Source organism: Chenopodium quinoa, unplaced genomic scaffold, assembly GCF_001683475.1.
Source record: "Chenopodium quinoa cultivar QQ74 unplaced genomic scaffold, ASM168347v1, whole genome shotgun sequence".
NCBI classification, from domain to species: Eukaryota; Viridiplantae; Streptophyta; class Magnoliopsida; order Caryophyllales; family Amaranthaceae; genus Chenopodium; species Chenopodium quinoa.
Window position 1 is genome coordinate 1,448,378 of NW_018744702.1, and position 72,089 is coordinate 1,520,466.

The 72,089-nt window shown below is 36.7% G+C and overlaps 4 protein-coding genes and 1 pseudogene across 5 annotated transcripts; 2 read left to right on the forward strand and 3 right to left on the reverse strand.

The window, feature by feature from the left end:
• Positions 1 to 10,984: 10,984 nt before the first annotated feature.
• On the forward strand, positions 10,985 to 17,264 carry LOC110702770 (probable prolyl 4-hydroxylase 4). Its single transcript, XM_021880516.1, has 7 exons — positions 10,985 to 11,295; positions 11,398 to 11,455; positions 11,566 to 11,670; positions 12,248 to 12,305; positions 16,128 to 16,303; positions 16,581 to 16,653; positions 16,736 to 17,264. Exons 1-7 carry the CDS (start codon positions 11,156 to 11,158, stop codon positions 17,023 to 17,025), a joined length of 900 nt encoding a protein of 299 aa, XP_021736208.1. The 5' UTR covers positions 10,985 to 11,155; the 3' UTR covers positions 17,026 to 17,264.
• Positions 17,265 to 18,578: 1,314 nt separating this feature from the next.
• LOC110702771 (protein VTE6, chloroplastic-like) lies at positions 18,579 to 25,740 on the reverse strand. Of its 2 annotated transcripts, none has more exons than XM_021880518.1 (7): positions 25,093 to 25,740; positions 22,580 to 22,833; positions 20,993 to 21,116; positions 19,522 to 19,626; positions 19,253 to 19,344; positions 19,018 to 19,117; positions 18,579 to 18,901 (listed from the first exon to the last, which is right to left on the reverse strand). In XM_021880518.1, coding segments are annotated over exons 1-6 (1,008 nt in total). In that variant the 5' UTR covers positions 25,525 to 25,740; the 3' UTR covers positions 18,579 to 18,901; positions 19,018 to 19,116. The 2 variants fall into 2 exon arrangements, with proteins under 2 accessions (XP_021736210.1, XP_021736209.1); XM_021880517.1 differs by having other exon boundaries at positions 18,579 to 18,906; positions 25,093 to 25,739.
• A 5,035-nt stretch (positions 25,741 to 30,775) lies between these two features.
• LOC110702773 (50S ribosomal protein L13, chloroplastic-like) lies at positions 30,776 to 36,213 on the forward strand. Its single transcript, XM_021880520.1, has 5 exons — positions 30,776 to 31,395; positions 32,679 to 32,740; positions 32,906 to 33,029; positions 34,347 to 34,517; positions 35,928 to 36,213. Exons 1-5 carry the CDS (start codon positions 30,898 to 30,900, stop codon positions 36,015 to 36,017), a joined length of 945 nt encoding a protein of 314 aa, XP_021736212.1. The 5' UTR covers positions 30,776 to 30,897; the 3' UTR covers positions 36,018 to 36,213.
• A 134-nt stretch (positions 36,214 to 36,347) lies between these two features.
• On the reverse strand, positions 36,348 to 40,726 carry LOC110702772 (protein trichome birefringence-like 42). The gene is made up of 5 exons (XM_021880519.1): positions 40,353 to 40,726; positions 37,703 to 37,874; positions 37,176 to 37,336; positions 36,843 to 37,001; positions 36,348 to 36,723 (listed from the first exon to the last, which is right to left on the reverse strand). The coding sequence occupies exons 1-5, from the start codon at positions 40,673 to 40,675 to the stop codon at positions 36,423 to 36,425; spliced, it is 1,116 nt and encodes a 371-aa protein (XP_021736211.1). The 5' UTR covers positions 40,676 to 40,726; the 3' UTR covers positions 36,348 to 36,422.
• Positions 40,727 to 41,963: 1,237 nt separating this feature from the next.
• On the reverse strand, positions 41,964 to 55,107 carry LOC110702812 (annotated as a pseudogene).
• Positions 55,108 to 72,089: the final 16,982 nt, after the last annotated feature.

Consider the following 72,089-nt stretch of genomic DNA (forward strand, 5'->3'; position numbering starts at 1 on the left):
CAAATATGATTTCTATGATGCCTTTTATTCTCTTCCTAATATTTATGATTGTTAGTATCATGTTAGGGTTAAAGATTTGATTTTTATCGCTTAGTGACATGCTAGGGTTTGTTATTAATCTTGTTAGTATCATGCCTAGGATCTTGCTATGCTTTAACATGATTATGATTATTATGATTATGATTGATTATTATTAATGATGTTGATTATTTATTATGTTGCTTGATATGTATCATATTTTTTATTCTTTATTGTTTGATCACCTTTATGCATGTTTAAAGGAAATTTGGTACTTGCAATCACGCTTAATAAGATAATTAATAATCTTGTCAGGTTAACTTTTATTGTAATTCAAGTGATCGCCAATAATAGTTTATTTGTGCATTAATATTCAACCAACATAGATTAAACATGTTTAGGGTTAATCCTATTGATTGTATGTTAGTCAGAAAGCGCACATGAATACGATCAGAATAAAGTAGAGGCTTATTATTAGGGCAGGTTCAATCTCTTTTAGGTTGGATTTGTACCATCATCCCCGAACCCTTATTTGGTTCATGACCTTATAGAGTTGACGATCTCTTAGATCGTTAAGGGGTGTAACCTTCATCCTATGAACGGTTTACAAGTTCCTTAAAAACTTGTTGGCGACTCTTTTGCTCTATCTTCTTCCCTTTTGGACGCCACCGTACTTTAGTGTATGATCACAGTGGGGTTCAAGCTAGTGGGATTTTAAAGTCTTGAAACTATTCCCTACAGTTTTTGGCGACTCCACTGGGGAGGATTTCTATTTTAATTCCTGAATTTGTTTCGGGAATGATTTAGAATGAGTGGATGAGACTCGAAAAGTTCTAAGTATTTCATGTGCGTAATTTTGATTAACATTATTGTCATATGCATAAAAAGGTTCTCATTGGAAAGACCATCCGTAATGAGTCAAAAACATAGGATTTTTACACGTAGAAAATTTGAGAAATGTCTTTCACAACTAGGACTGAAATAACACCGCGCGAAACTGGATGATTTTATTGAGCACAGAAAGCTGCTGAGGCATGTGGGAAGTAGCGTCAGGGGCCAGAGCTTGGCGCCACACTTTTAGACGTAGCGCCAGACGCCAGTATTGGCGCCAGGCGCTACAGTTAAAAGTTGGCGCCAGTCTCTGTTTGCTGGCGCCAATTTCCCCCAATACCGAGCCAGAAATATGCGTTCTAATTTCGACCGGTTTTTCGTATTGTTTGCTCGATCCTGCTTCCTGATTGAATTTTTTTCTCACTTTTCTAAAACCCATATGTGTTCTACATATGGACATAACCCTCTGGGAATTCATGCTCTATCTACCCGATTGAACGCTCCTGGCAACAAAGGGTACATCTGAGAGGTTGAATTCACCAAACCATGGAAGTGAGTTTTTTCTAAAAACTCGCGGTGTTCTATCCACACGCGTTAACCCTTCACGGTTAGGCTTCTACGCGGTGCATCTGGACAATTAACCATGGACCCTATTTGACTAAACCATATCCCGAACTTTAGAGAACTAGAGCCATGGTTAGGTTGCGAACTCATTGCATCATATTGTGCCTACTTGACTAATTGTGCATTATTTGTTGTGCATATATATTCCATGCTCCTCTTAACCGTTTGTTGATTTGTGTTGAGATTATAATTAATGACTTAAAGAACTTTGCTTAATTAATTAATTAATTGATTTGAGTCAATAAAGTTTTTCTTCTTTTAATTGGAATTGGCCTAGTACGACTTTAGGCATACCCTAGTTGACTAATAATACCGAAAACAGTCCCAGACCAAGGCTCCAATATTGGTGCCAAAATCTGAGCTGTAGCGCCACTGTATGGTGTGTAGCGCCAGACATTTACTAAAAAGTCTGGCGCCAATCACCATATTGTGACGCCAGTCCTGTCGCTTGGCCGACAGTTCGGATTATTTGTCGAGTCATCACCTAGGGTCTAATTAACCAGTTTACTAATTAATTCGGTTAATTTCCGCTGTCAATAACACCGTGTTGAGTCATTAATCGAGTCTTGGTCACATAGTCTAGCCACATGGTCATGACACGAGTCTTAACATGTCACCTACACTCACTAGTCTTAGCACACACTTTGAGTACACGTCACCATGGCCATGTCTTAGGTTCATGCATGAGTCGGTCTTTTCCGTCATTTGAGTTGGGGTACATTCTACTCCTAATCCTTCATATCCCTCCATCTAAATCCTCTTCACATTCTATTCCAATTTTTCTTCACTTCCTTCATCCATTGCATGTTGAATAAAGTTTGAGTCAAATAATTAACAATAAGTATCCCCAAATTCCTTTTCCACAGTACTTGGTCGAGGAGAGAAGGGCGATTAATCAAGGACAACCTCTTTATTCAAGTCTCGCTTTTTGATAAACCGATTCGTTAAAAGAGGAAGGCTAAGAAGATAATGGCAACTCAAGAAGAAGTCAATGAGCTTAGGAACCAATTGGTTACCATGACTGAAACACTGAAACTACTCACCCTCAAGGTTGATGATCCTGTGAAGCAACAACAGATGGACCTCATGCAGGAGAGCCTAAGCAAGTTGTCTAGCGATTACAAGTTTCAAGAGCTTACATCACAAGGGGTCTCGGTGGACAAAGATCTTCTTCCGCAGAAGTTCAATGCCAACGACATCCCAAAATTCAAGGCAACAGATAACCCTTACTTCCATCTAAGAGCTTTTGAAACTATAATGACCATTAAGGGTATCGATAAGAAGGTTTTCCCCTCTCTGTTCCCACTATCTCTTGAAACCGTTTGCCAACAATGGTTCTTCTCCCTTAACAAGGAGAAAACCTCTACCTGGGAATCGATAGTAAACGCTTTCGTTGATAGGTACAAGTGCAATATCCAAGTTGAAACCGACCATAGACAACTTGAGATGCTAAGACAAAAGAAAATGAAGGCTTTACTTCTTTCTTTAATAAGTGGAGGGAAACATCCGCTAAGATGATTGAAGTCCCCACCGAAAAGGAATCTATGAGGATGTTTATCAAGAATCTCCAAGAAAAGTATTCAAAGCACCTAAAATATCAACACAATTTGAATACTTTCAAGGCCGTTTATGACATCGGAATTGAAATCGAAGATGACCTTGCAAAGCAAAAAGCTACTAACAATAGTAACCACGGTGGCTAGAAAGGAAAGAAGAACGACAATTCTTCTTCTTCCGAAAACGCCCACTCTAGTAACAATGTTAGTACCTTTGATCTCAGTGAAGTTTTAGCCATAGATAACCAAGGATCTAAGAAGCAACTAAGGAAAGACTTCACCCCCATTGGGGTGAGCTACGATACTGCCTTCGATCGACTCCATGCCAAAGGACTCATTACTCCCATTGGACCTATTCAAGATCCCGCACCTGAAAAAAGATTGCCTAGTTGGAATCCAGACAAACACTGCAAGTATCATCAAGGTAGGGGTCATACTACTGAGAGCTGTTGGAAGCTAAAGGAGGCTATCCAACATTTGATTGATAATAACAAGCTTCCCATGCCTCCAGTTAACAAGAAGAGCGAGTGATGATAAAGGAAACAACACAAGACAAGAGGCGAGCTGCAACGACAAGATTTCATGGCCTATTTTTCTATTTCTTTTTCATCTTTTCTTTCCCCAATAAGTCTAGCATAGGCACCTTTTCCTTTCCTTAGATTAATTTTGTAGATTCTTTTTTTTTTCTTTTAAAAAAATGAGCATTTATTTTCTTGCATATGATCATTGCATTAATATTGCATTTCAAAATAAATAAATAAATAAATAAATAAACAAAATCCATGTCGAATTAAGCACAAGGTATTAAGGCACCCCTTGTAGCCACATCATATCTCCTTTCGCCTTTCTAATTTACATCCTTTCTTCATAAACCACTTTGAGCCTCGTCTAACGATAGACCTTTCTTTTTTCAACCTACATCTATCTAACCTTGGGATGGGATGGTGTGCAACTTATGCAATTTTCAAAGAACAAAGCTTGAGTGATTTCAGAAAATCAAAATAGCAAAAATAAGCAAAAAATAATAATAAATAAAAGTGTACAAAAGGGCAAGTGTTCCAATGTCTTTGATATGAAAATATCTTTGATATGAGCACGTCTCAGATTGCGTCTTTTATCGAGTGCTCGGTACCGTGCCTGAGAAACATGAATGCCAAGTGAGTGATAGACCGCATGATCGAGATTGCTCACACTTATTAAAATAAAATAAATGCTAAAGCAAAAAGAGCTAAAAAAAAGAGTAGAAAACCTCAAGCATAAAAATACAAATATTCAAAAGCGAGGTTGCACACCTTGGGGGCTTATCTAGGGTCTTGAGCCTTTATCCCCTTCTTCTTCAAACCTTTAGCCTAACCACGTTACAACCCTTAAAAAGACCTTTTTTGAGGTATACACATTTGTGCGAGGTTCGGCTAGAGCTACGTTCGGCCTGATTCCTAACGGATACGTAGGCAACCTCACATCGAGGTGCGGCCGTAATAAACATGCATTCATATTCACATTCACACACTTGCACCATGATCATATCAAGGAATTCCCTATGCTCATCCCTTTTCACTTAGAGCTAAACTTGGGGGCTTGGTCCTTACATCATTAGCTTACCTAGCCTAAGAGTCACCATTATTTGGCTCTTCTAACAATATGTTTTTCCACACACTTAGCTCTTGTGGCCTAGCTTTAGTGTCACTACCACTCACTGCACAGATACATGACCAAATATACTTCCCTTTAGGAACCCTTTGTCATGAAATCTTAACACAACGCTGAAGCATGCTTCGTCAAAATCAATCATTATCGTCATTTCATCACGAAGCATGAAGTTCTTAGCCTTCGTGCCTAAGTTACCTAAATACCTTCATCATTGAGTCAACCATTGAGATAGCCTAGGATGAATTAATCCTTGAACCTTGAGAGATAGTATCAAACAAAATTTGACTAAGCTCATTCAACATGCATCTTCAAACTTTTGATTCCTTTTCACGTCTTTCTTTTTCGGGAGAAATTTGGTACCCTCCACAATTAAACGGAAAATTTTATTACAATGCACACACGGGTCATGAATCACACGTGTCTTTTCACTTTGAGTCGAGTCAACCTCGAGTCGGTCAATCACATCGAGTCAAGCTTATACCTTGAGTCGTGTCAAGTCAATGAGTCAAGCAACGTTAAGCCTTAGGTCAACCCTAAGATGATTAAAGAGATTGGCAAAGTTCTATAGTCAAAATAAATACAGGTGCAGCAGAACAAGGAAGACCCTATCACAGCGTTCAGCGACAGAGTCAATTCTTGGCGCCAGAGATATTTCAGCAGCGACGGAGTTCGAAGCCTCTCCAAAAGTAAATAAGTGATCGACCTGATGAAAGATCGTCTCACTTAGCTTAAAGCGCCTAGGCATTGGCTCAAAAGCAGAAAAGGCACCGACGTATAGGTTCAAAGCAACGAAAGCGCCGACGTACAGGCATAGCGGAAGCAAAGTTCGAGCGAGCTTTAAAGATCGACAAGTGTTGGTCTTCGGTAATTTTCTTTGGAATATTATCGCAACAATTGAGGATGACTTCAAGTAAAGTTATTTTCGACGGCATTCACTAAGATTGTGGAAGTTGTCACCAAAGATTCGAGAAGATAGCACGAGATGGGCGGTCTTCGACGGCATTCGCTAAAGATTGTGGAGGTTGTCACCAAAGATTTGAGAAGATAGCACGAGATGGGCGGTCTTCGACGGCATTCGCTAAGATTTTGGAGGTTGTCACCAAAGATTTGAGAAGATAGCACGAGATGGGCGGTCTTCGACGGCATTCGCTAAGATTATGGAGGTTGTCACCCAAGATTTGAGAAGATAACACGAGATGGGCGGTCTTCGACGGCATTCGCTAAGATTGTGGAGGTTTTCACCCAAGATTTGAGAAGATAGCACGAGATGGGCAGTCTTCGACGACTTTTGATATGATTGGAAAGGTTGTCATTATGATTCAAGAAAAGGCTCAAGATGTAGCAACATTGATCGACGGCGTTCCCTAGATTGCGGAAGATCGTCAAAACAAACAGCAAGATGGCGTTCCCTAGATTGTGGAGGGTTGACACAAAAAAAAAAACTAAGGATTGTTTCAAGGGAAGCAATTTTCGATGGTATTCCCTTGGATGTGGAATATTATCACAGCGGAGAAGGTAGTTTCAGGCGAAGCAATCTTCTAATTGGAAGCAGTTACAAGGCATAGCGGTTTTCAGGCGGGATGGCATTCTCTAGCTTCCAGAAGGTCATCAAAACAACAACAGCAACAATCGGTTACTTTCAGAAACGTGTGCTCGACGGTGCAAGATACGCGTTTCTTAACTCTTTTATCTGTTTAACTAACATTGTTTTGCAGGTATCGGCGTTATAAGATTGATTTAGGATCGCAGAACGTTCTGAATCATTCTCCGTCCCTATTGATACTTTGACTTTCGTTTTCGAAACTTGCGTTTCTCCAAACTCAGTCAAAGTGGGGACTTTTGTAAACACCCATTTGTGTCTCCCCCAAAACCAAACCCAGTGATGAGTGCCTTTCACGTCGAATCATAATCAAATGAAACAAAAGTGTGGAAAGGTCTAGTGTTGCGGAAAGTTTTTATTTTATTTCTTTTCTTTTCTCTCTGTTTTTGAAAACTTTATTTTAAGAAAACAGCCAATCCAGTTTGGTTGGTCCATGATATGGGTCCAATAGTGGTGTAGTTGGATGGGGCTTTCAAAGACCTTTCCAACGATATATTATAAGCCCAATTCCGATGAATATTAAGGAAGTTACGGCCAATTTACTAAACTGGGCCCGGTTTGAGCTTTAAGTACGGCCCAATGATCTAGGGGAGGGCCTAATATGATTTATCATTCCTAATGTAATTAGGAATGGTTTTGGTCTTCTAGAACATTCTAGAAGGTCTTATCATTCTTAATTCAATTAGGATTCTTCAGAGTTTTAATCAAGATCAAATAGCATTTTCGACTGAAATTATATTATTTTATCTTCCAGTACGGGAAATTTATCAGATTTTCGAAAACGCGTTGAAATCCAATTTGGCGTCCAACCCCAGGCCTTGGCGCCTGGAACCAAGATTGGCGCCAGACGCCAGCCATTGGCGCCTGGCGCTAGCCACTGGTCCTGGCGCCAATGAGCCAGGGCTGGCGCCAAGGTTGTTTTGCGATCTTCAGACTCTGTTTTGTTAAATTATCTTTTTTGGATGATTTTCTCTATAAATATTGTATCAAAAACTCCGTTTTCATCATCAATTACCATTCATTAATTCTCTTCATTCATCATCTACATCTATTATCCACCAATTCTCTTTATTCTTAAGTCTTCATCAACTATCTTCATCATTCACCAATTAGCATTCATCTACAGTCAAATAATCCTTTTCATTCATCTCTTTTCATCAACTTTCATCAACATTCTCTTCTTTCTTTTCTTTCTTTCTTTAATACAACATTCCGTATTCACAAGATCTAGAAACACCTAGCCATATTCGAAGTCGCCTTCGCCCTAGACGTGAAAGGTTTAATTTCTGAGGGTTTGGTCCCAAATCTCTCTTTCAATTATTTAATTTAATTGTTTTGATTATTATTTTCCTTGAAGTTACTAACGTGTGTATTTTGTTATTAGAAAGAGGTACGAGGCATCCAAGTAAGTACTTTAATGGTTTAATTGATTTATGATGTAGAAATCAAGTTTATATTGGTATTATGATATTCCTAGTATCATGTCTAGGGTATTTTTAATATCAAATATGATTGCTATGATGCCTTTTATTCTCTTCCTAATATTTATGATTGTTAGTATCATGTTAGGGTTAAAGATTTGATTTTTATCGCTTAGTGACATGCTAGGGTTTGTTATTAATCTTGTTAGTATCATGCCTAGGATCTTGCTATGCTTTAACATGATTATGATTATTATGATTATGATTGATTATTATTAATGATGTTGATTATTTATTTTGTTGCTTGATATGTATCATATTTTTTATTCTTTATTGTTTGATCACCTTTATGCATGTTTAAAGGAAATTTGGTACTTGCAATCACGCTTAATAAGATAATTAATAATCTTGTCAGGTTAACTTTTATTGTAATTCAAGTGATCTCCAATAATAGTTTATTTGTGCATTAATATTCAACCAACATAGATTAAACAGGTTTAGGGTTAATCCTATTGATTGTATGTTAGTCAGAAAGCGCACATGAATACGATCAGAATAAAGTAGAGGCCTATTATTAGGGCAGGTTCAATCTCTTTTAGGTTGGATTTGTACCATCATCCCCGAACCCTTATTTGGTTCATGACCTTATAGAGTTGACGATCTCTTGGATCGTTAAGGGGTGTAACCTTCATCCTATGAACGGTTTACAAGTTCCTTAAAAACTTGTTGGCGACTCTTTTGCTCTATCTTCTTCCCTTTTGGACGCCACCGTAGTTTAGTGTATGATCACAGTGGGGTTCAAGCTAGTGGGATTTTAAAGTCTTGAAACTATTCCCTACAGCTTCCAAGTCTCTCGAGGAGTTTCCTAAGTATATGCCATATGCACCAACGATGGCGTGTATTAGACATAATTTCTCCTAAAGGCATTGCAGCTGCTTAGTCTGTGAGAATAGCAGCGGGCGCTTTTTTCCCTATGCAAGCTAACCATTGTTGGAATATCCAACGAAAAGTGTCACAGTCTGTGTGTGAAACAAGAGCACAACCTAATAAAATGGACTGGCCATGGTGATTTACTCCCACGAAATTGGCAAATGGTAGCTCGTACTTATTTGTTAGATATGTGGAATCAAAACACACCATGTCTCCAAGTTCCTCATAAGCCACCCGACTTCTTGCATCAACCCACACACACATCCTTTAGACGACCCTTCTGATCCAACCTATGGACATGGTAAAAGTTTTGGTTATCAGTCTGCATATAATCAAAGTAATCCATCATTGCCTGTGCATCTCCCCCAGCGATCTTCAGGCGCCTATGCTTGTAAACCTCGTGCTGCATATCCTTCACATTCGGCAAATTATTATTCTCCGTGCCTAAACACCCACGAATTTGCGTCACAGGAACACCCTCCTTGTAACAATTAACTAACCTCTTTCGTACAGTTGAGGTCATATTCTTTATACGATACACTTTCACCAAATTAGCCATGCTTGGTGAAAGAATATGAGTATGTTCTAAGCGGGCGGTTTTCAGAACCCATAGGCCATCACTTGAAAGACTATCATATATCCTAGCTAAGAAAAAACATATTTGGATTTCCATTTACCACGTGCAAGCTCATCCTCACCAATGTCACCATTCACATTACCTACACAGCCACCAACATCCATTAACTTGGCCCTTTTCCTTGCCTCCCGCCTAGCCCTCATGTCTGGCGGACCCCAACATTCACACCTGCATGTGATCCTGCTTATCCTTTTGGAACTGTTATAAGCAGCTTGCACCCTACTAACCCCAAATCCACACTGTTTTGCATATGTTTTGTAATACAGCTCAATGTTAGCCAGGATTTAAAAACCATATTAATTTTTGGAGGGTCAATAGTGGTTATCACACTGAACTCATTCGTGGACACAATAGTCTCAATTGTTTGAATTGTCTCATTTGGGGAGCAATTCCGCACTGGACTATTAGCTTTACCATTTCTAGTGGGCAATGGTAAAGCGTTTTCAATGGTCTATGTAAGGGTGATGTTCTCCAAGGATTGTGTATTTACGTCTTCCTGTTCACTGGCATCAAGACTAGTTTCAATCAAGTTTCCCACTTCATCACACCCACCTCCAAGTGAACTTAAGTTCTGTGCACTCAAAACTTCACACCCCTCATGTTCACTACCATCTACACCAATTTCAATCAACTTACCAACCTCATCACGACCACCTCCCAATGAACTTACGTTCTCTGAATTCAAAACACAACCTTCATGTTGACTATATTCTACACCAATTTCCATCAAATTACCCACCTCATCACACCCACCTAACAAATTAACATCCATGTCCACCTACAAATATGATCTAATATCAAATACTAAACAGAAATTAACAGAATACATAGCCAAGTATAGCAAAATAACAACAGTAGAAGATTCATAGCAAAAGCACAAATACAAGTACACTAAATTGCGTAATTTAACGAAAATACAGCTTTTATTGACAAAGTAAAAGAAATCAGAACAATCAACTGCAAAGGTAATTCACATAACAAACTTTCACCAATGCCCTAATTCAACAACACCTCACACAAATTAACAAAAATTAAACATTAAACCACAAAAATTCATGATATAACTCCCTGAAAAGTGCCGAAAGAAACAACAACACGAAACAATGGGAAAACAAATTACCTTAATATGATCTTGCAACCTACGACCACCAACACCACCAGGCGAGACGGCCAAAGCAAAAACTACGATAATGCTCCCCAGAGCAACAATTGCAGGTGAACAATTGCAGCTGTACAATTGAAGGTGTGAAGATGAAGCTGGATTATGAAGAAGGGACTTCTTCAATTGAAACTCAGAACTAACGACGTGACTTAACGAAATCTAGGGCAACCTGTATGACGTGTAATTTTTTTTTACAGAAGTTGCCAACTGGACATGCCACGTGTTCGTGAGAAACAATCTAGTTTCACACCGGGAGAAACCTGGGCTAGCTCGATTTTTACTAAACTAAACTTATTTTTACTAAACTAAAATTTATTTTAATGAATTAAATTTATTTTTACTCAATAAATAAATAAAAAAAAACATATCTCAATGAACATCACATTTTTCGTAAATAAAACAATATTTATAAGACCTAATTTTTTTAATAATAAAGTTAGTTGATTTATTTCAAAATAATCCTAGTAAGTCTTTAAAAAAAATAAAAAATAAAAAAAAATCCTAGTAAGCATCACATTTTCGTATCTTATTTTCACACGACGTGTTGATATTTATTAAGCTACATTTTAAAATATTTACTTCATCTTCGGCTTCCTGCTTCCATTTTCGAGGAAGCGATTAGAAATTCACAAACTGCTATCTTGAATATTAAACAAGCTAAAAATCAATACTTAATTGATTTGAAAGTTGACTCAAAAATTATAATTTCTCCATCAAATTCTCACCATGAATCGAGGGTTTCTGTCACAAATCATATCCCTATTTTCAATCGTGTTGCTGATCAATGGATCTCTTTGCACGGCCGTGAATTCAGCTCTTTTTAAAATTGACCCTTCTAAAGTCAGGCAAATTTCTTGGAAACCCAGGTCAGTTTTTCTGTGATTTAATCTATTATATGAGAAAAAATTATAATTATTGTTGAATTTGATTGACTAAATTGTGGGTTTATCGTTTTTGTTTGAATTAAGGGCATTTGTATATGAGAAATTTCTGACTGATGAAGAATGTGATCATTTGATATCAATTGTAAGTTTCAATCTGATTTATTTTAGAAAAAAAAAAATCTATGAAGTTGTACTGCTGTTTTGATTTTTTCTTTAATTTTTTTTTTTTTTTGATTTTTTTATTTCGAATAGGCGAAAAAGGAACTGAAGAGGTCAGCTGTGGCAGATAATGAGTCTGGGGATAGCCAGTTTAGTGAGGTCAGGACAAGCTCCGGCGCCTTTATCAGCAAGGCCAAGGTCTGATTTTACTCTCATTTTTCGGCATTTTGGTGTGATGTATTTTGGTGATTGAATTCGTTGTAGTCGTAAACTTTTAACGATGATTTGTTTAGCTGATTCTGAACCTGATATGAAACTAAGATTGATTGTGCAGTAGATTATGTGATTAGCATTGAAATTTTGAATCTCGGGCAACATTTTGTTTGAAAAACAAGTGATGATGAACACTGTCGATTAGTGGAGCATTGGTTTATTGGGTGTATTAAATGAAGAATGAGTGTTACTATGTAAGAGGATAGGAAAAGTAGAAACTGAGGACAATAGTTGAAGACTAGGGAAAAGAACTGAAGACTGCGATGAAAGCTGTGGGCATAGCCAAAAATTAGTTTGTAGAACGATGAATTATTTGCATTAAAACCGAAAGGCATACATGCGTTGCAAATTGGTATATGGAAAAGAAATCTCTTCTTATATTTAACTGGAGATAGTTTTGAATCTTCAAAAGGGTGGTCTTGCATTGTGGTGGCAATTTAAATATATCCTTATCTTGGATTTTCCATTGCATTCATCTGCATTTTGCCCTATTTCATTTCAGGATGATATTGTTGAACGTATAGAGCAAAAAATTGCAGTCTGGACATTCTTACCTCAAGGTTTTCTTTCTCACTCTCTCGTTTGCTATGTGTTAAATTGCATCAGGCTTTGCAATTACTTTTATCTGTAAATGAGCTTAATACCTATGTTATAATCATAGTAGAGGTATGTTTTGCTACTGATCACTGATGTACTACTTATGTTGGTCACTATCTAACATCATGTTGTACCTGCTTTGTGGTGCTGTTAGAGGTGCTTCCATTGCTCTACCATTGCACGTATACCTTTGAAACTATTGATTGTGTAATAAGAATTATCTGGAAATATTTGGTTGCGACATTCATCGTTTGTTGATAAGTTGACATATGATGATACTTCCTCCGTCCCTTTTTGATGTGCCTATTTCTCAAAAAATACGATAATTAAGGAGAATAAAGGGAGTAGTTGTATATTCTATGGGAAAGATAAAAAGTAGAGAATATGTGTGGGAATAATAAAAGGTAGAGAATATTGTATGGTAAATATAAAACATAAGTAATGATTTTTTTAGGTATATGTGTATTTTGTATTGGAAAGATAAAAAGTAAATACTACCTCCGTTTTTTTTAGTTGACACGTATCCCTTTTTAGGAAGTTTATATTTAATTGACACTTCTCCTTTTTGGGTAAGATTTATACTTTGCATTTACTAGTTTATCTCACTTGCTTATCATTTTCTCTCCTCTCCTTAATTTGTCTGCCTAAATTGTATGCGTCAACTAAACTAAATATAAACAGAGGAAGTAATGATTGTGTGCTATTTTTAGAAACATGCACAATATTTTGGGATACCCAAAAAGGAATACAAGCACATTAAATGGGACAATGGGAGTATATTATCTTCGTCTTAGTCATTCATTACTTCATTGCATCAATTTCACTAAAAAGTTAATTTCAGAAATAAAAATAATGATATAAACGGGGATGTCTTAGACTATGCCAGTAAGCTCATTTATGATATTAAATGTTTAAATCACATTCATCTCTCCATTCCTATATATTTAACGCAGTGTCAATGCTATTTTATCATTATTATTAGCTGCATATTAGTTGAAATTTAGAATTCGAAATATATTTCATGCATTATATTTTTCTGAAGAAAAAGATGTGTCTTTAATCTATGAGAAATATTAGTATAATTAGTTGATTAAATTATGTTTAATGTTTGGAACTTGTTCCCTTGAACCTTTCACATGTTATTTTCTATGCCATAAAGCTTGAATAGGGTGCTGACATTGCACAATTCAACCTATCACCCCTGGCTAGAGATGGCCATGGATCGGATCGGATTCGGATGATGATACATCCAACCCATCACCCGACCCATCCATCCACCCGTTAAATTTATATATATATAAAAAAAAAAATATCTTTTTTAATAATTTAATGTCTATTGTAATGTTAGGAATTGACATTTGTTAAAAGGAACAAGTATTAGAAGGATGAATCAAAGTTTTAATAAATTAATCACTTTTTTTTTTTAAATCTAGATTTTAATCATGAAAGTGCAAAATTGTATTTATATATTTATTTCACTCGAATAATCACCCGATTCATCCATAGATGACGGATGGATTGGATGTGGATGTAGAAAAATCAGGTGATGGATGAGTCGGGTGATGGATGGATCGTTGGTGGATGGAGGTGGATGAAGCATCACCGACCCACCTCCGATCCATGGCCATCTCTAGCCAGGGGAGAGGGGCAGGGGGGGGGGGTAGGTTAATTAGAAGGGTTCATCAGTAATCCCCCTTGTATGGACTAAAGTTTCATGTGTTTAGATAAAAAACATGTTTGGGGAAAGTTTATTTTGTTTCCTTACAAGGGAAGTTATAGAGGAAGAGGAAAGTGGCAATAGAAGGGGAGACCGGGAGAAGATGGATGAGAGTGCAAACTTGCATGGTTGCTGCATTGTGTGTGTTGTTGGCGAGGTGGGAAGCAGGGAGTGCTGCATGGAAGATAAGGGTGTTGGCGAGTGGTAAGCTGTTGTATACATGTGTGGTGTGTGAATTGCTGTGTGAGTTGAGGGAGGCAGGTTCTGTGGGTTTTGGGTGTGAGATGTGTAATGTTGTGTGTTGGTGCTGCACTGCTTTGCTGTGTGGTTGGTATGACTGGATGGTAGCAAGGACTGGGGCGAGACGTGCTACGGCTTTTGTTGTGTATGTGGACAGCAAGGACAGAGTGCAGAGGGCCTGTGCATTTGAGGGAGAAGCATGAGTGTTGTTGGTGCAGCGTTTTGTGGGGTGCTGTGGCCTGACTGGCAGCAGGGGGGGGGGAGTTCAAGGGCTGTGAGTCGAGTGAGTTAAATTGGATTGGGGCAGTGGTGTAGGTTAGTGCAACAATGAGGTGGGGCAGCACTCAGTTTGCTTGCTAGCTGCTGTTTCTGTAATGTGTGGTGAGTGGCGACGAGAGAGATAGAGGCAGGGGCTGTTAGGACGTAGCCTAACAGAAAGGGTTGGGTGGCATGTTGCTGCAGAAGGTAGAATGTTGGTGAAGTCTAGAAGTTGCTTGTTTACAATTGGCAAAGTAAAGCGCATTTTAAGCTCTTTTGCAAGCATATGTTCTCCAATTTGATGAGCTTGAGTTTCTTGATCGATGATATCGTTGACTCAACCCTTCAAACACTCACCTACACAAGCAGATAGAACCAAGGGAGAACAGAATAAAACATTAATAAAATAAAATGAACAAAGTGAATAAAGATGAGAGACGATTCAAGCAATTTAAATGTGGAAAATTACTCCATAAAATTTACATAAATAAATAGAAAAAATTAGATGAAAGAAACGATAATCAACAATGCGCAACTAGTTAAACACCTAAACTTATTAAGGCTACAAATCGTAAAATTCATGAAAACCAAACAATATACTATCTCCGTTTCATATTATCTGCAACGATTGGACATTTTTTTCCTCTACTTTATGTCAAATCGGTGTAAATAATATGAAACGGAGGTAGTAATAAGATAAGACTAAAAAAAAAAAAAATTAAAAAAAAAAAAAAATCACTTCAGCAACTTAATTTAGAAATTAAAAATAAATGACCTAAGGGAAATAAAGGCCCGAAAATTTAGCGGATAATTAACTCTCACTATTTCCTAATCACTAGCTATGTGTGACATAAATGTCTCTTATTAGAGAGGAGAGGAAATGGCTGATAAGAGTAGAAAGGGAAAAAATGTGGTTTCACCTCTTTTTAAAAGAAAAAATATATGATTTTGAGAAAACTATTTTCCACCTTTGGAAAGATTAATTTCCACCTTTTATATATTGAACAAATGGATAATGGTAATTCATTTTCCCAGAAATTGTTTTCAAGTCAAAACAAATGGAGCCTAATATCAGAAGTCACACTGGAATTTTTTAAGTGGTTGTTGATATAATGTTCAAAGAACAAATTTTCATGTAGATCAGATTTGTACAAAGGATGGTGGAAGTCATCTTGTATCCTTTTAACGTCACTCCCATCCCCTTATAAGTCACTGCATACGCCTTCACTAGGATCACTCATAATACATAGAAGTCACCTCTTCAGTCTTCATATAAATTGTCACCCAAGTCTCAACATGTTTTGGTATTGTCTAGGCATGCTTATTGGAATTAAATCTTATGGCATCAGCTGTCTCATCATTTCTCAATGGTGCTTCGTATCTAGGTTTCATAAGTTGAATTTAGTTACTTACTGAGACTTGATGATACAAATAAAATGTGATTGCATGTTTGCTTGAGTTGAAAATCTTTTTCAAATTTGGGCTTCGTGTTTATCTGTCTGTGTCTTTGCATTAGATATAATAATTAAAAGCAACTAAGGTACCTATTTTCCCCCTTTCAAATTCTTAGAGAATGGCGAGGACATACAAGTTCTTAGATACGAGGAAGGACAGAAGTATGAGGCTCACTATGATTACTTTGTTGATAAAGTTAACATTGCTCGTGGTGGCCATCGTTATGCAACCGTTCTTATGTATCTATCAGATGTTATGAAAGGCGGTGAGACTGTGTTTCCACATGCAGAGGTTAGTTGATCTTTACTTTCTGTAATAAATGCACTACAAGCTTTCTTACAGGTTTTTAATGTTATGCAATGTTTCAAGCCCTCTATTTGTGCTTATTACTTACTGTAAAGTTTGTGCGCAGCATTTTCTTTTCTTGAGAAGTGTAAATTGTAGAATTGTAGTAAAATTGACAAGTTCTGTTTCAATGAGCCAGGGTCTGGTTTTAAGAGATTATTTTTGGGCTGTAAATTATTGACTTAATATGTATTTAATTTTGACTTGTTACTACTATGGACAGTTGTCAGAACGTCAAAAGGCAGCTATTGCAGCAAATGATGATTTGTCTGAGTGTGGAAAGAAAGGCATTGCAGGTATGCTCCTAACATCTTACTAAGAATGTTATTTCTGGGATTATTCTTGCCCTATCTTATGAATATTTTCAAATTTAATCAGTGAAACCAAAGAAAGGGGATGCTCTTTTGTTCTTCAGTCTGTCTCCAAATGCTGTACCTGACCAGATGAGTCTCCACGGAGGCTGTCCTGTGATTGAGGGTGAGAAATGGTCTGCCACCAAGTGGATTCATGTTGATAATTTTGACAAAATCCTCACGGATGGTTGTAGTGATCGCAATCAAAATTGTGAGAGATGGGCTGCGCTTGGTGAGTGCACTAGGAACCCGGAATATATGGTGGGAACTGCTCAGCTTCCAGGTTACTGTCGAAGAAGTTGCAATGTCTGTTAGTTTGGCTGGTCTATAATTTTGCAGTGTGAGGCTGTTGTAATGTTGCTGTTACATTCTTTATCCTCACGGAGTTATTACCTTGGTCCATATTTTCCTCGAAAGTTTTGGACATGCAATGACATCTTTGTGAGAAACAAGTTATAGGTTGTCCTGTAATTTCTTTCTAATATATACACTGTAATTTATTTATTTTTTTTAAAAAAATAGCTTTATATATCGATAGCAGTTTCTTGTTGCAATTTCTGTTATGAACCCGTTTATAACTTCCTCTGGTGAGCTCGTTACACTCCTTCGGAGCACAGTTTTAAGCACTTGTAAACTACTAATAGATCTCTAATAGAGGACAAATCAAAGGCAACAGCAAAGAAAAGGACATTGCTCCATTAAAGTTTCAAACAAGCCATGAGATCGTTGAGTTTCATATGGTCTTGATCAAATAATTTGTGATTTAGGGATGAGGATTATGTTACGAACTTAACCAAGTTACACATGTACTTGAAAATAAAATTGATTGACAGTTACATAGTTTGTTATCCATAATTAATTTAAATTAATCATGATGTACTCTAGTCCATATTCTTCTTTGTTCCGGTTTCAACATCTATTACCATTTGTCCATCTGTATATTCACTGCCCTGTTGCAAGGACTTTGATCACCTTAACTTGGAAGCTCTAGTATGCCCTAGGCTATCCAGTCCATCAAACTGAACTAGTTTCTTTCTATCTTCCTTGCTTGTAAATTAGTTGGAGCGTTTTGTGAAAGTAAAGATCGAGATTTTAGCTAATTCCTTTATGAATCTTATTCCTAAGCCATAGTACTACCATCCTTGTACATTTCAAGGTCCATTGAAGGTTCAAATCACGTACTCCCTCCATCCCCGATTGATAGTCACTTTTGCTAAAAAAATCACGGGAATTAATGAGAAATAAAGAAAGTACATTGAAAAAGTAAATTTACATTGGGTATGCAAAAAAAAAAAAAAAAAAAAAAAAAAAAAACAGAGAGAGAGTAATTAAAGTACATGAAAAAGTAAAAATTTACATGAAAAAGTTAAATTTACACAAATATTTTTGCAAATGTTAGAGAATTTTGGTAAAAAAAAATAATATTAATGGTACTTGAAAAAAGCAAATGTGACTAACATTTTGAGTCACCAAAAATAGCAAAAGTGACTATCAATCGGGGACTGAGAGAGTATTATACACCGATGAAAGATTTTAATTAACATTATTTTTTTAATTATGTATGGTTATATGTTTCATATGTTCTATATGATTATTTAATTGTCTTTCACCTGTCTAACCTACTCACATAACATATGATGATTAAGATAAGGAAAAGGGGATCCAGTTGAGGAAAACGACTACAAAAACCCCTCAAACAATTTAATTCCTAAACCATGGGGATATGGGGTGGAAAGCGATGCAATTACCCCACCTGGTCTAGGCTCTTTTCTAAGTACCTTAAAAGTTGTATTCCCTCAAGTTAACCATCCAATACTTGAGTTCAATATTTCAGATATGCTTCGCTCTTTATCCTCATACAGAGTATATAATCGTTATCAAAGAGGAATGATCCATCAATCAAGAGAATATTTGTGTCCGATGAACATCGTTGAGCATACAATAAACAAAATAAACTCATATACCGATGCCAATAAAAATTTAGTGATGTTTATACGTACAAGCTATATAACTAGACAGCTAAGTTGGCATTGGACTTGCTTTGCACTCAACATGACATTAGTTTATGAAGAAACACATACAAAGTGATTATCAGTCACTATATTTCCCCAATGCACACATTGTGAGAACTCTATGCTTCCCATTTGTATTGGATTGAGTATTCATGAGTCTGTTCCGTCATTTTGAACCTCTGCACTGAAAATGTTATCATAGTGAGGCAAAAACAAGGGAATTGGCGTTTTCAAGTATAGTTTGTACTTCATCTCTCTTGATTATCAATAGAAATGAGGATTTTCCAAACTGTACCTGGATCGGTTGGATTTCTTCCATCTTCAAGAAATGTTCGATCTACACATCTCCATCTCTAGACATTGATGTCACCTATTTTTCTCTCCTTAAAATCATTCTGTTCACCAGAGACATGTATTTCACTTTAGTTAATTTTCTGAATGACTGAAGCATAAAATCATCATCAAATGTATCTAATATTACTGTAAGATAACACTGCAGTCAAGCTAGATTGAGGGTTAAGTATATTAACCAGAGCCAGCTACGATTCAGAACTTGTTGAAACAGGATTGCCAAGATGCTACCCATGGATATATTAATGATGTTGACAGCATCATTGTTAAGCTGCAAAAACGGAAGTTCTAACAGGTATGAGATATTTCGGGTTAATTTAATCAACAGCTGGCTTCATCCCCTTCTAGCACAGGACCAAATTGAATTTGTAACCCGTTGTAAAATCTGGAAACATAAGAACTCAAGGAATAGCATAAAACTAACACAGAGCCTAAATTGGAAGCTTACCCATTGAAATCCTTCCTTCTCTTGAAACAAAGCACCAATTATACTTTCACTGAAATTAGCAATCTGAGAGGCTAATATGCAGACAACTGCTCCAGTTAAATTTATCTGCTTCCAAGAAAACAAGAGCATCAATTAACCAATTGAAAAGCTCAATCAAAATTCAAGTTATACTGATCTTATATATTTGCTCCATCGCATAAAATTCTTCACTTTTAGGAATAGAGATATTTAATAGTGTTATATTCGATATAAAAAAATTGGTAGTTAACAAAGAGGGAAAAAGGGAAAAGAATAGTGTGTTGGAATGGAGAGAAAATGATTTTTATGGGATGGGGAAAGAAACAGGTAGAATGATACTTTAAAGTTTTGCCTTGGAACTTAAGCAGAAGTTTACTTTGAGACACTGTATAATAGTACGAGCAAATTCATAGATGGGATGGAGGAAATCTTAAGTTAATTTGTAACCAACAATTAGTTAGATAAGTAATGAAGACATCAGAAACAATGAAATATCAGAAGTCTGCTTTTGCAGGCAATTTTAAACACAATTAGTTCTCAATAGCTCCTTTCATTTTCTAGACTACATCCACAACCACAAAAATGATTGGTAAACACATGAATTCTCAAAGATATTGTGAACTGAAACAAGAAACTTAATAATTATACAATGTCAAATTAATCCCCCCCCCCCCCCCCCTTTCTCTCCCACTTCAGTTTATTTCATGCCTGTCAACACAACTTTGACAATAAGCATCAATAATAAACTATAAATAATAATTATTAAAAAAAGTTTACTTTGATGATATGTATCGAGACGAGTCTATTTTTTATTACGTATAAATCACATAGTCAAAAGAGTGTGTGAATAGTGTCAAAATGAAACTGAGTAAAGCAGAGGCAGTAAATAAGAACAAAATCGATAATGATGATCACTAATATATAATCAAAGCACTTCTTAACAAAAAAACAAGGAAACACTCTCCCTACTTATCTGCCATCACCTCAAATTTGTGTAGTTGTAGTTCATAAGCAAGGGTTTCATTTTAAAGCATACACTTCTCACTCATTAAGTTACACCCAATACAGGTGCTCAAATTTGAAGCTCCCCACACAGCCCCTCTTAATCGATAATGACAGTGTCCAATTACACAGCCAAATTCTTAGCAGCCATGAAGGGTAAAAAGAACTCATCATAGTCTCCCTCCCCACTGGAATTCGTTGAGCATGGCTCGGACATGAATTTGATTTACTTTAGTCAAAGTCATATCTATTGGAGAGAAATTAAGGATAAAATTTTCTGAATCTTATATGGTGCACACATAATAGATTAAACGTTAATGGGAAAATCTTGCCCTTGTGGAAAGTTGCTATCCTTATGTAGGCAAGCCTTGTAAAAGCAAATTATCGTGTAATACTTTAAACACAGTTATCTATAGTAAGCGTCTAGCTTAATTAAAGTAGAAAGGAGAACCTGGCCATTAAGACAACCAACAATGGCAAGCAAAATTGAAGCTAGAAGCCCAGCAATGGTTCCCTCAACACTTACAGCACCTTCTGTCCCTCTAGAAACAACTTTGAATGTAGTGACCAGATACCTGCTCATATACACTGGGTTAGTATTTAGAAAACTTAAAACTCACACATTATGATTACATCAAATTGTAAAGGTAAATTTGTAAACAATTATATCCAAATGACAATAATATTATTCGGTGATTGGTATTACAAATCTCTTTCATTAGAACTCCACGTACAAATAAACAGCTTACTGATTTCTAATGAAATTGTTTTGCTATATTTAATACTTATTTTTGTTTGAACACTAATTTGCTAACATAAACTTATTTTAACTGAAGTATATTAATTTTGCAAGAGCTTAATCATCTACGAAGTATGGAGCAAGTTGAAAAGAAAAAGCCTGTAAAACACCTAATATCCTAAGAATCAATAGTGAATATAAAAAAGATTAAGAACCCAAACAGATTTTCTGGCTAAAAAAAAAAGAGAGAGAATAACATATATATTTGGTTTGTAATTGAATCTAAAAATAGCTCACCACTTAACTATAGATCATCTATAATTAAGTCTCTTTCCATTTCTCTTTATTCCCATCTATGACTTATGGGTCAGGAGAGAACTAAAACCTTTGTAAATTCAGATAAAATTATACGGTTATATAGCTCTTGATACTAAATATTTTCTTAAAATATTGGTTTGAACGAAATGTACCTATAATCTGAAATTATGAACTCCGCTTGATGACTTTAGACATTCTCATTTAATAATAAAAAATAATATAGGTCAATTAAACGACATGTAGGAGTAACTGTGATCTACATTCTCTTCCATGTCTGTAATTTAAATGGTCATGTTATAAACCATAATGTTAGTCTATAGCAATCGGTGTCAAATTAGTTTAGTGACCCAATGTGATACTGTGAACAGCTGAGCACATTACGCCATTAAAGTATTTGACATTATTCTAACTTCAGTTCAATAATATGTTGTCACTAGATGTCCTATATTCTGAAGAAAGGTATGTTTCTAAGTAGTGGTGCTCAACATAATTTTGTTTAACGATCTAGGAATGCTTCATATCTTTTAGGACGTTTAGGATATCTACTCTTTTATGCCTGAATCCTACTTGAAAGTTCAGTGTGTATTCATTTATTTTTTTACAGAGAAAGGAAATTGTGCATGCCTGACTTGGAATAGTGACTATTTGTCAATTACCATAGCTTCTTTTAAAAAGAATTCAATGTGTTTATTATCTTCCTACAATTGTGAGTATAAGTATTTCTTTATTGACAAAGCCATGGTATTATATTCTGGAAAAATCAGGGGCATTAATAGGCGTTGAATGTGAATCTCAAGCCATCAGAAAACATCTTATAAAAAGCACCAGCTTTCCCAAGCCATCAGAAAACATCTTATACAATAACACCAGCATTCCAGCAGACTGAAGCAAACCAAGTTTACACATAAACTGTTGTATATTAATTGAGTCCAAAAAATAAAAATAAAAAGATAATTGATGTATACAGAATAAAATACTTACGTTGTTTTGCCATATGCCTTCCCTATCTCACTAGAGACGGTATCACTCAGCTTAGTGCAGAAGCTGGCAACAAAGCCAAGTTTCCAAAGCTGAGAAAGTTCCTTCCCTCCTATTCCATATATCGAAAGAATAGCACAAACACAACCAGCTGCACTAGAACCAATTACACTACCTGGCCCTCTTCTTCCTTTCTTCTTTTCTGCAACCCCTTCAGCTTCCTTCTGTGCCATCTTGACCTTGGTTGCTAAAGTTCCCTAATGTAGGTTACATTATAAATCTCAAAATATGTGGGAAGGAAAGAATATAAGAAAAAAAATCCTTTCAATCAGAAATTAAGATAGCGAACATGACACAGCAAAGCTCTTAAATTTAATGAATTTATGTCTTTTTCATCCTCCCTAATCCACACCCCCAGACAAAACTGCCCATTTCTTCCAAAGAACATTAGTCCATGCCTATAGTAGGTCCTACTATTTTCCAAAAACCTTAAACAATGTAAAGGAAATTCCCGAAGTGGAAAAATACGAATGAGAAAGAAATGTAAATTGTGAAATGTCCCTCTCCACTCTCCAGAGGACCTTCATCTGTTTTCTTATAAACTATCAAGTTTGGATATCCAAAGTCAAAGTTGGTGGAATTATTGACTAAATTGAATGCCACTTTAAAAATCCATCACACAGCTAAACGATTCTTTATATTATACATGAGTCATGGCCCCAGAAACAATGAATAATTGATGCTAAAGTGAGAGGGAGGAGGAACGTTGGGGAAATTATGTTAAGAAAGTCCACCAGTTTGTGTAATCCTAGAATTTCCAATGAAATCTACTAAAAGAAATTGTAGTAGGAAACAAACACCGTCGATTTCATTCTATCCCACAACAAAGCTAATGAAGATAATTATATAACGAACTACTTGTGCACAGTACCAATGACCTACTAGCAGGATATGAAATTTGAGATGCTAATATACCCCTAATAACTTTGCATCAAAGGGCAAACAACAAGAATTTGTAAGAAATTGTATCGAAACTCTTTGTTAAATCGCCAAGTATGGTATCACTGGTACAGCCTACATATTTAAGCACAATAGATTTCACCCATAAATATTGATAAGTCCATCACATTCTTGCATTGAAGGGTAAAAACAAAAATATGAAAGATCTTTTAGACCATGTTTTCAATAAGTATAGACGTATAGTATAGTTTGCACAACCTTCCATCTATTAAAGACAAAAGTTAGGCTTAACCCGAGCGACAAAGAATGGCCTTGAGCCCTTGATTAAGAATACCTGCCAAAGTACCTCTGAACACATAATTCTTCCATGGCCAACCAAATTTTAAATTTTGAACTCACTTGCATTTGCCTATACCCAAAATTCAGTGTCCTGATCAGCAATTACTTGTCTTAAAGTTGCATGTTATCTCATTGTAGCTGCTAATTATTAAACAAGAAATTAAATTAGATGCAATGAAGTTGTATGTCAGAAGGGTGTGATCCCGACTTCTGATGTAAAGCAGCCATGAGAAACACTACCAGGAAAGCTGCTTGGGGAAACAATAATGATGTTTTGATAGGGAAAATCCAATGGATCCATCAGCATCTTCATTCATCAATTTGTTCACATGAGGATTTTAATTCACCAAATGAATGTAGCTGCTAAATTAGATAGGTTGTGATAGAGAATTAGATGAATCTATTATGGTTCGCAATTCTCTCAGAACACGATAACACGTTCAGTATGGTTCATGAACTGATAACCTCAAAATCCATTTATCTTTGAAGCATTAAAAGCATAGTTATGCTATCTATAATCCAGGATAGGGTGGGACTAAAGGTATGTACAAAATCATAAACTCTCAATGCAGATTTCTGATTCAAACGAACCTTATGGACCGAGTAATAAGACTTATATTTATTTGAGAGACAGACATCTGGAGACTCCAAATCCCAAAATCGAATACAAATGACAATCCATATCATTGTATACTGAAATCCTATAATTCTTCTTTGCTTACAAGCAGGGCTATTTCATTGATTTGTTCAGGATCAAAAGGTTAGCATGCAGAATAACAAATGCTATCCATCAAACTATCTACCCTACCAAATTTGATAATTTTCAACTCAAAAGCGTCACAATCCAGTCGATCACAAACAAATGCAGGTGAAACACTAGACAACCCGAGTTCCATCCATGCCTCGGCGCCTCACCTTGATAAAAATATATACGCATTTCATCCTAAATCTAGCAGTAATAAACATGCTATTCACGATTTTTTGCATTAAATCAGCAACCATCAACCATATCATATTGAAAAACTAAGAAGGCAATCAATGCAGACACAACAAGATCTTCATTATATAACCCAAACACATAAATTACAACAACACCCAAAACCTGAAAATCAATCTAAAAATTGAACCCATGATTCCAAATTCCAAAATTTAACCAATTAATTTGAAATTTCGAAATGGGATGATTAAATTAAAACAGAAGAAAAATAAAAACTTACAAAAACAAAGTAAGTGGCAACAAGAAGAAAACCAGGAGGACCAAAAGAGCGCCATGTAAGAGTACCCAACAAGAAAGCAGCAGCAATGCCGGAAATAGAAAGTCCTGAGACCAAAATCGGAGAACCCAGAACGAAGATGACTACATTGGAGAGTACGGCGGATTGCCAAGTGGCAAGGTTTGATTGGACGAGGTTGATTGCACCTGAGAGTGGAGCAACTAGGTCAGTTGGAGATGATTTTGCAGTCAGAAATTCAGCCATTTTTGTGGGTTGTGATAATTTATGGTAGATTTGATGATTTTTGTTGGGTTTTTGAGCGGGATTTGGATTGAAGGTGGAGAAGAAGGTGGATTTGTTTAGGTTGCTTGGGAAGGTTTTGGAAATGGAGTTTGATAAAGAGGATGTTGTGATCAACGCTAGTGTTATAGCCATGATTGCGGCCTTTGCCGGAGTTGGAGTTGACTTGCGTTCGAGTAGAATAGAATAATAGCTGAGTCCACAATGACAAGGTTTAATTAATTGGTTGTTGGGCACTGGAGATTGGGATTACAATTGGTGGGGAGAATCTTTGTACGATCTCCGTAACAACAATTAGGATGAGAATGAAACATAACCACTCAAAAACTACTCTTCGAATCCGAAAAATCAGTAAAAATAATTAAAAAAAAAATCAGATAAAATAATAATAAAAAAAAAACAGTAAAAATTTAGTTAAAAATAATTTCAGTTCAGCAAAAATAATTTCAATTTAGTAAAATTAATTTAAGTTAAGTTTAGCAAATATAATTTTGTTTTAGTAAAAATAATTTCAGTTCAGCATAAATAAGGTGAAGATAATGGGGCCTTAGTTGATTGGGTGATGTGGTAGAATGCGAGGTTGATACTGTGATGTGGAGTAATACGTGGCACATAAACATTTTTAGGAACGCCTTTTAAGTTTTAATAGATAGATTAGTATAGATAGACTATTGTTGTGGATCAAGAGAGATAGCCCCTAAAACCTTAACCGATTATTTTTCGGCACGTAAACTTCAACAAAAATGTGTCGATTTGTGGACAACTATTTTTGCTATAAAAGCGAGGCACTTATGTTATTTTTTTGCTAATTCCGAGCTCATTAAGATCCCTTAAGCCCAACCTTAACCAAATATTTTTCGACACGTATACCGATGAAAAAGTTAAAACATAATGTAATTTACAATTTAAAATAACTTTTAAGCTACAATTTGCAAATTTTTAAAAATGGCTGCAATTTGCAAAATACAAACTTTAAATGACTGCAATTAGCAAATTTTCCGCCATAATACCCAAACGTTCAAAGAATCAAAAACTTAAAACATAAGTGTCATCTTAAGAGCATTCCCAACAATGAGCAAAAAAAATGCTCATGAGCAAAACTTTGGGTGAAATTAAAACAAAAATGACTTATATCAATGAGCAAAAGTAAAAATGCTCATGAGCAAAATGAAAATTGCTCACAGGATGAGCATTTTTTAAGAAGAATAGTAATCATGTGGGGTCCACAATGCAAGTAAAAAAAAGAATTAAAAATAATATAGTAGAGAGAAATATAAGAGGGTATTACTAAAAGTAAGAGAGAAGATGTAGTAGAGAGAGAAAATAGGGAAGAAAATTTTTTTTGATCATTGGTGGGATAAAATTATGATCACAAAAATGCTGATGGGTTGGAAGAGAGAGAAAGTGGGTAGAGAGAGAATGAGGAAACTAATTTTTGCTCATTTTTTGGAAATGCTCTTAACTCATACTTTGAATGCTAAAAACTTTTTGAACCTTTCTAATTGGGAATGAAACTCAAACCAATTTGAACCCAATCACGAACCCAAATTGGCAACTCTTTAATCCTTCCCAGCTGAATTTTTTGGTGTTTAGATAGCCACAAGGGCACGGATGCGATACAAACATATCTTTTGAAATCGAGCGAAAAACTCTAACCATTTGAAATATCCCTCACTCTTCTCGGCTAAAATTGAATTGGGCTAAAATTGAATTGGGGTTATTTTTTATATCATTAAATGATTAATTATGTCATATTCCGGTGAAAGTGGCTGAAAATTGAATTTTAATTGCGTGACTTTTTTTTATTGTAATTTGCAAAAATTAAATAAAATTTATGTAATCCTCAGATTATATATTCTAATTTAACATATTGTAATTAACAAATTTTCCTAGAGAAATACCTAATACAAATTCTTCTATGGACTTTGGTCTATCTATTCTATATGGACCACTCAATTTCACGCGGCCCACTCTATAATATGCAGCTTCACTTTCTTCTCCTCATCCCGCCATTTTAGCTGCTTCTTTTTTTTCCCCCCCTTTTTAATTTTTTTTTTAAAGAAATTTAATCTAATTCTTTTAATTTCTTTCTCTATTATAATCCTTTTTTACAAATTCTTATTCTTCTCTCTCCTCTATTCTTTATTTTTTTTCTTAATATTTTCCATTGATTTGCTGCATTTAATGTGATGAAAATCGTCGAAATTCCCAAAGGGATCAATTAAGGTTAGTTATTTTGAATTCATTGTGATCAATATTGATTTAGTTTTTGTTTTTGAGATGAATTTATGGATTTAATCCTTGTTTTAAATTTATTTGAAATTCTTGAAGCTAAACTTATCAATTTCAACGGATTATGATCGATTTCAAGCTATTATCATCGATTAATTGATATATTTGATTGTTCTCATTAATTTGATCATTCTTATTAATTTGTATGAATTTTATTAATTGATTGTTTCAAAATTAGTTATATGTACCACGTCTATACTTTTGAACATTTGGTAAAAAAATCTGAACGATTGCAAATTTTGAACTTTTAGTAAAAAAATCCGAACCAAACATCAAATTTTTTGAATATTTAGTAAAAATATTTGAACAATTGCAAAGTACCGCGCCTATAATTTTGAACATTTAGTAAAAAAAATATTAACGATTGCAAATTTTGAACATTTAGTAAAAAAATCTGAACTGAAGATCAAAAATTTTGAACATTTAGTAAAAGTATCTGAACAATTGCAATGTACCACGCCTATACTTTTGAAAATTTAGTGAACAAATCTGAACGATTGCAAATTTTGAACATTTAGTAAAAAAAATCCGAACTGAACATCGAAAATTTTAAACATCTATTGGTAAAAATATCTAAAAAAATTTTTGCAATTTACCACGCCTATACTTTTGAACATTTGATAAAAAAATCTGGACTATTGCAAATTTTGAACATTTAGTAAAAAAATCCGAACTAAACATTAAAAATTTTGAACATAAAAAATATCCGAACAATCGCAATTACCACTGCACGCCTTGAAATCGATCGGATTAGCTTTAACAATTCATCTTCATCTCTACTTGTAGAATAATTTGTTGGGTCTCTAAAAAATGTGAAAAATGTTTTAAAATTATATACAAATTGCAAAAATTTAACTAATGAAGAAATTTAATTAATGGTTAATTGCAAATTTAAAATAATTTAAATAAATTTTAGGTTCAGAAATTTTATTTACTTTTCTGCATTGGTAACTTGCTTTTCATCCATGGCTATTCTCGAATTTGTAGAGGAGAGAGAAACGAGAGTTTTTCAGCATTTGAAAGAGTAAATGTTCATATTTAATCTTTTGTCAGTTTTGTTAAAGTAGAAAAAGAAACGAGAGTTTGGGCCGCGTTATTTGTATTGTATTTGTGTTGTGGATTGTATTTGGGTTAGTGGCCCACCTATTCTATATGAATTAGGGTCTATAGTAGACCTATTGAAATACCTAAAACTTCTGAACCTTTTGAATTAGTCTAAGGTGCACCCTTGTGCACCTTAGATAGGTGTAACAACGCAGCCCAAAAGCCCAAAAGCCCAATTACACACAACCCAATTAAAAAAAAAGCCCTAAAACTAAAAAAACATGAAAACTGCAATACACCCACCCACCCACACCCAATACACCCACCCACATCCAATAAATGTAACGTCACTTCCAAAGTCAAAACTTTTCTTCTATATGATTTTCTCTCTCCTCTTTTTCACTTTCTCTCTCCTCTATTTCATTTTCTCTCATCAAAAAATTACAAAAACATCAATGGACATTAGAGAAGAGATGCAAAATCAAAAGGATCCTCCTAAAGAAAAGGCAATTTTATGTAAATTTCACTTAATTTTGTTTGAATTTATATGATTATCACTTAATTTTGTTTTAATATTGTTCAATACTCTATTGTTCGAAATTTTTTATTGGAATTGTCAAAAAAAAAAAATTAGTGAAATCAAACGGATACCTTATGTTCACATTCTAAAATGCTCATATTCATATTTTGAATTCTTATGTTCATATTTTGAATCCTTTTGTAAACTTTCTGAAACGCATATATTCACTTTCTAAATCCATATGTTCATATTGTTTTAAGTATATGTTCACCTTTTAAAATGCTTAATTATGTTCATACACATTCAAAAATGAACCAATGCATATGTTCATATTTTGAATGCATTTGTTCATATTTTTAATACTTATGTTGCATATGTTTCATAATCATATTATTTTTTTATTTCTTCAATTTTTTATGTTCATAATTAAATGCCTTATATTTATATTAATATTTTATATGTTCATAATGTAAATATTCATAGTAAATATTTGTTGTTCATAAATATTCTCAGTAAGTCTGTTTATGCATATATTCTCTTTCTTAAATGCATATGTTCATATTTTTTACGCATATGTTCACCTTTTAAATGGTTATATTCACTTTAAGAAAACCAATGCTTACGTTCATATTTTGAATTGTTATGTTTACTTTCTAAAATGCATATGTTCATATTTTTTATGCCTATGTTCACTTTCTGAAAAGCTAATGTTCGCATTTAAGGGAACTTATGCATATGTTCATATATTTGCATGATTATGAGCGTGTTCGGCGCTAGCTTTTGAGTAGTTTTTAGGTAGCTTTTAGTGGTTTGACTTTAGTGATTTGACCAAGTCAAACCATTACTCAACAAAAAATGTGAGTGTTTGGCAAAGTAATGGTTCAAGTAGCTTTTAGTGGTGGAGGTAACTTTTATTAAAAGTTAGGATTATTAGCTTTTGAAATTAGAGGTAGCTTTTGAAAATTTAATGTATAGTTTTAAAAATAAAATATTGATTCTTAAATGTAACAGCTAGTCAACCACTACTTTATGGAACAATCATACCTAAATTATTTTTTTTTCACAGCTAACAGCTTGTTGACAGCTAACAGCTATCTCCACATCTCACATCTATCTCTACAACTACAGCTACCTTCACAACTATATTTTGTCGAACATGCCCTATGTTCATTGATAAAAAAAAATGCAGAAAATCAGATGAAATTCATACACATATGAAATTGATCGTAGCTAAAAAAAAGTTCAATTCATATGAATTCAAAAAAATCAGATAAGCAACCATTTCATATTCTAAAGAACAAATTCAATCGTTAAATCGTAAAAAAAACAAGAAAAATAGGGAAAAAGGAATTAAAGAAGGAAGGAGAAAAACAGAGTATAATTTGTGAATTGAAAGATTTATATAAACCTTAATCTATCGAAATTAAAGCACAAAATCGAAATTCACACAAAAAATCATACTTAATAACTACTTTCATGTTGTAAAAAACAAATTCAATCAAAAAGTGTAAAAAAAGGGGAAATTAAAAAAAAAACCAGAGGAGAGAGAAAATAAAAAACGAAGGAGAAAAATAGAGGAGAAGAAAGCTAATGTTCAATTTTTGAAAAGCTAATAATCATATTGTGCTATTGTTACACCTATTTCTAGGTGCATGAGTGTGCACCTAAGAATATGCGGAACCTTTTTAATCCGGATTGAAACCCAAACCAACCACGAACCTAAATCGGCTGAAATCGAATTGGGGGTTTTATTCCATCTCCCCCCTATCTTCAAAATCCTAGTTTCATTACCTTGCGAGTGTGCACTATTGAGTGTCATCTTATCCAATTCTTGGCCCCCTCATTCTCTCTCTGAGCTCGGAGACACATACAACAATGGCGGCAATGGCCTGCGCTTCATCCCTAACATTTCCATCAACACAAACCCAGAAATCCATCTTCGGAACCCAATTAAAGCAAACTCCAGTTTTCAGGTTTCCTGGCTTAACCAAGACAACAGCAATTGTCAGCCCTCAACTCCTCAAGCATCCTCTAAGTCATGTACTGAGCAATGGCGTCAAATCAAAAAGGGAGTGAAGAAAGAGCTTGCTATACCTCATGTTCCTTTAGCCGAACGCTGGATGTTTACTCTTGATGAAGCTGCTGGCCCTGTAACTCTCTTTCTCTCTCCTCCTTACAATTTCTGCAATGTCTAATAGTTTATTGTTGTATGGGTGACTTCTCAGTTATTGATTTTATTGGTCGTGATATATGCAACCTCAAGGGCTAACTGTATTTCGTAATGGGGTTTTAAGTTTCGGAATTCAGGACAAAATCACGCATTGACATTTGTTATTTATTTTTTGTTAATTAATAAATTGAATGTGTTGTGGTTTGATAAACTCCAATTATGCTTGTTTTTGGTGTAGTGGGAGTCATATTTTAGGGAATTCTGATGTAGGTTGTTGAAGATTGAGGCTAATTATTGACTGGAATTATAATTAGCTTAATAAGGCTTTTTTGGTGAAATTTGGGCATGAATTTGGGCTACAAATATGTTGATTATGTTTTGTGTTGGCATTTTGGGTTGTTGAGTATAATTCTGTAATGGATTGGGTGGTTAAAGCTATTTTAAGTGTTTAATTACAATGTCACAGAAACTGATTTATGCAAATATGTTTTCGTTATTTGAATTCCTAGTTTAGAGAGAAGAAAAAAATTGGGAAAGCCAACAAAAATGAGTATAGAAAAAGCTGGAAATAAAACTGAGTTGAAATAATTAGCCCAATGTCAATAGTTACATCAATCATATTGTAAGTTCTTTGTGTAGGTAGAGTTATTGGATACTCTTAGCAGGGAGTTTTTGTGGTATAATTATGGCATTAGATTTCACTAGGAAGATTTAGGCTTTTCATTTTTATTGATACAAATGGTTTTAATATCTTTACATGGTGGAATGTTACTTCATCAGCAAAATATTTAACGAATTATAAAGCTAGTCTCTCTCTCTCTCTCTTTTTTTTTAATAGCTATTCCTAATTGCAATTCTTAGTCAGTGATAAAATTGACAGAAGAAAATTTTCCTGAAGAAACAGGCCTTTGAATTGAAATTGCAGCCTGCCAAACCCAGAAAGAACTGTGCTGTTTTTCACTTTGTTAAGATTGAATTTGAATAGAAGCCTTGGTCGAGTGTGAATGTGCATGCATACTATATATATATATATATATATATATATATATATATATATATATATATATATATATATATATATATATATACCACATTTTGCACATAATCATTTTATGTGGAGAAATGTCTAACTTGCACCTTGTCCTCGCAATCAAGCAACTCATACTATTTTCATGTGGCTGATAATCTTATCATTTGGTTAAAAAAAACTTTGTAAATCAATTTGTTTTACTCACGCTTATTTATTTTTTTCTCTGCTTCCAGGATATTTGGAACAAAACTTGGTATCCTAAAGCTGCTGACCACGTCCCTACCGACAAGACATGGTATGTTGTTGATGCCACGATCTGATTCTTGGGAGTCTGGCGTCGATTATAGCAGTTCATATTCGTGGGAAGAATGTGGCTTCCTTTACTCCAAGTGTTGACATGGGAGCCCTTGTAATTGTGGTATCCTAAAGCTGCTGACCATGTCCCTACCGACAAGACATGGTATGTTGTTGATGCCACAGATCTGATTCTTGGGAGGCTGGCGTCGATTATAGCAGTTCATATTCGTGGGAAGAATGTGGCTTCCTTTACTCCAACTGTTGACATGGGAGCCTTTGTAATTGTGGTATGTTATTTCTCTGAAGTTTAGGCTTATTATAAACCATGTGGCCTTGTCTCTTGCATCCTCCTTTACATAGCTATGTTACATGCGTTCATTAGTTCCTCTCATACCTGCGGGGCTGACCGACGTAAATTACAATTTAAAAGGAAAGAAGGCAAAACCTCATATTTTTCCTCAAAAAAAAAAAAAAAAGGGCAAAACCTCATATTTTAAAAATTGTTGTCTATTTTCCTTAACGTTGGAAACTAGCAGAAAGTTTTTGATACATCATGCAGCTTGTTTTCTCTTGAGTATTGAAGCTTAAAGATGAGAGTTTGTGGATGTTAAATTTTTTGTTATATACTTATAAAGTACTATAGCTTTTCTCCGATGCTTGAATGTTGACATTGTATCTTCATCTATGTAACATAACTGTTCCTTAACTCTTTATTAGTGCTTATAGAAGTGAAAGGGGATGTTCAGGGAAATAACTTTCTCACTAACAGGAAGTAGGTAGAACCATAGAACTATGATAAGTGTTGGGTAAGCAGGAACTACGGTATTCTTTGTTCTTTTGATATGCACTGGCAAACTTTCTTAATTTGATTGAGTGGATCTTGGATTTTCAAAACTGTTATTAGCCAGGTAAACAGCTTTGGTCCTTACTTATAGATTGTTAGTGATTAGTGAGACGGTGACGGACCCTGCTCCAAAAGCTTGCCTTTCCTTGCCAATGCATAATAGGCTCAGGGTGCATCATGGTGATGGGGGGGGGGGGTTTCTGTGCCTTACGCATGCCTCATTGAAGTGAGGCGATGTTAATAATAAATCAATGTTTTCTTGGTGTTTTAAAAGAAAGTGTTCACCTCATCAAAATTGCCTCTCTTACAAAAAAAAAAAAGAGGAGCATTGCTCTTCTCAGCACCTAGGCACACCTGTTCCCTGCCTAGCAAAACATTAATAATATAAAGGGCAGTGAAATTCAGATATTTTTGTTTGTTATAAATGACTAGGTTTCATTTAAATGTGCGTAACAACAATAAGCTTGAACTATTGGGAATTTGGATGCTTACAAGATATTGAAGTACAAGAAACTCTCTTTATCAGGCAATCTATACTAGACAAAATTCAAACTGCAGTGAGTATTAGTCATATAATAAAGTGGACAAGAGATAATTATTTCCAGATGCTGATTCAGGTCATTTGTGCTACTTCACCACTTTTTGCATACTAGATCTGGTCATATTAAGGCTCATATAGGTTTTGCTACTCACATACATGCAGTATAGGCATGAAGTATCTACCAGCTAATTGGCTTTCACTCTACTTGAAAAACTACAGGTAAATGCTGATAAGATTGCTGTATCGGGTAAAAAGAGGACACAGAAATTATACAGGAGGCATTCAGGAAGGCCAGGTGGTCTGAAAGAGGAAACTTTTGACCAACTTCAGAAAAGAATTCCTGAAAGAATTGTTGAGCATGCTGTTCGTGGCATGCTTCCTAAAGGAAGGGTAAGTGATTTCGGCTGTATCTTCATTTTACTTATGATATAGTTTAATTCTGCCTGCTAATAATCGACAGCTGACAAAACACTAGGTAGTTGGATATAATGGTTTAAATAGACCGAATCATACAAAAACACTTTTACCCAACATGCATGTAATTATATACCACCTCTATGAAAATTGCATAATTTTCTTTGACCTATGTTATTCAGGCTCTTCATCATCTCAAAACACCTTGTAGGATCCTTGACACCTCAGACCTCAGTATGTTAAATATAGCCAAATTTATGACTTGGATGTTGGGTGTGTACCTATGTCTAACACCAATAGCAAAGTAAAGCCGTGCTATGTATTAAAGCAGATTTTCTGGAGAGCAGCTGAGTGTGTGTGTGTGTGACATGAAGGAAAATGTGTTGCATATTGATTGATTACAGAAAAAGAGTTGTGTATTTTCTGTGCAATTACGTAGGCAATGTTTTCCAATTATAAAATGATTTAAGTACATCCAGTTCCGTGATTCTGCCGCATCAAGGATGCATTTTTTTTAAGTAGATCAGTTGAGATGTTGTGGCGGGTGGAAAAATGAGCTTTTTAACAAGAGAGACCTCAACCTATATGAGCACTGTGAAACTGCCCCAATCTGAGGAATCTTTAAATCGCCTTAATACTCCAATTATAACCTATTGTAGAAGCTCTGCTTGTCTGGATATTTGTTTATGCTTTAAACAACAGCAAACTGCCAGACTTGAAATTTCCAGTAGGTTTCAGATTCTATGAACTTAAATTTCATCTTGCATTTTTTATTTCCCTCAATTTATTTAGAAATCCTCCTTACTCACTGTAATTAATTTCCCCCAAATAGGCCACATTAGAGGTTTCTGCAAGTTACTGCATTTGACTTCCCAAAAACGAGAAAAACCCTTTAAAAATTATTCTTAAAAGTGATATTTAACATGCTATATCAGCAAGTTAAAACTTAATTTCCAGCCTCATGGTTTCTGAATATGATTCAATTTTTTTTATCAAAGTTCTTGGAAACCTGAGCCTTGAACTTTCTACGCAAAGTGCACAATAGACTATCATTAGTAAAAGAAGTACAAAAAATGCAAAATATTCTTAGACACCGTATCTTTTTTACTTGTCTCACGACCTTGAGCCGCCTCCCACACAGCTGAAGAGTCTATACGTTGTCTTACTTCAGCCCATGTGTTCGGGCTTCCGTGCATACATTAAGAAAGTACAATTCTACACCCACACTGACCCTTGGGAAAATAAAATAGAGCAAGAAAACAAAGGAAGTGCTAGATTCCATGTGGATCTCTGAATGAAATTTCTTCTGTTTCTATGCTTTCTGATTGATGGTGTTGCCTATTTAATTGTTACCCTCTTATAATTTAATTAAAAAATTATTTACAGCTTCGCCGGTATTTGTTCAATCACCTCGAAGTGTACAAAGGACCAGACCATCCTCACCAAGCTCAGCAACCGATTGATCTTCCTCTTTGAGACAAGAGAATCCGTGTGTCGAAATAAATTTGTTAAGCAACTCATTGATCTTGCCAAAGTTTTAACACAATTATGCATCTTGTTTTGTAGATTGAAAATCAAGTTCTTTCAGTAGGTTATAGCTGGTAGATAATTTTACCATTTTGTATTTCAGTTCTGTAAACAAACTCACATTTGTTAGACCAGATGAATCTCTGTATCTTTTAAAGGTGTATTAATGTTTTTTTTCCGAAGCGGCTCTTCAGCTCTTGTGTTTATTTTAATTTTATTTTTATATTTTTTTGACAACGAGCTCCTGTGTTTTAATAGTGTTTAATATAACTCTTTGCTGGTGAAGAAAAAAAATCAACAAAAAGTGACAGTTGCTGTTTAAAAAATAAAATTCATTGTTTTTGTTTGTTGAATTCACTGTCGGAACAAAATTGAATACAAAAGTTGGTTCCAAGTATCTGAAACACCAGGAAGACACCAATGACTACAATCAAGTAATTTAGGACCACCACCGGCGTAAATTGCTGGGTGTCCGTCTTTTCTTAACTGAGTGAGAAGGGTTATGTCGAGCAAATGAACAGGCATCTTCATTTTACTCAATACCTTCCTCACAATCAATTCACCCGGATGACTACCACCTGGATACACTGATCCTAACAACGGTCTAGTCTCTTTGCGACAAAACTTTGCTCTTGGTTCTCCCCATTCGCTTCCACTGGACCCGCAAAACCCAAGTAACACACCAAAAGAACCGGAAAAGAAAAAAGAATTTGTGAGCATCAGGTGTATTCAACCAAGCTAATTAGCGAACAGGGTGTATCTAAAAGAACTTACTTAAGATGAGCAGCTGAAACTCCTTGGAAGAAAACTTGAGTCTTTCTAGGGTCAATGTTAGCATCAACCCATTTAGCCCATGTTCTCAATGCAATATTGTACGCTTTCATATGGTCCATGTTTTTGATAATCTTGCCTCCCGTCATGAAGTATTCCCATCTGCATCAAATGTTGTACACTTAATTTAAGCCATCGACATAAAGTTTAAAAATATATTGCATTTCTGCAACGCCGTAACAAGTACTTTGTCTTTCATGTTACGGAGTAGGATGCCGTAATAAATATAGACATATAGTACTCGTAATGATAATAATAAATATAATGATAATGTACCTGTGAGTCCACCAGTGGTAGGAATTGAAAATAAGTACATCAGCCCATAACCAAGTAGAGCCGGAACTAATAGAATCCAGCTTGAGTACTCGTCCAAATTTTTCAGTCACAACGTCCACCAAAAATCCATTTTTCAACATCATTATTGAAGTATCATATTCCTATTCAAAATAAATAAACAGATCTTATTTTATAATGTCATGTACTCCGTATAAGCCTAATGTAATTATATATAAAGTACGTACAAGAACAAAGAAGTGTTAAGCTTATTATAAAACATGTAAAGTAGTATATATGAAAATACTAACAAATTGAAAATACTTAATGATCATCCAATTATATATAATTTTTAAGCTTCGTACATATGTCTAAAAAAAGGAAAAAAAGTACTCCCTAACACATAATCCACCACATATACGTAATTTAGAAGAAATACAAAATAACTTTGTACTAACAAATTGAGTAATTACCGCCTAGCAAATGGACCGTAAATGTTGGGAAGAGTGTAAATGGATGAGATAGCTTACCGGAAAAGAGAAAACAGAGAGAGAACCTCTAGTGACAACGGTGTACTTGGATAGAGGCACCGCGCTATGAAGCATGCATGTAAGTGATTCCCATTGATTGAAGCTTAATGATTCTCCAACAAACATAACCTTTTTTCCCCTCCATTTCTCTAATAAAGCACGTCCATCGAATCTGTTCACAAAAAATTTCCAATATATTCACAAAATTTCCACATTGCAATAAATCAAATATCTAAAGTTTTTTTTTTTAGACATTATTTATAATAATAATAATAATAATAATAATAATAATAATAATAATAATAATAATAATAATAAGTACCCCATTTCATTAAAATGCCGGGTAGCAAAATTCATACGACATAATCAATGTAATTTTTTAGGAGTGAAAAAACCGTAAGGATTGAGGAGCCTAAGGATTTTTTTTTTTCCTTTTTTTTTTTTTTTTAAAAAAAAAAACCAAATGTAATTGTAACATCTTTTCTAAGCCTCTACAAAGAGTAATTCTTGACTAACAATTTTTCTATTGTATACCATACTTATAATTATCTATTAATCCGTAAAAATGAATAATTTGTTATTTTCAAATACCTAAAAATTCTACCCGACAAGTAACCGTAGAAAAATACAATTACGTCGTATCATATAAAATACGGAGTGTCAATGAACAATTACGGATCGTATTTAATAGTCTCAAACTAGCAAACGTTAAATACTCCTCTGACTAAATAAAGCCTTGGGCCGTTTAGTTCACACGGGGTAATCGGAATGGAATGAACAAAGGGAAAGACAAGGAATGGAATGAAGATATCCAAAATTTTCTATATTGTTTGGTCTTAAAAACAAGGGGAATGAGGACCACCGGTCCCACCACCACACCACCACCACACATCCACCTCAAACCTTCACTCTCCATCGTTTCCAGCCACCAAACCACTCACCGCACCTCCCTCCCCCTTCGTCGGTTGTCCCCGCCCCTTGCAAAACCTCCCTCAACCCCGAAAAATTACCCTCAACCCCGAATAAACCCTAGAAACCATTCTCCCTCGTCGTTTGAGGTGCGATAACCTCCGACGAGGGTTGAGGGAGGTGCGAAAGGGGCAACGATGAAATTTATCGAGGATCGGCTACGTGCGAACAAATCGACGATTTCGATGCAGGGGAGAGTTGGCGAGGGTCGGGGGAGGGGCGGTGAGGGTCAGGTAGGACGGTGATTTGGTTTTCCGGTGGTATGGTAGGTAGGAAGGTGGTGATGTGGTGGTGGTAGGGAATGGGAATACCTAGGGGGTGGGGAATGGACTTAGAAGGATTTGGGGGAATTGAAGGGGGAAAGGGAATGAAAAAAAAGAACTAACAAACAGCAACAAAGGGAATCAGGGTGATTGATTCCCTTTCCCTTTGATGATTACCCCTAACTAAACGGCCCCTGAATATATTCGTCAAATAAAGTTGAAACTTGAAACTACCATTATTCCTCAATATTTGACTCATTTCCCAAAAAAAATAAAAACAAAAAATTATTTAATCAAATAACTAATTATTTATTGTAAACGGATTCAGAAACTTATACCAACATAAACGTAAACTGACCTCAATAACTATAGCATATATGTAGTATGGAGTATAAAACTATTACAATAAATATTCATATTTTTAATACTTTTTTCACATGTGAGGAATAAATGCTCAAAAGAGACATTGTATTAACGTACGGAGAGAATATTTCGTTGATAATCTATATCTATATAGTTGAGCTTGGTAATGCAAGCTTGTGACCAAAGTGGGAGCATTTAAGTGATGGAACAATGGGAAGTTTAAGAGCATCCAGGTAAGGACGGTAAATCATTCTATCTATATAAAACTTCATGAACATAAAACATCAAGTTCAGCTATGTTATGCTCCTTCAAAATAAAGGAGCAATAATTTATATTCTCTCTTATAAACAAAATATCAATAAATAGTGAACGACTATATAAAAATAAAACTCAATCAAAGAAAATATTACTCCATACTCCATAACTTATAAAATAAACATATATCCATTAATTTCATGTAATGACTCGGAGCATTTCATGTAATGAGTCAACTAGTTACTCATATAATTAAAACTTAAAACAAACACACTACTCCTAGTTGTATCACTCATCATTCACCAAAGCACAATATGGTGCAGAGGCTCCCAAAAAACAGCTACCAAAACCTTGAAATGGGGTGAATGTGTTGGTATTCACGTGTAGGGCCCACTATTACTTCCCGTTTACCGTAAGACGGTTATTTTTTATTTATTTATTATATTTTTATTTTTTATTATATTTAAGTACAACAGTCATATTTCTCCATCCTCCCGCCCATCCTCCTAATTTCTCAACACCAACAAACCCACTCTGTCCACGATCTACACCGATCTCATATCTCATATTCACTCCGCCCGGAATCATGTGACTATAAATTCCGAACAGAACCAACGTTTCAATTAAACAATCGTCTTTATCACCAAACTTATTATAACGGGTACATTATAACCAACTAAAATGTCATGCAAATTGTGTTTTATAAACTAACCACATTACCATTAATAATTAATGTCACTATAATTAATTACTATTATTAAAATAAAAACAGAACAACGATTGAAGGAAAGTTAATTACCTTTGAATATTACAACCAGAAGGCTGCCATCTATACTTAAGATAATCTTTATCAGGTCTTCCATTCTTTTGGCAATTAAATCCGTCTCCAATAAATGGACAACTATTTGCATCATACAATGGGTATGATCTATCATAAACCCAACTTCCTTTGAAGATGTTACAACCGTTTCTCCGCCCTCTTCTCTTCAGCGGCTTGCGATTCCTGTGCCGTTGTACCGCACTCGATAACTCCTGGGCGTCGCCCGCGTTCGCTACGAGGATAACAACATTTGCCACAAGAAGGAGAAGAAGAAGAATACTTGAAATGAAGTTACTCTTCATTTTGTAGAGAGAGGGGATAGAGAGAGTGAAAGAGTGAGGGAAAAGAGGTGTTCGTATTTATAATAAAGGAGAAGATATGTGTGAGCGACTTTAATTTAATAGATGTCGAGATATCAACTATCTTAGTTGATTTTACGACTATCTTAATTGATTACTCGTATAAAATATTAATGGTATAAAATAGTATCACTTAGTTGATTTTAAAATACTAATGGTACTTGTCAAAACAAAAATGTTCCCGATTAATATAAGTATCAACGACACTTAATTTTAAATTACTAATGGTACTTGTTAAAAAAAAAAAATGTCCCTGAGTAATATACGTATCAATGACACTTGATTTTAAAGTACTAATGGTATAAAATAAGCCTCACAAGACAACTATCCAGTTGATTTAAGTTAGTTATTAGTGTTTGTGTTTGAAATAAAATTTGGCATTGTATCTCATTTGATTCAACGATTATTAAGTTAATTTAATTGGAGCAAAAACGACAAGCTAATGAGATTAATTAAATTGAGTGTTATGAATTGGTTAGATACGTATGTGGATCGATCTACATGTGAGCAATAAATAGGGATGAATATAATTTGGTAAATGGGAAATTGGTTTGTCTTTGTCTTAAGTAACGTACTAATTTGTTCAACAAATCTCTTCGGATCTAAACAAATACATAAAATATATTCCATATTTCAAAATTTATAATGATTTAATTAAGTTGTTAAAAATGAATAAATGTATGTTCTTTCAAAAACAATTAACAAAAAAAGTAAGTTTTTGCCCACACTCTTTTAACTCAACTAACATTTTAATTACATTTTTAAAAATAAAACCCCTAGCATTTTAATTATTTATTTCTTTACATATGTTTAAAGTTTTAAACAAACAAACTGCAGAAATTTATTAAAGGACGATACGCTAGGATTTGTCGTAATTTTGAGAATATAGCATTTTGATCCATACAATACGCGACTGTTATACATGATAGCAGTAAATATTATATTTTACGTTTTTCATAATGGAAGATTGAATTATTTTTTTTTTCTAAGATCATAGAGGACGAATATGAACCGTAATTAAAAATTATTAAAGTCTCTTATTTCTTCCTATATAAAGATCAATGATATTGATAGGACATACTTCAACATCGTCAACAAAAAAAAAAAAAATATTTCTAATGGGAGGTACCATTAATTTCACATATAAAGAAAAAAATAAATTTGATTCATTATTCTTGTGTGTCCATTAATAAATTGTGTTTTTTTTTTTAGAAAAAAAAGGCTTACAAAATTATAAAGAAGCATAAAGGAGTAAATTCCAAGAATCAGGAAGACCAGCAAGACACTAATGTGTGCAATCTGGACCAGTTTTTGAGTCACCATATTTTTGAGGATGTGCATCGGGCCTTAATTCGGACAACAATGGAATGCCCAAAAAGAAAGGTGGATTCTTCATTTGGCCCAATATGTTCTTCACTATTTCAATTCCTGGGCTTGGTGTTGCTGGGCTTTTTGATCCATTTACGGGTCGTTGCTCGTTTACACAGTTTTGTGTTGCTGGTTTTCAAAAATCACTTCCACTGCCATTTCCATGGAAAAATATTATTATTTAGAAAAAAAAAAGTGTTCATGAAGGATAAGAAAAATATTACGAGTAGTAATTAAATTATTTTACCGTAAGTGATTTGGTGAGATGCCTTGATAAAAAACTTTGGTTCTGGTATGATCAACCTCGGAATCAACCCAATTAGCCCAAGTTTTAAGAGCAATCTCGAATGCATATGTACGATTCATATCCTTCTTTGTTTCATTTCCCAACTGGATGAAATCCCATCTACAAATTCACTCATACATAGACGAACAACATTAAATAAAATAAAATTATAAGGCATTAATTAGTACTCCATCCGCCTCAATTTAGTGTGTACTCGATTAATTAGGGCATATTGGCGGAGTTTTGGAGTGTGATTATCAATTGTTATTTTAATAAAGAAAGTATATGCATGTGATGGGAGAATATGTGGTATTTTTGTATTGAATGAATTTGAGAGTGTGTATACCTGTAGACACCTAAAAATGTCTCCCCAAAATCAAACCCGTTGATGAACACCTTTCACCGCCATTATTGGTAGAGTTGAGTATTTAATCTTTGGAGTGCTTAAATCCATGTTCTATCCAATATATTTCATGAACCAATCCAATTTCTAGCTCATTTCCCTAAACCATAACCTATTTTTCACTTTTCGTGTCCACATCGCAAAACTGAGAGAAACTGATTTTATGGCTATACAATTTTGATCCGATTTTTTTTTTTTTTTGATATTCCTTTAAATAAGCTTTCCAACCATATATCATAAGACCAATTCCGAGCTATAGCGAAAAAGATATGAGCAAAACACTAAACTCGGCCTAAAACCGACACCCTTCCACTAAAATGGCCATATCTTAAAATATATATCATTTTGACTTGATTCCAATTGGGTTGGAAAGTAGACTTGATAAGCTTTCCAATGATATATTATATGCCTTATTCCAAGTTACGGATCAAAAGTTATGATTATTTTAAAAACGGGTAAAAAACTGAAATTACCACGCAGCAGCAAAAATGCCGCGACGCGGCAAAAGCTGACGTGTCACGGGGCTTATTCCCGTGACACTGTGCCCATTTTTGTAATTCTGCACAATTTTATCCTGTGTCACGGGATTTTTCACCGTGTCATGGTGCAATTTCCCGTGTCACGGTGCCCATTCCGTGACACGGGGATATTCCGCGTAATTTCCGCGTACTTTTTACACCGTGACACAGCATACTGCACTGTGCCACGGTGGACAATGCCGTGTCACGGTGTAAATTCCGTGCCACGGGATTGCTCCGTGTTTTCTCCGCGTAATCCCTAAACGCGTTTTCACTTCCCGTAACCTAATTATTTCCCGCGTCACTCAGTTTTTCCCCGTGTCACGGGATCTTCCCCCGTCTGACGGTGCCTGTCACCGTGTCACGGTGCTCTTTGCCGTGACACGGTATTATTTTTAGGGTTTTTATCTTTTTAGGGTTCCGCGTGTTCCCTCTACTCATTTTCCCTATAAATAGGACCCCCCTTTTTGCAGTTCGGGGCACCAATAATCATTCTCTCTCACCTTACACCAAATATCATTTTCTTCTCCCTCTTTAACCTAATTTCTAGCCTCCTTATTCTTCCATAATAATTCCCCTAAGCACTCCAAGGAGTCTATACTTAACCCGAGGTTCCGTCCTTAAACCAAGGCGTGAAAGGTACAAATAACTGAGGGTTTGGACCAAATCAACTCTACTTTTTATTTAATTTAATTTTCATTTACTTTATATTTTTTTTATTGAAGTTACTAACAGTTTATTCATGATGTAGCAATTTAAAGGAACGTGCTGAATGTAAGTAATTAATTAAGTTAATTAATCTTATTTTATTTTACATTGCTAGTGTCATGATTAGGTTATTTAATATTTGATTTGACTAACACTATTATTGTTAAATTGCTTCCAATATTGATGTTATTCTATTATTTTTTATGGTCACAATATTGCATGTTTAAAGGGAATATGTAATTGAAAATCATGCCTAATAAGATAATTTGGACAACCGGTTTAGGTTCCTTTTTAATCTTGTTAATTAATTCAAGTGATCACAAATATTTTAGAATTATGTGTTGCATTAATATTCAACCAATTTAGCATAATAATAGTTTGGAGCAAATTGAATTTTTGTTTGTATGCCTTTGAGATCGCAGGAATCATTTTTCACTATAAGAATCGAGTAGAGGCCAATACGGGCGAATGTGACTCCATGACTCACTTCGTACCATCATTCCCGATCCTCCTTTCGTGGTTCCGAACCATATGGAGTTAGTAATCTCATGGATTATGAATGGGGTGTAACCTTCACGGGTCAATCGTTGTTGTCTATCGTTGTCCCTTATCGTGGTTGCCTTTTTATGATCCGTGAACGGTTTACAAGTTCCTTAAAAACTTGTTGGCGGCTCCCTACTTTCCTTGTCCCTAATCGTATATGTCAATTCCCACTTCCTATGAGTGCCAAGCATATTCACACCATGCTTTTAACGTAGGCGCACTTCGAGCGACGCCTACAATTTGGCGACTCCACTGGGGAGGATTCTTGATTATTTATCGATTTGAGTGATCGGTATTTAATTAAAATGAGTGGATGAGACTTGAAAGATTCTTGAAAAAATATTCCTGTGATTAATTTGGCATTTTTGCATATGCATAGACGTTTTAACGTCGCATTTAGGTCTGTCCTGTAGGAAAAATTGAATAACTTGATTGCGTACGAAGGAAAACAGGGCACCAGTCAGATTTTCTGACTGCCGTGCCACGGCAAAATCTGTCGTGTCACGGTACAGTGCACCGTCTGACGGTGTGCAGTACTGTGGCACGGGAATTTTTGCCGTGTCACGGCAGTCCTAAAATCAGTCTGGTGGCTTATTTTCTCTTCTCACAGTCAACTTCCTTCGATTTTTCTGAAAAAAAACGTATGTGTTCTACATACGTCTTAGCCCCGGGGGATTTAAGCTCTATCAACCCAAAAACTCTCATGGCAATAAGGGTTCATCCGAGTTATTAAATCCACCCAAACCATGGAGTCGAGTTCGATTTCATCACGAACTCACGGAGCCGCCCGTTGGCATACACCCTCAAGGGAGGCTGCCTTGCTAACGCGTCCAAACTCTTAACCATGGTACCCTATTGACACCAAATAAACTTGACCATAGTCGAACATAGAACTTGACCTTAGGTTGCGAACTATTCTTTGCATTATTGTGCCTACGTGTTTTATGTTTGGTCGTTTTGATCCTAACCTTAACGATCTTTCTTTGTCTATGGTGGATTATTTTATGAATAAAGATTGCCAATGGACCGTACTCACTTAGTAATTAGCAGAAAAAAAAGGGGAAGGGTTGCCGCGACACGGGACTGTCCACGTGTCACGGCACAGTCCACCGTGGCGCGGTGGACCTGCAGCAAAAAAAATAATCCCGTGCCACGTCAGCATCCACCGTGGCACGGTGGAGTTTCCCGTGGCGCGGTGGACTTGCAGCAAAAAAAAAAACCACCGCGTCACGGCAGCTTGTCACGTGACACGGTACAGTTTTCCGTGTCACGGTGCCCTTGAAATAAGTCCAGCCAGCTTTGTTTAAGTCTTCCGTGTTAATTTGGTCCTCGCGTAAGTCATTTTGGTTATTGTTCACATGTCTAGCCATACGATCATACCACGAGTCTTATGACATCACTTAGTCACTCACGAGTCAAGTATAGTCCACACACTTTCTTTATGTTCCGACTCGAGTCGTGCACCAGGTCGTTTATGATCGTATATTAGGTTCATGCACCCTTTTTTTCGTCATAATAAAAAAATGAGTGGAGTTTTCTCACCTATTTTCAAATGTCTATTTTTCCTTCCTTTCCTATCTTGAGCAATGAGTCAAACAATTAAGTAAATTATTTTATTTCACAGTACTTGGTCAAGGAATAGGGATAGATTAATACGGTTCGAGTCATTACCTCAACAATCTCTCAGATCTAATATGCGTTCAAAGAGAAATTTTCCATCTCCATTACTCATCACCTTTCAATGGCCACTAAAGAAGATATTGAGAACATCAACAAATCCATCGAGGCACTGTCTGCCATGATGCAAACCCTTACCACTAGGGTCACTACCATGGAACAAAACAAGGTCACTGTTTCCACCCTTGACAAACTGAAGGAACAAATGAGTAAGATTTATGAGGATTTCACTTATGTGGAACGGCCTCCCACTCCTTTGGATGTGAAGGACAGACTCCCTGAAAAGTTCTCCACTGCTGATATTCCAAAGTTCAAGCCTACTGACAATCCAATATTCCATTTGAAGGCATTCTCTGCAACCATGGCTCTTAAGGGATTGGACGTAACACTCTTTACTACGGTGTTCCCTCTCTCCTTAGAACATGCTTGCCAACAATGGTTTTATTCCTTAGATGCCAAGCATACTGCGACTTGGCAAGATGTCACCGACAGTTTCATGAATCGTTACAAGTGTAATATTCAAACTAAAACTTCTGAACGTGAACTCTCCATTCTCAAACAGAAAGAGAATGAAGGCTTCACCGCTTACCTGAACAGGTGGAGGGAAACAACTTCACTCTTGGTAAATCCCCCCAAAGAAAGAGAGATGGTTCGCCTCTTTATTCTAAATATGACTCATAAATATAGGGAACATCTCAAATTTCTTCCACTGAACACTTTCGAAGCTATATACGACATCGACATCAATATCGAGGATGAGCTAATAAAGACTGCTGGTAGTAACAATAATAACACTTGGAAAAACAAGAACGACCATCCTTCTTCTTCGTCTTCTAAGCACGAAAATACTACCAACAATATAAGCCAAGTTGATCTCAATGAAGTGTTAGCTCTTGATACTCCATTGCCCAAGAAGAAAAGAACTTACACTCCTTTAGGAATGACTTATGATGCGGCCTTTGATCGCCTTTACGGCCAAGGCTTGATCACATCTATTGGGCCATTTCCAGAGCCAAAACCTGAAGAAAGGAGCGCCAAATGGAATCCCAATGCCCATTGCAAGTACCATCAAGGAAGGGGCCACACTACAGAGCAATGTTGGAATTTGAAGGACGTCATTCAAGACTTGGTGGATGCAAACAAACTTCTTGTCCCTCCAGGCGGCAAGAAGTAATGAACACAAGGCGCACAGCAGATCCTTCGTACAAGATTTCATGATTTCTTTATTTATCATTCATCTCCATTCCCCATTCATATCTAGCATAGGTTTTCCATTTTGAATTTTTATATGTTTCATGTGTTTCGTTCACCTTTTCCATTAATAAAATGAGCAATTTTCCTTTACATCTCGATCATATAATTTTTCATTCATTCATTCATTCTCAATAAAAAAAATATAAAAAAAATCAATTACCGAACTAAACCCAAGGTACACCAATGACTTGAGGCACCTTTGCAGCCATGTCATTCCCTGTTAACCGTTCAATCACATTCTATTTCTTCATCAACCATTTTGAGCCTCGTCTAACGTTTGGCCTTCATTTCTTCAACCCACATTCACTTAACCCTGGGATTGGAAGATGTGTAATAACATTCAAAAAGCAAGTAAAAAAAAAGCAGCAAAGCAACAATAAAACAATGTCTAAAGGCAAGTGTTCCAATGTCTTTGATATGAACACATCTCAAATTGCGTCTCTCATCGAGTGCTTGGTACCGTGCCTGAGAAACATGAATGCTAAGTGAGTGGTGGACCGCATGATCTGAGATTGTCTACATTGATTCAAAAGAATAAAAAAAAAAGAAAAAAGAAATTTAAAACAAAAAAAAGTTGAAAATAAACTTGCAAAGTCAAAATTTTCAAATACACAATTACACATCTTGAGGGCTTCTCTCTGGTCTTGAGCCTTTTACCCCGTTCTTCCTTAAACCATTAGCTTAAACACATTACAACCCTTTAAAGACCTCTTTGAGGTGTACATACACTTGTGCAAAGTTTGGTTAGAGCTACGTTCGGCCTGATTCCTAACGGATACGTAGGCAACCTCACATCGAGGTGCGGCCACATTCATATTCATATCCATGCATGATCGAGTCAAAGAATATCCAATGCTTACCCCTACCCATTTAGAGCTAGACTTGGGGACTTGAACCCACATCATTTAGCCTACTTAGCCTAAAGAGTCATTATCTTTGACTCTTCTCACATCTCTTTCCATCGCCATAACACTTGCAGCCAGCCTTAGTATCACATTCACACACTTCACTCACACATCCATATCCATATCATCCTTCCCTTTAGGAACCCTTTATCATGAAATCTTATTTCCTTACCGCGCACGCTTCATCATCTTTCAAGATAACATTCATTAGAAGAAACGTTGTATACTTGCTTAGCTTCCTGACCTGAGAAATATTCATTGTTTCGTGCATCACATAACGTGCTGAGAAACATTTATATATCAATGATTTTTAATCATAAAAAGAATATCGTGCTTAGCTCCTTGACCTAAGCAACATTCATTATGAAATAATCACTTCATCAGTATACGTGCTTAGCTTCCAGACCTAAGTGACGTTCAAGATCGTTTCTTTACACCATAAATGATGCTTAGCTCCAAGACCTAAGTTAATTCATCTATCGTGTCACATGATGTAATTGTCTTTAGTCTCCTGGCCTAAGGACATGCATCATGCATACATTACTTTCAAGAAAAGCAATTCAATCCATGCGATTCATTTTGTCTTGCTCAACGAGGAAGTTCAAAACTTCTTTCCTTTTTTCGCATCTTTTCTTTTGGGGAAGTTTAAAAAAAAAACTTTTTCAAAATTTTCTCATCGAGGGAAGTTCAAAAATAAAAGTTCAGTTTTCACATTTTTCTTTTTCGGGAGAAAGTCGGTACCCTCCACTCATGACAAAAATTGACGGAAAATTTTTGCTTTTGCATCTTCGTTTGCTTGTGTCTGCACACACACATATACACACACACACACACACTCACAAGTCATACACATGTCATGTCACATCAAGTCAAACTTGGTCAAGTCAGTGGTCAAGTCAATCTCTTTACATACGAGTCCATTGGCAAATTTATTTTTGCAGGTCTCAATTACAGCCCACGTCCGGGGACAAGCGGACCATTTACAACCAACCCACGTCCGGGGACAAGCGGACCATCTACAGCCCACGTCCGGGGACAAGCGGACCATCTACAGCCCACGTCCGGGGATAAACGGACCATCTACAGCCCACGTCCGGGGACAAGCGGACCATCTACAGCCCACGTTCGGGGACAAGCGAACCAACCACAGCCCACGTCCGGGGACAAGAGGACCATCTAGAGCCCACGTTCGGGGATAATCGAACCACCATCATTTCATGACGCAAGGTTCTCGATACACAGAGACTTGCAATCTCATCATCTTTCGACTTTCCTCAAGCATGGAAAGTATTATCCGGTGGATCTTTCTTCAAGTATAGAAAACCGCCAAATCGGCTTTCCTCAAGCATGGAAGGCATTATCGGTGGAATTCTTCAAGCATAGAATGACACCAAATTCATCAGTCGGCTTTCCTCAGGCATGGAAAGTATCATCCGATAAGTTTCTTCAGGCTTAGAAAGCTACCAAATTCATCAGTCGGCTTTCCTCAAGCATGGAAAACGTTTCAACAAACGTCATCCGGTGGATTTCTTCAAGCATAGGAAGCTACCAAGCTCATTTGTCACCGATACACTGGTGTCAGATAAGCATTCTATCCCTTTACTCTTTTACCTGTAGAACTAACATTTTTCTGCAGGTATCGGCGTATACAAAATGATTTAGGATCGCAGAACTTCTTAAATCATTCTCCTTCCCTATCATCTACTTTGACTATCGTTTTTGGAACTGACGTTTCTACAAACTCAGTCAAAGTGGGGGCTTCTGTAGACACCTAAAAATGTCTCCCCAAAACCAAACCCGTTGATGAACACCTTTTACCGCCATTATTGGTCGAGTTGATTATTTAATCTTTGGAGTGCTTAAATACATGTTCTATCCAAGATATTTCATGAACCAATCCAATTTCTAGCTCATTTCCCTAAACCATAACCTATTTTCCACTTTTCGTGTCCACATCGCAAAACTGAGAGAAACTGATTTTATGGCTATACAATTTTGATCCGATTTTTTTTTTGATAGGCTTTTAAATAAACTTTCCAACCATATATCATAAGCCCAATTCCGAGCTATAACGAAAAAGACATGAGCAAAACACTAAACTCAGCCTAAACCGACACCCTTCCACTAAAATGGTCATATCTTATAATATATATATCATTTTGACTTGATTCCAATAGAGTTGGAAAGTAGACTTGATAACTTTCCAATGATATATTATATGCCGTATTCCGAGTTACGGATCAAAAGTTATGATTATTTTAAAAACGGGTAAAAAACTGAAATTACCGCGCAGCAGCAAAAATGCCGCGACGCGGCAAAAGCTGACGTGTCACGGGGCTTATTCCCATGACACGGTGCCCATTTTTGTAATTCTGCACAATTTTCTCCCGTTTCACGAGATTTTGCACCGTGTCATGGTGCAATTTCCCGTGTCACGGTGCCCATTCCGTGACACGGGGATATTCAGTGTAATTTCCGCGTACTTTTTACACCGTGACACGGCATACTGCACTGTGCCATGGTGGACAATGCCGTGTCACGACATTTCTTCCCGTGTCACAGTGTATATTCCGTGCCATGGGATTGCTCCGTGTTTTCTCCGCGTAATCCCTAAACGCGTTTTCACTTCCCGTAACCTAATTATTTCCCGCGTCACTTAGTTTTTCTCCGTGTCACGGGATCTTCCCCCGTCTGACGGTGCCTGTCACCGTGTCACGGTGCTCTTTGCCGTGACATGGTATTATTTTTTAGGGTTTTTATCTTTTTAGGGTTTTGCGTGTTCCCTCTGCTCATTTTCCCTATAAATAGGACCCCCCTTTCTGCAGTTCGGGGCACCAATAATCATTCTCTCTCACCTTACACCAAAAATAATTTTCTTCTCCCTCTTTAACCTAATTTCTAGCCTCCTTATTCTTCCATAATAATTCCCCTAAGCACTCCAAGGAGTCTATACTTACCCCGAGGTTCTGTCCTTAAACCAAGGCGTGAAAGGTACAAATAACTGAGGGTTTGGACCAAATCAACTCTACTTTTTATTTAATTTAATTTCCATTTACTTTATATTTTTTTTATTGAATTTACTAACAGTTTATTCATGATGTAGCAATTTAAAGGAACGTGCTGAATGTAAGTAATTAATTAAGTTAATTAATCTTATTTTATTTTACATTGCTAGTATCATGATTAGGTATTTAATATTTGATTTGACTAACACTATTATTGTTAAATTGCTTCCAATATTGATGTTATTCTATTATTTTTTATGATCGCAATATTGCATGTTTAAAGGGAATATGTAATTGAAAATCACGCCTAATAAGATAATTTGGACAACCGGTTTAGGTTCCTTTTTAATCTTGTTAATTAATTCAAGTGATCACAAATATTTTAGAATTATGTGTTGCATTAATATTCAACCAATTTAGCATAATAATAGTTTGGAGCAAGTTGAATTTTTGTTTGTATGCCTTTGAGATCGCAGGAATCATTTTTCACTATAAGAATCGAGTAGAGGCCAATACGGGCAGATGTGACTCCATGACTCACTTCGTACCATCATTCCCGATCCTCCTTTCGTGGTTCCGAACCATATGGAGTTATTAATCTCATGGATTATGAATGGGGTGTAACCTTCACGGGTCAATCGTTGTTGCCTATCGTTGTCCCTTATCGTGGTTGTCTTTTTATGATCCGTGAACGGTTTACAAGTTCCTTAAAAACTTGTTGGCGGCTCCCTACTTTCCTTGTCCCTAATCGTATATGTCAATTTCCACTTCCTATGAGTGCCAATCATATTCACACCATGCTTTTAACGTAGGCGCACTTCGAGCGACGCCTACAATACCTCTTAACTTTTAAATAGGAGGCTGCCAACGAGAAACGAATTGAAAAATAAAATACGTCAAACACCTTAAATTAAGGTGGTAGGAGTATTTATTCCGAAAGTATATAAGTTGAGTGAGAGATACGGTTGATTGGGACCGTCGTGAAACCACCAATGCCAACTATCAAAGACAAGCAAGTCATAATCCTTCCATACATGACTAATGCTCTTGATGGATTCAAGCATCAAAACCCTGCCTATTGTTTCAACATCTATGTCGACTAAATATTGATGCCATTGCATATCAATTGTGAGATTATGCTCCTCCAATTGCATATACAACTATAATTTGTAAATAAGTCAGGAAAATGTTCAAGTGTAAATGACTAAATAAGTCTTTCTTAATAGTCATGTAATCTTGTTACTCTCTAATTTTTTTTTATCTTTTCATTTACTATTAATTTAGTAAAACTTAAAAAAAAGTCACCGCTTTTTTTTAATTCGTATATAAAAAAATTAAATTCTCATATGACATGTATATAAATTCGTCTATATTGTCTACCTACGTAGTTTTATAATATCAACATTTTTTTAAGTTTTACAAATATATACGGAGTATGTTACAAAATATTAAATTTATTTTGCTAATGGTGAAAAACTTTAAATTGTACATTGAAAATTGCGTAAAATACAAATCTAAAGATATTTAAAAATTAAAAAAAATCCATATGGAGTACAATTTCGTTGATGTAATTTTGGTTTTTTTTTTTTTTTTTTTTATGTTATTTAAGTACGATTTTAATACGGAGTAATGGATATATTGCATGGAAAGTGACTTACAGGAAATTGAAAAGTGTACAAGGGAGTTGCTGGCTTTGCTCCGCCAAGTCGTAATTAGCAATAGGTTTACGACTGCCCGCATAAAGCATGCACGTTAGGGATTGCCATTAATTCACGCTTAGTGAATCTCCCACAAACAATATTTTCTTTCCTTGAAATCTTGTAAAAAATTCATTTACATCTAACCTGCAATTTGTAAGTAATAATCAATTCAAAAAAAAGTGCGTGATTAATTGGTCATTTGTTTACACCAACTTTAAAATAAGGGTATACACAATAATTATTGTACTTATTAGATTTCATTTGTAACTGTCGCATGTCTTTTTATCGTGTTTTGTGCGCGGCTGATCATACCATTACAAATTGTTAAATGAACCTGGTACACAATAATTTATTGTAGACCAGAGACAATATGATTGTTTTATTGATAAAAAGAAAAGACTATTATATTAAAATAAAAGTTATAGCTAGGTTTGGAATAAAAGTTAGTGTGACATTATAAAAGCTATAAGAGGTTAATTTTTTTTAATGAAAATTTTAATATAATATTCAATATGAATAATAATAATCACTATGTTAAAATTAGGTCACTATTCAATAAATGTCGTACTTTAAATTCATAATAACATTAAAGGTCACACAAGTTTTAAAAAAGGTTACTATGTTAAAAAATAAGGTTACTATATTAAAATTAGGGGTCACTATGTTGAATATAATGTCAGAATGCTAGTTACGTGTGTATAAACCTTAGATCCACAATAATGTTATTGTGGACTAGGTCGACGTAAGATTTTCTATCATACCATGTGACCGCTTGTAAAATAACAAAGTAACTCCTACATACAACAATGACCGAGTAACTTTTGTAATACTCATCAAGTAACGCTTATAACAATGACCGATTAACTATTGTAATACTGACCCAATAACCTATATAGCTTGATCATACGGTGTGGTCATCCACATATAAAATTTATTGAAAAAAAATTTCTCTACATTTGTTTTAGATTCATTACATATGATCAAATTTTGATCACCTTATATATATATATATATATATATATATATATATATATATATATATATATATATATATATATATATATAATGGCCCTGTTCACTTTACCTTACAAGAAGAATATATAGCAAAAGTAATTTCAGTTTAGTGAAATTAATTTATTTTAGTAAAAATAATTCCAATTCAGTAAAAATTAATTTCACTTCACTAAGGGCTTGTTGTTGTTGTTGTCGTTGTAATAAGAGCTTATGAAATTTGGCTTTATATCATTAGCAATATCATTAGACGTAAATTAAGAGTTGAACGAAATTTGGCTTTATATCATTAGCAATATCATTAGACGTAAATTAAGAGCTGAATTGAACTGAACTGAACTGGACTGAGCTAAACTGAACTGAACTGAACTGAACTGAACTGAATTTCAACGGAAGAGAACATGCCCTAAAAACAATTTATGCTCAGTAAAAATTAAATTTACTTTAGTAAAAATAATTTCAGTTCAGCAAAAAATAATTTCAGTTTAGTAAAATTAATTTCAGTTCATTAAAAATAATTTAAGTTTAGCAAAAATAATTTCAGTTCAGCAAAAATAAGGTTAAGTAAAAGAAGCCTAAGTAATTGAAAATAATACCGTTCAAAGTAATCTCTAAAAATATTGTTAATTTTTTTTTCAAAAAAGAAAAGAAAAGAGAAGAGAATAACACAATACTACAATACAAATGGAAAGAACGTACCTATTAGTACATACAGACATACAGTTAGGAGTCTTAGGACTCACCGATTAAGATTGCATCCAGTAGGCTGCCATTTATAACCAAGGTAGAATTTATCAGGTCTACCATTCTTCTGGCAATCAAATTGCTTGCTCAAGAATGGACATAACGAAGAATCGTATAGAGGGTAACTAGGATCGTAAACCCAACTCCCTTCGAATGTGTTACAACTATCATCTGCCATTGATTCATAAATCGAAATTGATAATAGAAACACCACAACAATGGAAACAATCAAAAGACGCCTCCTAAACACCATTGTATCAATTTGAACAATTATATTATTTTTTTTCAGAAAAATTTGAACAATTATATTTGTCACTACATAATATATATATATATATATATATATATATATATATATATATATATATATATATATATGCAATTTTGCAAAAGCTGATATATTACTTCCATTTTAAAAAATTGAAAGAATATTTTGTTACCAAAATAAAGTATTATCATGCATAATTTTTTCGTTTAATTTGCTTCTTTTCTAGGAGATTAGTATTTGAAATCAAAGATTGATTAAGATGTGCTTGAAATATTGGTTCAAATTATGAGATTCTTCATGTATAATAAGATACATGCACTCGATTGCATTTGTCAATGTTCATGAATAAGGTGTCATTCACTTCACCTTATTTTTGTTAAGCTGAAAATATTTTTACGAAATTAAAATTAATTTTACCGAATTGAAATTATTTTTGCTAAATTGAAATTATTTTTACTGATTTTTTTATTATTATAATTCTTCTTTAAAGTTATTGAATTTTACTGGATTGAAATTTTTTGTTTTTTTTTGACGGGTTGGATTGAAATTATTTTTATTGAATTGAATTTATTTTTACAGAACTAAAATAATTTAAGGTAAAGTGAACAGGGTCTTACAAGGAGTAATTCAAGTATTTTAGTATTTTCTAGACATTTCTATAGTCTTATTAAAATTGGCTATGCACAATTTTTTATTAATTTATGGGTACTAATGATATACTCGTATGTAGCAATAATAAGGGTTCCAAATAATCATTTATCATTATTAATTTGGTATTAATTTAAAAATGAATGTCAAAATCACATGCAAATCATTGTTGTTATATATATATATATATATATATATGTAATATTAATTTGTATTTTCTATGTTTAGCTCTTTACAATCTACATGTTGCCCTAAGAGCTAGGTATGTATATTGTTTTCCTTAATCTATATCCTATACTTAAGCAATAAATTTGCTTTTTTTATTTATTTATTTATTTTATTTTATTTTACAGCTACAAATTAATCAATTGCATCAAATATTATTTGATTTCAAAACTACAATAAATCAAAAGACTCCACTATCACAAACATGAATGTGAAAGAGAGTATTCATCCATAATATCAAAAATCATCTACAACGATCATGATTTTATCCAATTTATATGATATATGCTAGTTTTGATTTATATTGTAGATGTGTGATTTTGTGTATATCAATGATATGCAATGATTGATATATGCTTTTTTTTTTGACGGGAATGATTGATATATACTTATATAGAGTTTTAATATTATTGATATTTCAAAAATCAATTGCATCAAATATTATTTGATTTCAAAACTACAATAAATCAAAAGACTCCACTGTCACAAACATGAATGTGAAAGAGAGTATTCATCCATAATATCAAAAATCATCTACAACGATCATGATTTAATCCCATTTGAATATTATTTGATCCAATTTATATGATACATGCTAGTTTTGATTTATATTGTAGATGTATGATTTTGTGTATATCAATGATATGCAATGATTGATATATACTTTTTTTTTTGACGCGAATGATTGATATATACTTATATAGTAAGAGTTTTTAGTGTTTTTGTTTGTAATATATAAAAACCTATTTTAAAAAAGATCTTTTATATATTCAATATTATTTAAAAGACCAAATATTTGTTCGGATTTTATTTAGTTTATTAAATAAATAAATTTTATTTTATTGATTTTTTAATTATCAATATCAATTAATCTATAAATATATTACTCTGGCTGCATTGTCTAAAAAATCAATTAATTCAATCATATATATTAAAAGACACACCGGCAATGACACGTGTCATCTTCTAGTGTGTCCTTAACTATTATAAGATTTTTAATATAAAAAAAATTATTAATTAAGGAAACAAATCAATTTCAAAAATAATATTATTTGTTGTATATATTCCATATTAATGTAGTATATTTAAAATAAAAAGATTTCACAAATAATTTTTCTAAAACAGAAAATTGGATAACTATAAACCAAAAATTATATTCTTAAAAATATTTCGTGATTTGTTTTACAACAAAAAAAATATTGCTCGGATTTTTTTGCTTACTTTTATTTTTGATTGTGTATTAGAAGCTACAATTAAAATTTAACATATCACATACTTTTATTATTCCTCGACTAATTTATGATTATAATAATTATCTATTAATAATCTATAATGATCACCGTGCATATATGGCACGTATAGCTGTCAAAAACTGACCCGACCCGAGAACCCAACCTGAACCGGCAATGATCTGAACTTGATCAGTACCTAAACAATGGGGTGAAACTAGTGACTTGCAACCCGACTGGAACCCGACCTGATGTTAATCGATTACCGATTTAATCCAAAACTTTATGTCTTAAACCCGAACCTACACCCAATCTAACAGTAACCGTAAACCGATTTTAATCCTACCTGATAACAATCTGAACCCAAACTAGTTAGAGCTTGAAAACGGTTATATCCCAACACATACAACCTGTTATCGACCCGAGTCATGAAAGGTTTAATAAAATTTTACACACCTTTCTTTCAGCTTGTACAATTCTTAAAATCCTCAATCCTTAACAAAATGTTGGTACAGTTTGTTCAGCTTATATACCTTTGTCATCTATTACTTCGCATATAGGTGTAATAAAATCTTGATAATGTTTGATCAAATTATATAGGTTCAGCCTCACCACATCGTTATATATTCGAATTGAACTTGAACCAAAACCAAGAATAATCTAAATTTAAGATTATCTGATCAAACAATTATTATTGTCCCAACCCTAGCCCGATCCTAAATGTACCATCTATTAACCCGCCCAAACCCGACTCTGCGACTCAACACAACCTGAACTTGAAATTGAACCTGATCTGAATTTGACTCAAATCGAACCCGACCTACACCCATAAAGGTAAACGACCCGGAATAATCTAAACTAAAATTGACCCGACCTGAACCTGAATTAACCTGATCTGAGGCTAGATTAACCCGATATAACCTGATCCTAATTCAACTCGAAAACCTAATTTGACTCGACGCGGCCCAAACCCGACTTGAATACCCAAATTGACAGCTTGAATGGCACAGGCTCTAACCTAGTTAATTTCTAAACTACTTCCGTAATACTTTTCTGGTACGTCCACGTTATAATAATTGGTTGCAACACTTTCTTGTTTGGCCGCTAAGGATCTGTTTATATTGTGTTATTTCTTTCTTCCAATATAACCTTGTTGAGGGTAAAAATACCCCGTACGCGTGGACTAGTCTCGTGGTGACACGTGGCCCAGTCAGAGGTGACACATGTCACTATGGGAAGATGCCACGCATCTAGCTTAAAAGCACTCAAAAGCTTGGGCCAATCCTGTAGCGACACGTGGCCCAATGATAGGGTGACACGTGTCACTACAGGAATATGCCACGTGTTTAGGGCATATATAACCCTTGAAATCAGCACGCAAAAGAGGCCTAATTACATCAGGGCCTAAATCCCGAGAGATATCATTGAAAGCCGCAAAGCGGCGCCCCCAAAATAGCACGTGGCGTTCTCTGATTGCGCAGCCAATCACGTCACGCATTTTTAGGGTACAAACCCTAAAATTGACACAAGCTCCACCCCTATAAATACCCCCCAATCATTTATGATGGGAGGGGTGGATTAAGACATTACAAGAAAAAGAACATTAATAGCTCCAACTTCTCTCTACTTTCTCTCTCTAGCCTTTTACGTTTCCGATCACTGACTTGATCGTCGGAGGCGAATATTCCGACAACGGAATATTCGTTGTTTTGAAAGTGTCCCAGTCTCGTTGCCAGAAGAGCGTGACCAATATCCAAGGAAATCCAAAAAACGCCCGAAACATTTGGCGTCGTCTATTGGGATACTCGTCCGTTATGGAAATAGATGGTCAGACACCTAATCCAGGCGAGGACGGACATGTAGAGGATATAATCCCTACAATCCGTACCAGCGATCCGCTGATTGCCACATTTCATGAAGCTGATGACCCTCCTGTTACCGCAGCCTCTCTGAAGGCCGCACTCAACAAGACCCGAAGGAGTTTGAGAGCAACGGAGCCTCTACCTCTAGGAAGCCGCCCAGAAGAGAGGGGGAGGGGGCTCCAAAGAAAGCACAAAGAAAAGCGGCTAATGCAACGGACGCTGGGAACACCCCATTTCGTAGGCCGACTGGAAGGTCCCTAAGGGTACCGCGGACAAATTTTACTGACCTGTTTGCGAAAACACAGTCGGCTGGGGGGAGGAGTAGGCAGCCTCGAAGAGAAGAGCCTGAGCCGTCTAAACGATGGAAGGATGCAAGGGATTACCTTCGGCATAAGCAGCGGGAACGTGCCGCTTACTCGGACACGGCCTCAACCCCAACTATGCCGGATGATTTTTCAAATCATTCTCTCTCCCAGCATACCAACACGACCATCTCCAGCAGAAGTCAAGCTGTCCGCACTCCAACTCCTATTCCAATTGTCCGCACTCCAACTCCTATTCTAGTTCAATCACCTCAATATCAACCTCCCTAGGGTTTCAATGGCTTGATGCAGCCGAATCCCCAAATCTTCGGACAATATGGGCCATACGGACAGACGTACGGTCAGGCTCCCTACCTGGCTAGACCGTCTGTGCAACCACAACCAATTGACTAGCAGATGCGCCTACTGACTTTGGGAGATAAGCCGCCTCCGTTTTCGCAAGATATTTTAACTGCCCCTCAGCAATCGAAGGTGAAGAGTGTACTTGTGGGAGCTTATGATGGTACGAGAAACCCAGAAGAACACATCACCTTGTACAGAAACCTGATTTACTTGCAAATTGTAGATGATGCTACCTGGTGCAAATGCTTTCCGGCCACTTTGAAGGGTTTGGCGCAGGATTGGTTCAATAGCCTCCCGGCCAGATGTATCAATTGCTTCACTACTCTTAGTTTGCTGTTTGTGGGAAGTTTTTCATACAACATACCACCTCGAAAGACTAGCCTTAATTTGGCAACAATTGTTCAAGGGAAGAATGAGGGCCTACGGTCGTACGTCCAACGATTTAACCAAGAAAAAGCCCAAATTCATAATCTGCCGGATGAAATGGATTACTCTGAATTTCTCCGGGGATTAAGGCATAATGGTTTTAAATTTGACCTGGTAAGGAAAAAGATTCGGACATACGCAAGTGTTTTGCGAGAAGCCGAAGCTTATATTGAAGCGGCGGAATTTTTTTCGCTCACAAAATCAGAAGCGCTGGCCATGGGGGCTAAGAAGAAACAATATTCTTACAAAGACTCAGCCGGCCAAAAGAAAGAAGGAAAAAAGAGAAAAGAAGTCTGGGTGGCCGATGGCCAACCGCAGAAGTCCAAGAAGGTCAATACGTACGAGCCCTAGTATGAGTTCAACAAGGATTGTTACTCCATCTTGATGGAAATCAAGGATAAGTTTGAGTTTGAAAAGCCACAGCCATTGAGAGGCCTGGCTCAGTACAGGAATAAGAACAATTACTGTCATTACCACAAGGACGTGGGGCATGACACAAACGATTGCATCAATTTGAAGAGATTGTTGGACAAGCTAGCCGAGAAGGGCATGCTGAATTCTTATGTGATGAAGTCCAAATTTACTTACACACGGACAAACAACACGTCCGAGAAGAGCCAGAAAAATGATAAGAACAAAGACAAGGAAGATGATGGGAATAGCAATGACTCAGGCTTTGTGGCCGTGATATTAGGAGGTTTCGCTTCAGGCGGCCCAACCATGAAAGGGATCAAGCAGGACGCCTGGAACTTGGGAAAGTGATGCAAGCGGATACAGTAAAGGCCGAACCCTTTACCGAAGTAATCATCAGCGAGGCTGATCGGGGGGAGGTCAAAGTCCTACACAATGATCCCATGGTATTCATTACGAAGATAGCCAATTTGAAGGTCAAATGAATATTGATTGATACGGGTAGCTCGGCTTACATCATCAGCCTGGTCGCCTTGAAGAATCTAAGCTTCCCAGAGGATGCTCTTCTGGACATCACTCACCCGTTGGTGGGATTTGGGGGGAATGTTATCCACCTGGTTGGGCGGATAGACCTACCTGTCCGCTTTGGGCAAAAAGCGGAAGGAAGAGATATGGTTGTCCGCTTCCTAGTCGTAAAAGAGCTGACTGGATATAATGTCATACTCAGCCGTCCTACACTGAACGCAGCCAAAGCAGTCATTGTACCTCATCTAATGCTGCTGAAGTTCGAGAGGACGGACGGAAAAATTGGGACATTCCAAGGAAGTCAGAGAAATGGCTAAGGAATGTACTCAGTTGGCCGTTAAGCCTACAGCCCGCGGACCAAAATCGTCCGAGCCAAAAGAAGAAGGAACCTCACTCCCAGCATACCAGGTCGGCCAGAAGCAAAAGGCGACCAAGATAGAGCAAGAATAGCAGCTAATGACTGTCGGCCGACCAGAAGAGTTAAGGCCCCAGCCGGCTAACAATCACCAAGATATAGTGCTTGACCCCGATCAACTAGGTCGGACGGTTAGTGTAGGCACTATAGCTTTGGGTATGCTTGGGGATGAGTTAGTTCAACTGCTGAGAGAATTCAAGGATGTATTTGCATTTGACGTTGGTGAGATGCCAGGAATAAGCCCTGACCTGGCCGTGCATAAGCTGGCTGTGAACCCAGCCGTTAAACCTGTCCGCCAGAAGAAAAGAAATCATGGAGAAGAGAGGAATCAGGCGGCCGCAGCTGAGGTAAAAAAGCCGCTGGACGCCGGTTTCATTCGGCAATGTTATTACCCAGACTAGGTAGCTAATGTAGTTCTCGTGAAGAAGCCGAATGGAACTTGGAGAATGTGTGTAAATTACACCGATCTGAACAAGGCATGCCCTAAGGATAGCTTTCCCTTGCCCAAAATCGACCTCCTGGTTGATTCAACGGTCGGGCATGCTGTAGACACCTAAAAATGTCTCCCCAAAACCAAACCCGATGATGAACAACCTTTCACCGCCATTATTCGTCGGGTTGAGTATTTAATCTTGGAGTGCTTAAATCCATATTTCCATTTCATAAAACAACCCAAATTCTAGCTCATTTTCCCAAACCATAACTTATTTTCCTCTTTTCGTGCCTTTAAACCCAAAATAATTCATTTCGTGTCCTTTAAAATCATTCATTTCGTGTCCTTTTTATAAAAACATTTAATCCAGTTTATTTTGGCCCATAATATGGGTCCAATGATTGAATAGTTGGATGGGACTTTGAAATTTCTTTCCAACGATATATTATAAGCCCAAATCCGACTTATAACGAATAAGTTATGACCAAAATATTAAACTAGCCCAAACCGAACCTAAGCCCACCTTACATACGCCCCAATGATCATGTGGAGGGTCCAAATTATTCGATCCAATTACTAAAAATATTAGGATTAATTAGTAGCTTCTATAAGTTTCTAAAAGATCTTAATTATCCTTTTTGAAAAGATAAGATTAAATAGTTTAAAAATTGAATAAAACTCCTTTTTTTAAAAGTCCTAATTCTATTCAAATTAAAAGACGTTCAAAGATAGACAGATAATATTTTCGTGCCTCATAGTTTTTATCCAAATTTTATATGGTTGGATATCCCTTGAAATTATCTTTCCAATGATATATTATAATATCAATTCCGAGCTATAACGGAAAAGATATGAATAAAATGTCAAACTCTATCCAAAACTAACACCGTCGGCACTATTTCGGCTATATATTTTATTCTATAAAATATTTTAATATGATTCTAATTGGGTTAGAAATTAGACTTCAAGATCTTTCCAACGATATGTTATTTATCTTATTCTGATTTCTGGATCAAAAGATATGATAAAAATAAAAACCGCAAAAACTGCTGTCTATCGCAAGAGCTTTATCCGATTCGAATTGTTATCTTTTCTTGATTCTTCGACCTTCTTTTTTCTCTATAAATAGAGTTCATATATCCCCTTTTTCAATCACCAACAAGCTTGATAAAAAAATAATTCTTTTCTCCCTCTTTAGCCTAAACACTAGCCTCCCTATTCTTTCATTCCTTCCCCTAAGCACTCCAAGGAGTCCATACTTAACCCGAGGTTTTGCCTTAAACCAAGGCGTGAAAGGTATAATTGACTGAGGTTTTGGACCAAATCATCTCTACTTTTATTTAATTTAGTTGTTTTAATTTGATTTATATTTTTATTGAAGTTACTAACTGTTTATTCATGATGTAGCAATTTAAAGGAAAGCGCGGAATGTGAGTAAATTAATTAATTTAATAATCTCTTATTTTATTTTAATATTGCTAGTATCATGACTAGGTTATTTTACATTTGATTTGGCTCACATTATTATTTTCAAATTGCTTCCAATATTAATGTTTATTCTATTATTGTTATGATCACCATTTTGCATGTTAAAGGGAATATGTGATTGAAAATCACGCCTAATAAGATAATTGGGACAACCGGTTTAGGTTCATTTTTAATCTTGTTATTAAATCAAGTGATCACTAATATTTTAGAATTATGTGTTGCATTAATATTAAACCAATTTAGCATAATAAAAGTTTGGAACAAATTGAATCTTTGTTTGTATGCCTTTGAGATCGCAGGAATCACTTTTCACTATAAGAATCGAGTAGAGGCCAATACAGGCAAATGTGACTCCATGACTCACTTCATACCGTCATCCCCGATCCTCCTTTCACGGTTCCGAACCATATGGAGTTAGTAATCTCATGGATTATGAATGGGGTGTAACCTTCATGGGTCAATCGTTGTTGCCTATCGTTGTCCCTTTATCGTGGTTGCCTTTTATGATCCGTGAACGGTTTACAAGTTCCTTAAAACTTTTTGGCGGCTCCTTACTTTCCGTGTCCCTAATTGTATATGTCAATTCCCACTTCCTATGAGTGCCAAGCATATTCACCACAGGCTTTTAATGTAGGCGCACTTCGAGCGACGCCTACACATGCCCTGATGAGTTTTATGGACGCATACTCCGGATTCCATCAAATTCCCTTATGGGAAGAAGATCAAGAGAAAACAACGTTCGTAACTGAGCAGGGGTTGTACTGTTACAAAGTTATGCCATTCGACCTCAAGAATGCCCCAGCTACCTTTCAACGACTTGTTAATACAGTCTTCAGAGATCAGCTCGGCCGGAATATGGAGGCATACATCGATGACATGATTGTCAAGTCAAAAGAGCCGATCGACCACCTGAAGGATCTGCGAGAAACTTTTACCGAACTCAGGCGGCATAAGATGATGTTAAATCCAAAGAAATGTGTCTTTGGTGATGAGCCGGTAAATTTCTCGGATTTTTTATTGACCAACGTGGAATTGAGGCCAACCCTGAAAAGATTCAAGCTGTCTTGGACATGAAGTCACCAAGGACGATTAAGGAAGTACAAAGATTGACCGGCTGTTTAGCAGCACTTGTTACATTTCTGTCAAGGTTAGGGGATAAGTGCCAATTTTCTTTCAAACCATCAAGAAGAAAGCCATGTTTGAATTGACAGAAGAGGCCGAGGAAGAGTTTGTACAGCTAAAAAGCCACCCTCATACATTGCCTCGGCTCGTCAGTCCACTCAAGAATGAGAAGCTATTTATCTATCTCACCATTTCTGAACACTCTCTAAGTGTCGTCCTGCTTGCTGAACGGGACGGCCACCAGATCCCAGTCTATTTTATCAGCCATGTACTTCACAACGCCGAGTTGAGGTACCCCCCTATTGAAAAATTTGGCTTAGCATTGTACATGGCATCAAAAAGCTGCGGCCGTACTTCTTGGCACATTCAATTATGGTCTACACAGACCAACCTCTGAAGAAGCCATTTACAACCTTAGAGGCAAGTGGCCGTATGCTCAAGTGGGCCTTGGAAATGAAAGGCTTTGACATTACGTTTGAGCCAAGAAAAACAATCAAGGGACAAGCCTTTGCTGTTTTCTTAGCTGAGGTGACTCGGCATGATCTTCAGCCGGCCGGAGATCAATACTGGAAGGTATTCGTGGACGGTAGTGCAACAGCTACCGGGTGTGGCGCAGGTATCATATGTCAGTCTCCCGAGGGAGATAAGTTTTAGTATGCTATGAGATTTCAGTTCCAAGCCTCTAATAATGAGGCCGAGTATGAAGCTCTCCTGGCCGGCCTTAGAATATGTAAGGCGGCAGGAGCAACAAAAGTGGATGTAAGCTCGGACTCTCTACTTGTAGTCGGCCAGGTGAACGGAGACTTTGAGGCAAGGGAGCCGGATATGATGAAATACTTGAAGATTGTAAAGGAGGAGGCCAAGGGTCTAGATCATTTTACTTTGCAACAAGTTCCTCGTTCGTCTAATCATCAGGCGGACGCCCTCTCTAAATTAGCATCCTCGGCATCGTGTGATACCTCCAGATTAGTATTTTTGGAGGTAAAGGAAAGAAGGAGTATTGATGCCGAGCCAGTACAAATCATTGATAGAAGCTCCACTTGGATGGACGGGATTATTTCTTATTTAAGGGATGGGTTACTTCCGGCCGATCCTAAGGAGAGCTGGCTGATGAAGAAGAGAGCGTCCTGGTTCGAAATGAAGCAGGGGGAGTTGTTTAAAAAAGCATTTGTGAAGCCGTACCCAAGTGTATTACTCCTAAGAAGGGGCATGATGTCCTGGACGACCTCCACCAGGGGCAGTGCGGCTCCCATATTGGAGGGCGAGCCTTGGCTGAAAAGGCTGCCCATCTGGGGTACTACTGGCCGAGCTTAAAGTCGGACGCCATGAAAATGGTGAAAAAATGTGACAAGTGCCAGAGATTTGCAACCTTGATCCATCGCCCTGCTAACAGCTTGTCGGCCATAAGTAGTCCGCTCCCCTTTGCCAAATGGGGGATGGATATTTTAGGACCGTACACGCCAGCATCTGGTCAAAGGCATTATGTGTTTGTAGCAGTAGACTACTTCACAAAATGGGTGGAGGCCAAGGCTGTCCGGGGCATCAAGTGGACGGATTTTTTAGCCTTCATATGGAAGAGTATCATTACACGTTTTGGTGTTCCTCAGGCTATGGTGTTCGACAATGGGCCCCAGTTTGAAGCGCCTCAACTTAAGGAGTGGTTTGAAGACCAGGGCATAGCTCATTGCTTTGCTTCAGTTGGCCGACCACAAGCCAACGGCCAGGTAGAGGCATACAACAAGTTGATCTCCAATGGTATGAAGCGCAAGCTTGAAAAGGCAGTCCGCCTATGGGCTGATGAGTTGGTCAACGTATTGTGGTCCATACGAACAACGACCAAGAGCTCCACAGGGGAAACCCCATTCTTTTTGGTATACGGCGCTGAGGCTGTTCTCTCAATTGAGATGTATGAGCCCACTCTTAGGGTGATGCTATATGATGAAGCGGCCAATTGGGAAGCCATGAAGACTACCCTAGACTTCCTTCCAGAAGCCAGGGGAAATGCGGCGCTTAGTCATGAAATTTATCGCTTAAGGATGACAAGGGCATACAATCGCCGTGTGTCAAAGCATTTGCTAAAAATGGGAGATCTGGTCCTAAGGAAAATGGAGGCTGTGGGTCGGGCAATTAAAGATGGAAAGCTGACCCCAAACTGGGAAGGGCCGTATCGAATCAGTGAAGAAGTACAAGATGGAACTTATCGTCTCGAAGCCATGAACGACCGTCCTATTCCGCGTACATGGAACACTGACAATTTGAAGAAATATTATGTTTAAGTCTTTTCTTAGTACTTAGCCAAAAAGTTGTATATACAGCTAGGTCTGTTGACCGAGCAATGTAATTAAAGCCGTACAACCACAACAATGTAATTTTGACAAATTAATGAAAAGTCAAACATTGTTATATTATTTTCCATTCCATTTGTAACTTGCATAAAGCCAATCAAACGGCCGAATAATATGTTGATTTGGCGTATCACCTAGTCCAAGGGCAATCATTACTATGATTTTATTAACTTGCTAGTAGTCATACTCCTCAAGTTATAAACTCTACCAAGTCAATCAAACCATTTAAAATATGGACTAGGCGAACGCCGAATAAAGGGGCATACCCCCCATTGTACGAAAACGCAAAAACGTGCAAAAAAGTACGCGTACGAAAATACAAAAACATGCTAAAAGTATGTAAAATTTGCTAAGTATAAAATAAATGAAAAGAAGAGCTTGAATTAATTAAAGACCGCTCAAAAGGCGGAGAAATGTCTTACAAAAACCGCTCAAAAAGGCGGCAAATAAAGAAAATAAAAATTGGTTAAAAAAGGCAGAACAAAGAGCTGATATCATGGGGCGGCTGGGGCTCTAAGAAGCTGGACCTTGGCCTTGGACGGGCTCTTGAGAGGCGGGAAGGGACGCGTCCTCAGTAGGCGTCTCCTTGCTCTCCTCCTCGCCATCATTGCCGGCCGCCACTTTTGCATTTTCCTCATCCTCTGAGGTAGTTGGTGTGACGTCTAGCTCAGGAGAAGGCTGCCCGGCCTTCTTAGGCTCTTCCCTGAGGCAGAAAAAGCTGAGGCGTTTGGTGAAGCGCTCTTGATAAAAGGTCACCTCGCCCTCGTCCACCATGAGCTTGAATGCCTCAAAGAAGTGGCTCTTCAGCCTATCCTCAGCATTTTGTTCAATGCGGATGACCTCATCTGCACTAGGGGCCCGAGGTGTTTTCAGCTGTAAAGTTAAGTTCTCAACGGACTTCTTTAAAGTTTCCACCTTGGCCTTAAGAACGTCCGCCTCGTCCAAGGCCTCCTTCAGGTGTTTTTGGGATAAGGCCACCTCATTCTTAAGCTTTTCGGAGGCCTCAAACCCTTCTTTCTAGCGTTGGCCGTCCAAGAGGGCTTGATCCCTCTCCTGTCTCATGGCGTCCCTAGCCACGGACTCTTGCTCCAGGGCCTGGCCCAGCTTCACCAAATCTTCAGCTTTCCGCGCTGCCTTGTCGGACATCGCGTTGATTTGGGTTTCAAAGTATCGTCGCTGGACGGCCGTTTCCCCGATAATGGCATCCTGGGTTTTTGGAATCTGACCCCAGGCATGCTTTAGCTTTTCATTCTCCTTGTCCTTCCATTCAAGGAAGGCATTCAATTGCAAGAAGAGCTGCGTACAGGGAAAACATGTTAGGAAAATTAGAGTGAAAAATTAACTAAGTGTGAAAGTTGAAAGAAAAATTACCTCAGCACTGCAATTGATCATTGGGCCAAGGAAGCCCTCATGAATCCCCCGCAGCTTGTCTTGCTGCTCAGCGGGGACAGCCCTGGCCATGGCCTCCCTCATGGCCTTCCAGTCCGCGCCAGTAAGGGATTGGTCGGGCAGCTTCATGTGTAGCTCCTCTGCAATATCTGCACACGGGCACAAAGAGTTTAGCTTAAGCTCAATCGGGCTTATAATAAACAAAATAAAATATGAAAAGTTACTCGAACTGACCGTCAGAGAAGCTCGGAGGGTTAAGGGGATTGAAGGTGAATGACGGAGGCGGCGCAGGCTCGTCACCCTCCTCACCCGTACGGCCAGGCTGGTCGCTGGCCGACTAAAAGGCTTCAAGCCAATCAGATTCTCGGACTCTTTGTACGGGCGGAGTCACTTCTGTCCAAGTCGGTTTTGCCGGGGTCGACTTACCCTTACTGTCTGATCTCTCGAACTTATCATGAACCGGCGTGGCGGCCAGATCCATGGACTTGGAGGCCCCGCTATCACCCAGCCGGGGTTGTTCCCCTTTGGACTGTTTGGAGACAGTCCGCGATGTAGTCTTTCCCGCTGAAGTGGAAGTGGTCTTAGAGGCGACCATCTTCCTTTGCTTGGACGCCTTCCCGTCCTTGTCCGTCTTGGAAGCAGGGGATGACTGCTTTTTCTTGGACCTTGTGTTGGGGTTTGGTGAGTCCGACTCACTGCGGAAACAACCCCGACCCAAGGAACCACTCGTAATTGATAAAACCATAAAGCACAAATAAGCACAAGAAAAGGAAGAACGAATCATACCCTTGAAGCGAGCTTCGCCCTCTCAAAACGGGCTCTTACTTGAAATCCTTGAGCACCGCAAATGTCGTGCCTCCAACGGTATCCACCCACAAAGGACGAACACGACTTTTTAGGTCCGCTACCTTGGAGTTAGCAAGGTCCGACCAAAACCCAAGTGTTAATGGAGTTTAAGAGTTTTTCCCAAAATATGGAATGCTCTTTCTAACTCCCACTCAAGCACTTTACTCCAAATCCCAAGGTTGGTATTTATAGAGGAAAGTATGAGTGGGAATTTCTATCCCATCAATGTGGGATCATGAAATTCAAGAAATTAATTTAAAGCTAAATTAAATTAAAATTGCAAACTAATAATAAATCTACAAGTGGCATTACCATGTGAAATGGGTTGGTGAGGACCACATGGAGAGTAGGGGACCATACTTGCTCCCCACTCAATACTCTCCTTGTGCCACATGTCCTTACCCACTTGCTCCCATATTCCTCAAGCTTCCCCATAGTGACTGGCCCTATGGCCCAGCCCGGGCTGCTGCTGTGCGCGCAAGCCACGCACTTGGTGCGGGCTTGCTGCTGAGCGTGGCTGCTAGTGCGTGCGCTGCTAGCATGCCTAGCTTGCGGCAGCTAGCTGCTGCACGCACCATGTGCACGCGACTGCTAGTTGCTGCTGTACGTGGCTGCTAGTACGGTGCGCTAGCACGCACCTAGCCAGCCATGCTAGGCTCGGGTTGGTGCGCTTGCTAGCCACCTATGCTTGGACATTTTTGCCCCTAGCTTTCGGATGCTTGGGGCATTCCGATGCTAGGGGTATTTTGGGAATATGGTCGATTTATTATTATTTTGCGCGTCTCGTCTTTTTATTATTTTTCACTCGACTTCCGACGATCGGTTTCGACGCTCCAAGCTCGAATTACCATCGTTTAAATATTTAACACTCGAGCGACGAATTAATTTCTTCCGAATTAATTCGTCGAGTCGGTTCATATATTTTTCTTGGGTGTAACCCGAAGGGTTCAGTCAAGATTAAGCCGTAATATTAATTATATTAATATTACTGATCGGAAGCGGCCTCCACCCAACCATTCCGATCACTTGACCTTACTGAATATATTAGCTTTCTAATAATTCTGAACCCGCTATCAGAATAATACACTTGTTCGAAGGACACAATTCCTTTTAATCTCCCACTTGTCCTTCCGGACAAGTGTGCATTTAGTGTGTAGCCCCTTTTCTATGTCTCTTCATGAACTACAGAGTAAGATTACTCGTCATCTCTGTTACGTCCAGAAGTGTTTCTCGAAATCCGAGTTTGACTGTCAATAAGCAGATGATTTCTAAAATCCATCTGAGCACGACCATGCATTTTCATAGTCTCGATCTTCGAGAGGCCTTGTAAACAACAAGACATGTTCCCTATTGTTAGTAGGGGGACATTTCCAGTCTTGTAATGTAGCTTCTCTTACTAAGAGGACCTAGCCGCCCGATATCTGTTGTTATAATCTCAGTTACGGCAGACGTTTGGCGGATACCAAAGCGGACTAGTACTCAAACAAGAGACCTCCCACTACTCATGGTCAAGGAAAAGAGTTCCGATAGTAATAATGAGAAAAATACTTGTGACGATTTTAAATCTCTTAAAGTATTCTCATAGGTCGATCCAGTATGGTTCTAAACCAATACCTGTGCAAATGATTTATATCCTCATAGCACAAGAAATGGTGCTAGAAATCATACTACACACTAATCTCTAACGGTCATTAATCGTCCACAAAAAATATGACCTTGATTAGGGATAATTTTCGATTAAAATATTCAATGTTCACTTAATAGGTGTTTCTTTATCCAAGCCATTGACTTGATACCCTATTTTGAATATTTATTAAAATCGAATGGACTCATTATTTAATTCTAAACCACAATTAAATAGAGACGGAGTGAATTAAATTGCATGAAAATTTTTAATTACTCCAAAAACTGAATGGTTCATCATAGTGCTTTACATTAACATTGTCCAAAATTTAATTAAAACACTATAATATGGAAATCAAAGCCAGTTCGCGACATGCTTGATTCCCATTGCCTCAATGTGTTTGTTGTGCTTCACTTGAGACAAGGGTTTTGTAAGTGGATCTGCTACATTGTCATTTGATCCCACTTTTCAAATTCTGATTTCACCCTCTGTCTTCCATTCTCGAATCATGTGAAATTGCCTCTTGACATGTTTGACCTTCTGATGTTCTCGTGGCTCTCTAGCCTGAGCAATAGCTCTATTGTTGTCACAATGGAGGTCTATTGGACCCTGGATGGAGGGTACAACACCAATTTCATCAATGAACTTGCGAATCCAAACTGCCTCCTTGGCTGCCTCAAACGCTGCCAAGTACTCAGCTTCAGTTGTAGAATCAGCGGTTGTGCTTTGCTTTGCACTCTTCCAACTAAACGTTCCTCCATTGAGACAGAATATGTATCCGGATTGTGACTTGGAGTCGTCTCTGTCTATCTGGAAGCTTGCGTCGGTATATCCCTAACCAACAATTCATCTTTACCGCCATAGACCAGGAATTTATCCTTGTTCCTTTTCAGGTACTTCAGAATATTCTTGGCCGCAGTCCAATGCGCCTCTCCTGGGTCTGATTGGTATCGGCTCGTAGCACTCAAGGCATACGATACATCCGGCCTAGTACATATCATGGAATACATGATCGATCCAATAAGCAAAGCATATGGAATACGACTCATCCTTTCTCGCTCATCAGGTGTCTTTGCACACTGCTTCTTGCTTAAGGTTATGCCATGTGACATGGGTAGGTGCCTTCTCTTGGCTCCTTCCATTTGGAATCGAGCTAGTACCTTATCGATGTAAGTACTTTGACTCATTCCTATCATCCTCTTTGTTCTATCCCTATATATCTTGATGCCTAGTATGTACTGAGCCTCTCCCAAGACTTTCATTGAAAAACATTTCCCGAGCCAAGCCTTTACAGACTCTAACAACGGAATGCTA

Excerpts from the sequence above, each read along its gene's own strand:
- LOC110702772 (XM_021880519.1), bottom strand. The coding sequence starts at position 40,675 with ATGAAGAGTAACTTCATTTCAAGTATTCTTCTTCTTCTCCTTCTTGTG. Across the intron at positions 37,002-37,175 it reads TACCACTGGTGGACTCACAG|ATGGGAATACTTCATGACGG; the intron begins GTACATTATCAT and ends CATTTGATGCAG. Across the intron at positions 36,724-36,842 it reads GTTTCAGCTGCTCATCTTAA|TGGAAGCGAATGGGGAGAAC; the intron begins GTAAGTTCTTTT and ends TTGCGGGTCCAG.
- LOC110702770 (XM_021880516.1), top strand. The coding sequence starts at position 11,156 with ATGAATCGAGGGTTTCTGTCACAAATCATATCCCTATTTTCAATCGTG. Across the intron at positions 12,306-16,127 it reads CTGGACATTCTTACCTCAAG|AGAATGGCGAGGACATACAA; the intron begins GTTTTCTTTCTC and ends TCAAATTCTTAG. Across the intron at positions 16,304-16,580 it reads CTGTGTTTCCACATGCAGAG|TTGTCAGAACGTCAAAAGGC; the intron begins GTTAGTTGATCT and ends TACTATGGACAG.
- LOC110702771 (XM_021880518.1), bottom strand. The coding sequence starts at position 25,524 with ATGGCTATAACACTAGCGTTGATCACAACATCCTCTTTATCAAACTCC. Across the intron at positions 22,834-25,092 it reads TTGCCACTTACTTTGTTTTT|GGAACTTTAGCAACCAAGGT; the intron begins GTAAGTTTTTAT and ends AACCTACATTAG. Across the intron at positions 21,117-22,579 it reads AAGGCATATGGCAAAACAAC|GTATCTGGTCACTACATTCA; the intron begins GTAAGTATTTTA and ends GTATATGAGCAG.
- LOC110702773 (XM_021880520.1), top strand. The coding sequence starts at position 30,898 with ATGAGTGTGCACCTAAGAATATGCGGAACCTTTTTAATCCGGATTGAA. Across the intron at positions 33,030-34,346 it reads TGGGAGCCTTTGTAATTGTG|GTAAATGCTGATAAGATTGC; the intron begins GTATGTTATTTC and ends GAAAAACTACAG. Across the intron at positions 34,518-35,927 it reads GCATGCTTCCTAAAGGAAGG|CTTCGCCGGTATTTGTTCAA; the intron begins GTAAGTGATTTC and ends AATTATTTACAG.